Source organism: Orycteropus afer, unplaced genomic scaffold (genome assembly GCF_000298275.1).
Source record: "Orycteropus afer afer isolate SDZICR_OR568_19922 unplaced genomic scaffold, OryAfe1.0 scaffold00085, whole genome shotgun sequence".
In the NCBI taxonomy this organism is placed as follows: domain Eukaryota; kingdom Metazoa; phylum Chordata; class Mammalia; order Tubulidentata; family Orycteropodidae; genus Orycteropus; species Orycteropus afer.
The window spans coordinates 9,016,856-9,088,944 of record NW_006921672.1 but is presented as its reverse complement, the minus strand read 5'-3'; the positions used below and the strand labels follow the sequence as shown (position 1 = coordinate 9,088,944).

The following is a 72,089-nucleotide window of genomic DNA, read 5'->3' as shown; positions in this document are numbered from 1 at the left end:
CAGGGGGCAGGAGCCCATGGAGGGTTGGACACTGGGAAGAGGTAACTGGGGGGAGGAAGTGGGAGGGGAGCTGTTGCATTGTGGTAAACTGTGGTCAATGTCATGAGACAAGGTGTATGTGAACTGCTGTATGGAAAGTGAATTTGCTCTGTAAATCTTCACCCAAATCACAATAAAGAAAAATAAATTTTAAAAAAATCCAATATATCATCAAATTTTTAAAATATATTTTAATAAGAATATTAAAAACTTATAATTTTGGCTTCAAAATGTTATAATTAATTCCCTACATTGCTCCTACTTGGAATCAAATGTTGAGAATTCTGCCAAGAGAAACTTCCATTTAATTTCGACATCTGCATAAGACTATTTAAAGCTAAATATAAAACATTCAACTTGTTATTTAATGAGGACATTTAGAAACCAGATACACATACCTTTTAAAAACAACAATTTGAAAGAGGTAAATCAATACAGGGTGCTTTTAATACAGAAGCTCAGTCAAGCTCTTCTAATGGAGTTTTGGTGGTTTAGTGGTTAAGGCATTTGGCTGCTAATCAAAAGATTGGTGGTTTGAACCCACCAGCCACTCTGCTTCTGTAAAGATTTACAGCCTTGGAAACCCTATGGGACAGTTCTATTCTGTCCTATAGGCTCACTACGAGTCAGAATCAACTCAATGGCTATAGATTTTTTAATTTCTATAGTAATTTGTTGTTGTTGTTATGTGCCTTTGAGTCGGACCCGACTCATAGCGACCCCTCCTTGGGTTTCCAAGGCAGTATCACTACAGAAGTAGATTGCCCACCCTTCCTTCCGAGGAGTGGCTGGTGGGTTTGAACCACCAGCCTTCTGGTTAGCAGTCAAGTGCCTTAGGCACTGTGCTACCAGAGCTCCTTTCAATTATTGATAACATTTCCCAGCGATATTTGCTCCCTGTCCATACATGGGGTCTCAGAATCGGAAGTCACAATTTTAGGACCTGCAAACTGTTTCTTTTCATTAAAATAGATCTATTTCCCATATTTCATGGGCTGTCACAGTTGGAAGGGACTTTTGCACCCCTGAGAAAACAGGCTGAGAGCATAACTGACTTGCGCATATATTTAATTAATTAGTAACTAAATGCTAGAACAGATCTTTGTAATCCAATAATTTAAAGGAAAAAAAAAATGATTTAATTCCTTCGCTAATTTTCTATAAGTGCTTTTGAACGTCTCATTTTTTTAAGTGGGCTCATTATGTTTTTGTTATTATTGTTGGTTTTCCCATAGCTAGAAGAAGATATAAGCCAAAAAATGGACAAAGATGAAGAGGCTTTAAAGGCGGCTCAAGCAGAACTCAAGGAAGCCCGACGTCAGTGGCACCACCTGCAAGTGGAAATTGAATCTCTCCATGCTGTGGTAAGAATGCAGTCAAAAAGAATTGACCCACTGAATCTCAGATGTCATTTGATTAGGAGAGAAAAAGGAAGAAAGTCCATTCTTTTACTGTAAGAGACTGAAAATCAAGGTTACTGAATTCTATTCCTGGTCCTAGTTCCCCTACTCCACTCCCATCATGAAGTGGCTGTCATCAATTCACTCAAGGCTTAATAACACTTGCTTACCACCTGGGGTTCTCTACGTATTGAAGTGGGAGAATAGAGTCTTTGTCAGTATCCAGAGTGTGACAGTGGGCTCTAACACATACCATTGGACACTGCTAACAGAAAAATAGTGAGCACTTTCCTAAAATGCCTCTATAAGCAGTCCATTCTGGCTCTGATATTCAATAATCTATATTTTCAATATTTCAGAAATTAGATAGTGATAATAAGTTAATCACCCCGCAGGGCATATTTTTGCCCTAGAAATTACCACTGCATTCCTTTAAAACAGTAAGCTCTTGAACTATGTATATAAATATATAAATATATATTTTTTTAATTGTTGGTGCACACAAAACTTTAAGAAAACATCTCTTGCATAAGTGAAGTACAGTTATTACAGCCTCTTGAGAAAGATGAGAATTCAATAGAATGAAGAGAATGCAAATCAGCTTTCAGAAGCGCTTTTTTTTTTTTCACTGATTCACTGATGAGTGTCTCTGTAACACAGGAGAGGGGGCTTGAAAACTCCCTACATGCCAGTGAGCAGCATTACCAGATGCAGCTGCAAGACCTGGAAGCTGTGATTGAAGGGCTGGAAAAAGAACTGCAGGAAGTAAGGCGCGGCATTGAAAAGCAGCTTCAAGAGCACGAGATGCTTCTCAACACGAAGATGAGGCTAGAACAAGAAATAGCGACTTACCGGCGCCTCCTAGAAAAGGAAGAAATCAGGTACTTGGTTCCACAGAGTTAATGACAAGTGGCCACGTAAGTCACTGTTGATGCAGTCAGAGAAATGAAACCTTAAAAACCATCATCCCCATGGGGAACTCACTGAGTTCCTATAATAAAACAGGGTTAGTACTCACTGCAGAGAGTAAGAAAGAGCCAAGAGGAAGAGGAAGGACTATTTCTAGGCTTCCAAAGTTAGGAATGAAACAGCCAAAGTCAAGGGCATTAGCTACAACAAGGAGCACACCAAGCTAGAAATAAATGCAAACCGTTCTCAATCGCAACACAAATGACCTTTCTCAACAATCTCACTTTGTCTTTCAGGATTAGTCTGTGCTTTGTATGGACCACCCCAAAGAAAACATGGAAAATTCACACATTAGCACCATATGACTCCATACCTTCCCCCACACATGCACCCACTTAACAAACTTCAAAATAATAATGATGATGATGATAGGAGTATAAAATGGAGATTCTATCACAATAATAGGAGTTCTGGTAGCATAGTGCCTAAGGCATTTGACTGCTTGCCAGAAGGCTGGCAGTTCAAACCCACCAGCCACTCCTCAGAAGGAAGGTTGGGCAATCTACTTCCATAGAGATGTTGTTGTTGTTGTAGTTGTTTGCCGTCCAGTCGGCCCAGAGATACCGCCTGGGGAAACCCAAGGAGGGGTCAGTATGATTCACAATAACAGAAAGCATTTTTTTCTGAGTACTTGATTTAAATGATTTCCATTTGTCCTGAATAAATAACGATGTGAGAAGAGGAATGTTTTCTAATCCACACAATCTCATGATGTGTAGTCACTTAGAGTCATACAGGTTTGAAACAAGCACCACCTCCCCATCTCCATGTTCCCATGCAAAGAACCTTTTCTTGCTTCAGCATTCTAAATCCTCTGCAGAACTAGATGAAACATTAGCCCATAGTGAAACTCTTGATATTTACTAAATCTTTGGAAATATACCACTTACTAGCTGAGTGACCTTAGATAAGTTATTTACCCCATGTCTCAGTTTTCTTATCTATAAAACAAGAATAATAATATTGCCTAGACCTCTGGTAGCGTAGTGCCTAAGGCATTTGACTGCTAACCACAAGGCTGACGGTTCAAACCCCCAGCCATTCCTCCGAAGGAAGACTGGGTGATCTGTTTCCGCAGTGATACTGCCTTGGAAACCCAAGGAGGGGTCACTATGAGCCGGAAAGACTCGATGGCAGTGAGTTTGGTTTTTGGTTTACTTCATAGGGTAGCTGTGAGGATTAAAAGAGTTGTTTTGGTGACATGCTTAAAGCATTAAAGCAGTACTTGGCACATGGTAGGTGCTATGTGTTGTTGTTGTTGTTGTTGTTATGTGCCGTCGAGTCGGCCCCGACTCATAGCGACCCCTCCTTGGGTTTCCGAGGCAGTATCACTACGGAAGTAGGATTGCCCAACCTTCCTTCCGAGGAGTGGCTGGTGGGTTTGAACCGCCAGCCCTCTGGATAGCAGTCAAGTGCTTTTAGCCACTATGCTACCAGAGCTCCTATATAAGTGTTAAATAAAATAAGTGGTTATAAATTTTATTTATTTCCTAATCATTCAAGATGTTGGCAAACTGGCCCTTTAATACTTTCTATAATATACTCTTATTTTTTTATTGTGCTATCTTTAACATGTATATGAAGGTATAAAGAAAAATATGATGAATACTCATGGATCCACTTCCCCCAGTTTAAAAAGTAAAGCATTTCCAGTGTATTTGACGTCTCATGGGTATCTAACCACCCCACCCAATCTCGTTCCCCTCCCTTCCCCTAACCTGGCTCATGAATCTGATATTCACCAGTCTCATACATTCCTTTATACTAATATGTATTTATCCCTAGACAAAATGGAATTGTTTTGCATACTGTTTGACCTTTATAAAATTCACTGTGGCTTACCTTTTTCTCACTCAGTGTTATTTATGCCAGAGGGATTCATCCATAAAGATACGGTGTAGCCTTATTTCATTTATTTTCACTCTAAATGGTATTTCCATTATATGAAAATGGCTAGAACATACTATTACTATTTATCCACTTCTGGTGGTGGGCATTCAGGTTGTTTAGGTGAGTTGTTATTAAGTGTTGCTCCTATAATTCTTTCCATTTTCAGATATTATGGTTCTATCCAAGGTGGAAAAAAAGACCAAAAACCGACCACAAGTAGAGTTGGTTTTGTTTTACCTTCAGGTGAGTTTCTGATATAAATAAACTAACTTGAAAAGTGAAGCTCTGTTATAGGAATTGGAATGAATTAAATACTCTAAAGTAGCAAAAAGGAGCTCTGGTAGTGTAATGGTTAAGGCATTTGGCTGCTAACCAAAAAGTCGGTGGTTTGAACCACCAGCCACTCCATGGAAGAAAGATGAGGCAGCTCTCGTAAAGATATACAGCCTTGGAAAGCCAATGAGGGTTGCTATGAGTCAGAATCAACTCGATGGCAATGAGTTTTGAGTAAAAGTAACAAAGGAGCCCTGGTGGTGCAACAGTTCAGCACTTGGCTGCTAACTGAAAGGTTTGAACTCACACAGTAACTCAGTAGGAGCTCTGGTGGTGTAGTGCCTAAGGAACTTGACTGCTAACCAGAAGGCTGGCGGTTCAAACCCACCAGCCACTCCTTTGGAAGGAAGATTGGGCAATCTGCTTCCCTAGAGATACCACCTCGGAAACCCAAGGAGGGGTTGCTGTGAGTCCAATATGACTTGATGGCAGTGCGTTTGGTTTAGTTTTTAGTGACTCAGTGGGAGAAAGACCTGGTGATCTGCTTCTGTGCAGTTTACAGCCAAGAAAACCCTATAGGACAGTTCTTTTCTGTCATCTTGTCTGTCATATGGAGTGGCTATGGGTTAGAATCAAGTCAAGGGCACCTAACAACAACAAAGAAGCAAAAACAAGCAATATTGGGGGGGGGGCGGAGGACATAAATTGAATGTGAACAGTATTTGCATATTGTAATTTAGTAATTCATAAATAACATTTTTGCAGCCATTATAAATGAAATATCATTTTCAACAAAAGTCCCACAAAAGTATGAGAATGAAACAGTGGAAACAGTAACCAAACACGCAATATTAAATGGAAATATCATGAAGGAGAGCACTGAAGCACACGGCACTATACAGTAAGTAAAAGAATTTTGACTAAGAAATAATAATAAACATATGCAAATAGGTTCATTACAACTGAGTAACCCCAAGAATTATTCTTTGTCTGAATGTTTCCAAAGTTTTAGTATGTGTCACTTAATGTTCATTTGGACAATTTCCGACGCATATACTTCCATGGTCCTATAAAGTTTTTTGTTTGGGTTTGGGGTTTTAAACGGAAAGCAGCTCTTTTTTTGCTTATTATTTCCCCCTAATGGTTTTAGGGGAGCTCTGGTAGCATAGTGGCTAAGACACTTGCCTGCTAACCAGACGGCTGGCGGTTCAAACCCATCAGCCACTCCTTGGAAGGAAGGTTGGGCAATCCTACTTCCGTAGTGATACTGCCTCGGAAACCCAAGGAGGGGTCGCTATGAGTCAGGGCTGACTTGACGGCACATAACAACAACAACAACAATGGTTTTAGAGACCACAAACTCACACTCCTGCAGCACTGGATCATGGGTGGGATACAGGCAAGTGTGGAGAGGACATGCCTCTGGGCATGGGCCCTTCGGCTTTGCCCAGCGGACTGCCAGTGACTGGGGTGGCTGCAGGGACAGGCTGCTCCAGCTGGCAGAACAGTAGACGCGACAGGGAGAGCTCCACTCGGACCGGCTCTTGCTCTGTGAAGCTGCAGCGGCCAGTTCCACCAGCAGCTCCTGAAGCAGCAGCAGCAAGAGGACAGCTGGAGGCAGACTCCCATAAGGTTCTAATATGGCCTTTCCACAAAATCCAAATCACATGACGTCCTATTGCCCAGAACATATAGTGGACATTAAGCAACTTATACATGTATTGTGAATTTTAATCTAACTTGACAACATAGTTTGTAATATAGGATGCAATATATATAATGTATAATAGATAAACAAAAAATCAGATGAAAGAATACTCAATCCTTAATTCATCATTTTTCCTAAAATATGGAAATTCCACATAAATTATATCATGATTTGTAAGTATACTCAAAAAAACTCACCGCTGCCAAGTCTTTTCTGACTCATAGCAACCTCTCCTTGGGTTTCCGAGGCAGTATCTCTACAGAAGTAGATTGCTCAGTCTTCCTTTCAGGGAGTGGCTGGTGAGTTTGAACTGCCAGCCTTCTGTTTTCAAGTAAATAAATTATAAATTCCACAAACTATAAATTATAGTTTTCTTGGTTTATTTTTCATAGATATGGCATATGTATACATATAACATATATATAGTATATGTGTGTGTGCGTGTACATACATACATACATACGTATTGCTTTATATAAAAAGGCTTATTTTCTCCTTCCAGGACAGAGAAAGTTGATGAAGTTATTAAAGAATGGGAAGGTTCCTTCTTTAAAGATAACCCTCCATTAAGGAAAAAATCTGTGTCTCTTCGATTTGATCTCCACTTAGCAGCCACCGAAGAAGGGTGTTTACAGACTAAGCAGGATAATCTTCCAGATATAGAAGTCAGGCTTATCATGAGAAGATCGTGCAGTATCCCCTCTATCAAACCTCCATCAGCAGCGAATTAATCTGAAGAAAGGAATTGACAGGATTTGAAAATGTCATTATGATGGCCTTAGGGGAGCCAGGCTGGCCTATTCCATATCTAAATGTAAGTTACTAATTACTTATAGATGATCAATGTCTGATTCTCTTCAGGAAAACACAAGGCAGCAAGAGACAAAGTTTCTCTGAATCTGTTTATGGATCTATTTTATAAAGAGAGGAAGGCTGAAAAATAAAATTAAGAATTCAGTATGGTTTCCATTTTATTTATTCTCCAAATTTTCTTTTTTCTCTGAAACGTTATCAGAGACTGTAAGCAGTAAATTGGCTTAGTTAAACCTTTGTAATTTCACTCAACAATTGAATACTCAAAATAAAAAGCAAGTTTATTTGAATATGAACTTATTATGAAGTCATATTAACTGAGTTATTCATCAGTATTCCATGACTGTTTTTAGGTTAAACCTAAAAAGTTTTTTCTACTTTAAAAAAAAAGAAAAAGAGTGCTCGCTTTGGCAGCACATATACTAAAATTGGAACGATACAGAGAAGATTAGCATGGCCCCTGCGCAAGGATGACACGCAAATTCGTGAAGCGTTCCATATTTTTTCACCCAAATCATGATTAAAAAAAAAAAAGAACTTTAAAACTAACTCATTTAACCAAGTTTTTTTTTTTTGAGATAATTATTTTACACTTAGAAAAATAACTACTGGTTCTAAGCAAGCTATAGAACATGCCCCAAGACTAATTTGATAGTTGAATAATATTAAGTTAATCTCTGTTTTTTGTAATCAATAATTTCTGATGGCCAGAAAAAAAAGTAAAAGTTACTTTAATCAAAGAGCTTTAAAAGTTGTATTCCCCTACCTCCTGTAGAGGAGCTCTGGTAGTGCAGTGCCTAAGGCACTTGACTGCTACCCAGAAGGCTGGTAGTTCAAACCCACCAGCCACTCCTCAGAAGGAAGATGGGGCAATATACTTCCATAGTGATACCGCTTGGGAAACCCAAGGAGGGGGTCACTATGAGTCAGGTCCCACTCGATGGCACATAACAACAACCTCCTGTTTAAAAAAAAAATCAGCTATAGAAATGAAACATGAAAACTAAATTAAAGAGGTAGTTAGTACATTACTAGAACAGAAGGCTACCCAACCTCTCACCATCCCAATTTTTCTACCTTTATGGTTAAACGTGATTTAATCTGAGTGCTAGCTATGAACCTTAGCTGAGATACTACGTGAATACTGAAATATTCCTTTTCCTCATTCCCGTAAACTAAGATAACAGTATTGTTATCAGAGCTGAGAGGATCTGCAGGATTTATGTTTTCAAATTGTTCAAACTGTAATGAATATGGATAGAAAATCTTTTTGTGAATAAGTGAAGGCTTGTTGCAAGATTTTTAAAACAATCTGATTTCTTTAATACAGGTATATTTGTTTTAAGACCTTAAAAAATAAACACCTGTTTTAAAACATTAAAATTTATAAGCTACTAATTTTTTTTCTAAGCAGAAATAATGGTTGAGTGCAACTCACCATACTTTTTTCCAGCAAAAGTATCATCTAAGGGCTACAGCCATATCAGCATTTCAGTAGAGGCTTTACAATTATGTCTTTCTCTCTTTTTAGTTTTAATTTCACCAGAAAAAAAAAAATATATGTTTTAACCAGAAGAAAATTACATTAAATGATCTTTAGCATAATACAGGGATAAAAAAAAATTAATTTTTTCAATTATTTCAGATTCCATTTGGCTTGGCTTATTCTATTGAGTAAAAGGGGATGATTTTGTTTTATCAAGATACAACAGCATGCTAAGTGTTTATTCTTGCATAAGCATCTGACCTAAAATACATCCTATACATACATGTGTTTTCACTCAATATTAGTTAAATGCTCCTAATTTTATTAAAGCTTTGCAAAATGCAGCCATATAAGCTATTGTACTAAAGTTACTGTACCAAGCAACAGTAATCAGAATAATGCAAAATATCTAGTGTAATCTACATGCAGTGTTAAAAATTTAGTACTGGCATTGTGAATGTAACTGCTTGTTATAGTAATTCTACTATGCAGCTATTATGTGTATAATATGTACATTTTAAAATACTTGGATTTATAATAAAGTTTTATTTGCTTTGGGGTATTTTAAAATGGGATATGAATTTACCAAAGTAAATGATACCACAACAATAAAAAAAAAAAAAAAAGGAAACATGAACTCTAAAGCTGTATTGTATTTGAGTTTAATACACGGTCCTTTGGGTTGAATGATATTTGCTCATGATTAAGTGAAAGAATGAATTGCTTCAACATGATTGGCTTACTTGGGAGATGGCAGAGCCTTGCAACCATGGTAGATAAAGAATGGATTTTGTATTTTTTGGAAAAAGAAAAATTAAGAATGGTACTTTGACATTTTATTCTGATAAAAAATAGAAATTATCACATAATCCTGGGAAAGTCTAATAACAGCAGCACCATTTGCAAAGAGCCTAGCATGCTCTAGCCATTGCTCATCAGACTTGTACATAATCTCAAAATTTATACAATCCTAAAATGCATGTAATTTCATCCTAGTTTTACAAATGACTAGAAGTGAATATTCTTCAATCTCTCTTCAATCTCCATAACAAAGAACAAAAATAGTTAATCCCAATTACAAATATTGTAGGATTCCAGCTCTGACTGTCACTAAATAACCATGTTACCAAAAGGCTATCACTTTAAATTCCCAGGGCCTCAGGGTTCATACCTGGAAACAAAGGTGTTATGGATTGAATTATGTCACCCCAAAATATGTGTTGAAAATCCTAACCCCTATCCCTATAATCAGGAGCTCTGGTAGCTTAGTGCCTAAGGCACTTGACTGCCAACCAGATGGCTGGAGGTTCAAATCCACCCAGCCACTCCTCGGAAGCAAGATGGCACAAGGTTCAAACCCACCAGCCACTCCTTGGAAGGAAGATGGGGCAATCTACTTCGGTAGTGATACTGCCTTGGAAACCCAAGGAGGGGTTGCTATGAGTCGTCAGACTCCAGGGCACATAACAACAACAATCCCTGTAATCTTAGACCCATTTGGGAAAAAGATTTTCTTTGTAATGTTAATGAGGCCATATCAATGTAGGGTGTGTTTTAAACCAATCACTTTTGAGATAGAAAAAGAGCAGATTAGGCACAGAAAGGACAAACAGGGGAAGATAGATGCCACATGAAGATCACCAAGGAATCAAGGAACAAAAGCTAAAGAGACAAGCATCTTCCCCCAGAGCAGAGAGAGCCTTCCCCTAGAGCCAGGCCTTCCAGCCACCTAAACTGTGAGAAAATAAGTTTCTATTCATTAAAGAAATCCACTTGTGGTATTTCTGTCTTAACAGCACTATGAAACTGAGACAAAAGAAGGAAAAACCCATACCCACTGCCGTCAAGTCGATTCCAACTCATAGCGACTCTATAGGACGGAGTGGAAATGCCCCAGAGGGTTTCCAAGGTTGTAAATCTTTAAGGAAACAGACTGCATCAACTTTCTCCTGGGGAACAGCTGGTGGGTTCTAACAGCAGCCTTTTGGTTACCAACTGAATGCCTTAACCACTGTGCCACCAGACCTTCTAAAACAAAAGGAAATGGTGATACTTAATAGTGACCTCTACCCCATATACCTCAGAGTTATTTGAAATAACGTACATATGAAAATATTTTGTAAAGCACTACTCAAATATACAAGTGCTCTGATGGAGTAGTGGGTAAAACATTTGCCTCCTACCCAGAAGGTCAGAGGTTCAAATCCACCAGCTGCTCCGTGGAGGAAGATGAGATAATCTACTTCCATAAATATTCGCAGCCTGGAAAACTCAATGGCGGTTGCTATCAGTTGGAATTGACTTGATGGCAGTGGGTTTACTCAAATATACAATACTATGTGAATGAAAATTATCATTGGGAGTAAAAAATTTATGAGGACAATTATGGCTGACAATATAAGTGATAGTTCAAAACACAGTAAGTAAAGATAACACTTTGAATTCTTCAAGTGCTGCCAGAAAAAAAAAAATTATTTTTTTCCCAGTGAGTTACCCAATTTGAACTGTTCTTTTTAGTTTTTAAAGTACAAAAATGTTCTCAAGTCTAAAATTCTTCAGTTAATTTGAAAGTTTCAAATGGAAATGTACTAATGGTGCATGGGCTAAAATTAGTCTTTAGCTAAATAATGTGCATATATACATTATCAGGAGCTCTGGTAGCACAGCGCCTAAGGCACTTGACTGTTAACCAGAAGGCTGGCAGTTCAAATCCACCAGCCACTCCTCGGAAGGAAGATGTGGCGGTCTACTTCCATAGGAATATCACCTTGGAAACCCATGGAGGGGTCGCTATGAGTCGGGTCCGACTCGACGGCACATAACAACAACATATACATTATCAACACATGAAGTCAAAGGAAAGTTTCTTCACGGGGCAGAATTTCCTTCTACGTTTACAAGTTATGTCCAGCAAATACACATAGATTGCCACTATTCTGGGACATGCTGAAAATATATGTTCTGAAATAAGGTATATGTACAAATTAATACAAGCTATTCCCAGTGTCCCTCACATAGTTGACCTAGACTAGTGGTGGCAAAGTTTTTCTGTAAATTTTTAGGTTTTGCAGGCCATACAGTCCCTATAGTGACTACATGGCTTCCAAAAAAAGGACACATTTTGTTGTTGTTGGGTGCTGTCAAGTCAGCTCGGACTCATAGAGACCCTATGTACAACAGAACAAAACACTGCTCAATCCTGTGCCAGCCCCACAATCCTTGCCATACCTGAGACCATTGTTGCAGCCACTGTGTCAATCCATTTCATTGAGGGCCTTCTCCTTTTTCATTGACCTTTCACTTTACCAAGCATAATATCCTTGTCTAGGGAATGGCCCCTTCTGACCCCATGACCATAGCAGGTGATATGACATCTGGCCATTCTCATTTCCAAGGAACATTCCGGCTGTACTTCCAGGACAGATTTGTGAGTTCTTCTGGCAGTCCATGGTACTTTCAGTACTCTCTGCCAACCCCACAACTGTTCTGGCTACCTAGTGCTGCTCTGACAAGAATATACCACAAATGGGATGGCCTTAACAAACAGGAGTTTATTCTTTCAATTTAGAGGCTTTAAGTCCAAGTTCAAAGTACCTGGCTCTAGGGGCTGGGTGAAAGCCCCTCAACCTTGGGGTCCAGCTCCATCTCCTGCTCCCAGCCCACTGGAGCTAGAGGCGTTCCTTTACTCAGACAGCTGCTGGCTGCTGAGGCTGAGAAGCCCCAAGGTTGACAAGTAAAAAGGCACAATTCCGATGTTGCCAAACCACACGGCAGGCCATTAACTTAAGTCCATTGTAAGTCCCAAGATCAGCAGAGCATAGCAGGCTGCTGAGCAATGACACGGCTATATGCAGGGTCCAAGCGTGCCACAAGCTAGACACCATTCCCAAGGCTTCTCCTTAAATACAGGAAGCAGACCACATCCCAATGGCAGCTACTCAGCTGCTTGTGGTAGATCCCACCATGGAGCTGATTGCCATCTCATCATGGGGAATAACTACCACCAGCTGCCCAGCCACTCAACCAGGCCCAGCCAAGTTGACACACAAACATAACTACCACAACAACTCAAAAGCATCAACTCTTCTTCAGTCTTCCTTATTCATTGTCCAGCTTTCACATGCATATGAAGCAATGGACAAAGACCTGGAGTTAGAGAACTAAAAGGGAAGAACACACCTGGCATTTCTCAAGCTGAAAGAACTGGGGGTGGGGGAAGGCATAGACAATATGTAAACAAATAGCAGTGGCTGTGCCCTAATAAAACTTTATTTACAAAATTAGGAGGCAACCTGGATGGCATCCAGCAGTAGTTGACTGATCCTTGCTCTAGTCCTTCAGTGAGACCTGTGGATAACAGGCCCACACCCAAGATTCTGTAGGACCATTCTATTTCAAATGTTTTCATCCTTTCCATACTATGTGTTAAAACTCATGTCCCAAATCCTCAAGGTACTTTGGGGACAAAGCAGGAGGTTGTGAAAGCAAATCATATTTTGTCCAATTTGACAAAACATTGTGAATCTGTCCCTGAAATCTGGTGGATGTCAATGTTTCACAACTATTTCTAGTGGTAGAAACAAAATACTCATATCCCTTTTACTTTCACAGAAACAGCTGAGAAAATTTGCCTATTTGCCTATATTCATACTTTTGTAGGCTATTTGGCTCAGGAAAAGCTAAGGCTTCTCTTTCCCTACTATAAAACAGGAAAAAGTCATTTTTTAAAAAAAAGCAGCATTAGAACATATTACAGAAAAATTGCTCAAAATCTTTCTTCAGCCACAGACATCTTTGAAAACCTGATAAAGCAACCACCTCTCTATGCAGAAAAATGAACATAAAAATTGTGTATAGTTGTAAAGGGTCCACAGACCTCCTGGAGCCCATCCATTAACTCCAGGTGTCCAAAGACTAAAGGCTTGTTCTTGTTCTCCCTCATATTTTCCTTTTCCTTCTTGCTTCGCAATCACAGCACTCTTCCCACCTCTAATTATCTTTCACCAGCTTCTTTCCATGGTGTGCAGAAAGAAATCAAAGAGACCGGAAGTTGAATCCCATCATAAGTCATAATCGCTAAGTTTGGCTTTCCTGCCTTAGAGGAAGGAGCTCTGATAGTACAGTGCCTAAGGCACTTGACTGCTAACCAGAAGGCTAGTTGTTCAAACCCACCAGCCACTCCTCAGAAGGAAGGTGGGGCAATCTACTTCCGTAGTGATACTGCCTCGGAAACCCAAGGAGGGGTCACTATGAGTTTAGTCCGACTCCACGGCATATTACAATAACAACAACAGCCTTAGAGGAATAAGGACCCCAAGAAAGTATGGGTAAGGCCAGAGAAGAAAGCAGGCCAAGTCCCTGGATCTTACTATCAGAAAGAAAAACCTTGGCATAAAACTATCTCTGGGGTTTACCTGTAGGCCCAACTGAGAACTTCCCAATAACTTTCATAGTTCTGTATAGTTTAAATAGTCATATTAATGTTGCATCTTTGATTTTCCAAGAAAATCATTTAGAATTTACAATTCTAAATGTCTGTCCTATGGTCTCAAAAGTACTCTATACAAGCAAGATATTGTGTCCTGAATTTTGCTTTGGGAAAAAAAATTCAGTGTAAAGAGTCCACCTGCTGGATATTTCACTCTTCAGTTTTAATTTCTTCAGGACCAGGAAGAGATTTTTTTTTTCCCTATTGTATTTTACCTATATTCTTCTTTTCTTAACTTTGAAGATCTCCAGGAGGGAATGAACCAAGTGGGAAGTGGAATGGGCTAGACATTCATTCATTCACTCATTCCACAAATTTTGAGCTCTTAAAAACATACCAGGTGCTGTTCCAGATGTTAGACTGGAGCAATAAACAAAATTAGTCACAAATTTCTACCCTCAAGCGAGCTTTTGGTCTGATGGGAAGAAAAAGACAACAAAATAATACATGGAAAGTATAGTATGTCACGCAGTAAGTGCTATAAAAAAAATAAAGCACAGATGGTGACTTTGGACTAAGGAGGTTAGGGAATAAGTTGCTTTTTTCCCCCCTTTTTTTAATTAGTGTAAAATGTAGATAACATCAAGTTTGCCATTTTAACCATTCTTAAGTGTACAAGTCAGTGACATTAATTACATTCAAGATGCTGTATAGCCATCACTTTCCAAAACTTTTTCATCACCCCAACCAGAAACTCTGTACCCTTTAAGGAACAATAACTGTCCCATCTTCGTTCTCCCCTACCTCTACCCCAGCTACTGTATCTACTTTCTGTCTTTATGAATTTGCCTGTTCTAGATAATTCATTTAAGTGGAATCATAAATTTGTCCTCTGGTATCTGGCTTATTTCACTGAGCACCATGTTCTCAAGGTTCATGCATGTATCAGTGCTTCATTCCTCTACGTATGAATTATGTTCCATTGTATGGATATACCACATAGTGTTTGTCCATTCATATACTGATGGATATTTGGGTTGTTTCTACCTTTTGGCTATTGTGAATAATGCTGCAATGAGCACTGATGTCCATGTACCTGTTTGAGTCCACACTTTCAATTCTTTTGGGTATATGCCTACTCCTCACTCACTATCTCATTATCTGCCATTTTACATTTATGACAACTTTGAAAAAACTCTCACAGTCCCACCAATGATTCAGGCCCAACTTGGGGCTGTTGCTGGGCCTGGGGCGCCCTCCACAGGCCACCCTGACTGATATACCAGAGGGCCCTGATATGACCAGGCCTCAAGAAGAATGGCAGCTGAGTGGCTGTAGTATACCTTCTCCCATTGGTCCTCAACACCTTGGCCTAGCCTAGCCACAGAGGCGTGGGATGAGGGCAGAATGATGCAAGGTCATGAGTGAGCAAGAGGAGGCCACTTGAGGGTCCAAAGGAAGGTTTATTGGGGAAATTCCAGGGGGCATCACAAAGAGCCATTTGAGCTGAATTCAGAACAGATGAGTTTAAGCTGAAGTGAAGGACAGTCACTGTGGAGGAATGAATGACTCAAGGTACAGTTCGGGGAGAGACCAATGGCACACTGGGTGCTGCATGACAATATAACCTGAGGCAAGGGGTTTAACATCTCTGGGTTTTGTCTCAGCAAACCAGCAATTACACCACAAAAGCATTTGAAAAACTCTATGGAAATAAGAAGTATTGCTTTTTGCCAAGGTTAATGAAGATGGGATGTTAAGGCCAGAAACCCTGAGAGGTGCCTATGAAGACATAAGCTCGGCAAACTGAGTCCTCTACCCTCCATCCTTGGCTTGTTTAGTCTATACTCAGGCTCAAAGAGCAACAGAAAAAAAAAAACTCACAGGGAAGCACTACCCGAGCCAGGCCAGGTGGTTGCAGGTAGTGGCATCACTAGGGTTGGTGTCACCCACAGTCATAAGCTCCTGTGTGGCACTCCCCCTTCATGGGCCACCTCCCATACCAGACCATACAGAATACTTGATAACATTTATTATCAATTTTAATCATAGAACAATATGTGATAAGTATAGTTGTAAATTGTTTGAAGTAGTATTTCTTAGATTATATGAATACCAAAAACAAAATAGTTTTGTAAAATCCTTCTACGTTTAATTACAACATTAGCGTAACTGAGAGGAAGCCTTTTTTGATTGTTCTCCTTTTAATTAGTACCTCATTCTCAAAAAAGTTAATGACATTAGTTCACACATACTACTTACTACAATATTGTAAGTAACCAAGAACAACAACAACAACAAAAAAAATTGTCATTGAGTCAAATCCCGACTCCTAGCAACCCTATAGGACAGAATAGAACTGCCCCATAGTGTTTCCAAGGCTGTAGATCTTGTTAGCAGACCACCATATCTCTCCCACAGAAAAGCTGGTGGGTTCAAACTTCCTCACACCTTTCAGTTAGATGCCTAGCAAGCGCTTAACCAATATACTATCAGGGGTCCTCCTTACAGCTAAAACACCAAAAAATGTAATGAAATCTTTGACTATAAAAACAATACAATACCACCAACAGCACCAAAACAAAAGCACGTGCTTGTAAAATGCATGCAGATGAAACCAGCTCTGACTGGAGAACATTCCCACTGGCATCCAGAGGATTCCAACTCTTAGCCAACAAATAGGACAGAGTAGAACTGCTCTGTAGGGTTTCCAAGGCTGTAAATCTTTATGGAAGCAGACTACATCTTTCTCCCACTGAGTGGCTGATAGGTTCAAGCTGCCCACCTTTTGGTTAGCAGCCCAATGTTTTAACCACTAGCCATCTGAGCTCCTTCCAGAGCACACTGTTGTTGTTGTCAGGTGACGCCAAGTTGGCTCTGACTCATAGCAACCCTATATACAACAGAACAAAACACTGCCCAGTCCTGTGTCAGTCTCACAATCCTTGCTATACCTGAGCCCATTGTTGCAGCCGCTGTGTCAGTCCATCTTCTTAAGGGGCTTCAACTTTTTCGCTGACCTTGCACTTTACCAAGCATGACATCCTTCTCCAGGGAATGGTCCCTCCTGACAACATGACCAAAGTAGGTGAAACGAAGTCTGGCCACTCTCACTTCCAAGGAGCATTCTGGTTGCACTTCTTCCAGGACAGATTTGTTAGTTCTGGCAGTCCACTGTAATTTCAGTATTTGTTGCCAACACCACAACTCAAAAGCATCAACTGTTCTTCACTCTTCCCTATTTATTGTCCAGCTTTTATATGCATATGAGGCTCTTGAAAATACCATGGCTTGGGTTAGGTGCACGTTAGTCTTCATGCTATGAGTCGGGGCCGACTCGACGGCACATAACAACAACAACAACAGTCTTCAAAGAGACATCTCCACTCTTCAGCACTTTAAAGAAGTCTTTTGCAGCAGATTTGCCCAGTGCAATAACACAACCTCTGATTTCTTGACTACCATTTCCATTGTTTTTGATTGTGGATCCAAGTAAAATGAAATCTTTGACAACTTCAATCTCGCAGCACATTGTTGTTGTTGTTATGTGCCGTCAAGTAGGACCCAACTCATAGCGACCCCTCCTTGGGTTTCCGAGGCAGTATCAGTACGGAAGTAGATTGCCCAACCTTCCTTTCCAGGAGTGACTGGTGGGTTTGAACAGCCAGTCTTTTGGTTAGCAGCCAAGTGCCTTAGGCACTATGCTTCAAAAAGTAAATTAGCATAGAGGTTCAGCCTTCTAGGTATACTGATACCTGTAATCTGAGCTTACGGAAAACGTTTTTGTTGTAACAATAGAGTTATTTTATTTTAAATAATGGATTTTTGCTGAAACACTGCACAAAAATTTTATAGACCATCGTTTTGGTGTCATCCCTCTGACAGCATCACCCCATGTGGTCTGTATGTCCCCCCCCCCAGTGACGCCACTGGTTCCGGGTCTCACGCCCTATGGCTCGCAATTCCCGCCATCTTCCGGCTCCGCGCGTGGAAGTCCAGGCAACGTTCTCCGCGTCCTTTCAGTACAGCTTCGGACCGCCCGCCCCGTCACCCGGCACCGTAGACGCTTCGATTCCTCCCAGCTGCGATATCCCCAGCTATCCCGCAGTAGGGCCGCCTCCACCCTTTTCGCAGTGACGAATCGGCGCCTGGCCGGAAAAGTACCCCAATTCGAAGAGTTCTTAGGCAACATAGAGCCCTAAAAAAAAAAATCTGAATTATAGCAAGCATCACCAAGCCTTTGATGGAAGCTTTATTCCTCTAAAGAAAGGTGAGTAAGGTCTGTAAATGAATTAAGAAGAAGTGTCGAAAGTGCGAGTGCGGAAGCTCGAGGCGCGAGGGGCGGGGCGTGCTTGGGACAAAGGGAAGCGAAGCTGGAGCTGCGGGCGCTCTATTTGCCCGCGGGTGAGTGCTTTGGACAGGGCCCGACCGGGTTGGGAGGGTGGCAAGTTGTGATGTCCCCACCAGACTAGACCTCGACTTCCCAGGGGTTACTGGGGTTTAGATTTGGCAGCGGAGCCGGAGCTGGGGGCCACTTGCGGCCTCTTTGAGGCCTACGGTGTGAGGATTAAAAAGGAGTCCCGTCTGTGGCCGCTCCTCAGCGGCAAGATTTGCCCTGTCGAATAGACCTCCAGAATTGGTCAGAACACCTATGCATACGCCCCTTAGTGGAGTTGCTGATATAGTGTATTCTTCCCCACAAACAAACAAAACGACTTCGTGGAAAGCCATCGGGGAAAACCATGCCCATGGTCCTCACTCCCAGGATTGTGCTTCCTCTCGGTCCAGTCTGTGTGACGTGGTCATTCACAGTGTGGCTTGATGTTAATAGCGAGTACTCAAGAGACAGTTTGGCCTGGGTTTGAAACCCAACTGTAGTACTTCCTCGCTATGTGGCTTTTGATAAGTTACCTAAACTCCCAGACACTTCCTTTTTTTAAATCTGTAACATAAGGATAGTAGTGCCTGTCAAGGAGCTCTGGTGGCATAGTGCCTAAGGCACTTGACTACTAACCAGAAGGCTGGCGGTTCAAACCCACCAGCCACTCCTCGGAAAGAAGGTTGGGCAATCTACTTCCGTAGTGATACTGCCTCAGCAACCCAAGGAGGGGTCGCTATGAGTCGGGGCCGACTCTACGGCACGTAACAACAACAGTGCCTGTCTTGTAAGGTAGTTGTAGCTATTAAAGGGAATAGTATAGTTACTAAACTCATCCCTGATAAGATGTTAGTTCAACGAATACTGAATATTATGTTCCAGGCACTGGGAATGGATCCAGTGGTGGGCAAACGGACAAGCCCACTCTTAGAATTTATAATCTAGCAGGGGAGATCAGTAACTGCAAAGTGTTAACTGTAAAATGATGTACAGGGAGCTTGATTGGGGCAGTTGTCATTAGGGCTGGCCACAGCGAGGCCTACCGCATGTTGACAGCTCCCTGAATGTGAGCAGGAAGGCAATCAGGACCAGAGTCAATGGTTTCTACCTGTTCTTGAAGGAAAGAGCCAAGATGAGCCATTAACAGAATAAGCAAATTCTAGCCACACCAAGCCTCTTATTTCTTGTACTCTACGGAATTCCCCTAAAATGCGAACTAGGAGCAAAAAATGGTGTTTGTTTTACACGTTTGGATGAAAGTGCACAAATACACATGAAAGTTTATTTGCCTTTTTTTCCAAAAAAGGAATTTTATTCTTACTATTTGTGATGTATGTTGATGCAAGGAACCAGCTCACATGTATATGATTATGTTGTGAGCTGGTAATACTAGGACAGACTTTATTAAGAATTGAGTTAAATATTGGGAATATAACAATGAATTTGATGGTCCCTGTTCCCAAGCAAGGAGCTCTCTAATGGTGCAGTGGTTAAGGTATTAGTCTGCTAACCAAAAGGTTGGCAGTTTGAATCCACCAGCTGCTCTGTAGGAGAACGATGAGACAGGCTTCTGTAAAGATTTATAGCCTTAGAAAACCCTGTGGGGCAGTTATACTGTCCGAAAGAGTCACTGTTAGTCAGAATTGACTCGATGGCAGTAGGTTTGGTTAGGTAGCAGCACACAATCTAGTGATAATGACAGGTAAAAAATAAGATGTAATAAACAGTATCATTATGTAAATAGGCTAGGAATACAGTTGGAGGCACGATTAATTCTGCCCAGGTAACTTATTTAAGAAAGCTCCATTGAGGAGATACATTTTGAAAAGGGCGCTGAAGGATGAGTAAGAGTTTGTCAGGTAGACTCTCGAAATTTATTCCCAGCAGTTACTAAGCTATTTGCTTCATAAAAAAGAATGTTGCAGCTCATTATCATACCAATTACCTTTTGCACAGCCTCCAGGAATAAAATGCTATGCTATTTTAATAGACATTGTTACCATAGAAACAGGTAGAGCTGCACCAGGAGGAACCTGTCAGTATCTGGTAGGCTTTGTTGCGATGAGCCCAGGTAATACCTCGTATTCTATTGTCATGATTTTTTAATCAGACTAAATGTTTACATACAAAAAACCAAACCCAAACCCACTGCTTTTGAGTCAATTATGACTCATGGTGACCCCAGTTGGGTTTCTGAGGTGCTAGATCTTTACAGAAGTAGATTACCCAGTCTTCCTTCCACAGAGTAGCTGGTGGGTATGAACCACCAACCTTCTGGCTAGTAGTCAGATGCCTTAGGCACTGTGCTACTAGAGTTCCTTATATGTTTATGTGGCAGCAGCAAAATGTTTTCCAAACAAAGGGTGACTCGATGTCATTGGAAAAAAAAAAAAAGCCTGAAAGTACATCACTTAATATCTCCAGTGTTTTTCTCAACCAAATAATCTGCAATAACTAGTAAAAATAATATGTGAAAGGCTTGATTACTAGAAGATAATGTGAATTAATTTTACTCAGAAAAACCAATTAAACTACCCTATTCTTTAGGAAAACATTCTCTTAATCCTTGCTGAGTTTTGATTCTCTTTTTTTTTCTTTTTCTTTTTTTTATTTTTATTTTAGTGTCTCAGATTCATTCTTAAGGAACTGAGAACTTAAATCTTCCAAAATGTCAAGTAAGTTTCATTTTTTATATTTATCAATCTATGTTAATAAGAGACTAATGCCCTAGCAAATGGGAATTCCAAAATACTCTTCATTTTTTTTCTTCAAAACAGGACCATTGGTAGTTTTGTTGCATAGTATTATATCTCAGTTGTTTACAAGAAGTTATTTATTTTCTTTCAAACAGAAAGACCATCTTATGCCCCACCTCCCACCCCAGCTCCTGCAACAGTAAGTTTTAATTTTCTTGTTAATGTAATAGCCAAGTCTGGCCTTGATACAAAAACCCAGATGTCTTCCAGTGACAGTCACTCAATCAACACAACAGTATGAAAAAGTCAGCTAAAAAACATCACTTCCTACTAAATAAAATAACTCTGCATCTTACCTTGAACCAACCCCAACATTTAAAGAAACATACTGCTGAAATTCTGATCTCCTGTGCTCATTTTTTTTCTTTCTTTTAAATGGGAAATAAATGAAAAGCTTAACACTTCTCTCTTATTAATCTTAGTTATTAAGAGTCTTTAAAGTTGATATTGAGTGAATGCTCATTCTGGCTTTTTTCTTTTTTTTTTTTCTTTAAAGACCTAACCTTCAACTGGTTATATTTTTCTCTCTTTTTTATCTCTACATAATTTTCATATTAAATCAAACAATAATGCTTCTAGTTCTACAATAACACACATTGTAAATCTTTATTTTCAAGCTGTTCAAGTAAGGATTTTTTTATCTGTGGGTCAGATCCTGCTATTGAGTTTTATTCCACTTTAATAATATATATATATATATTTTTTAATTTGGGAATATTCCAGTTTCAAAGTGTCTCCATAATAATTGTGAACTGGCTTTTTTTTTTTACAGCAAGCTCTGACCCAGCTTGGTCAGCATGTAAAATAATTGTTCAACCCACAAAACTGATACAACAGTAACTGTTTAGGCCTTGCTGAAATGAATTCCTTGGGGTTTTTTATTTTTAAAAAACAACAAAACACTGTTAATATTGGCCATATCCTACAAAACCAGTTCTTTAACAGCTGTTAGCTTCCTTCTACATCCCCTACCACCTAAATTTCAGGCTAGTCTACTTTTCACTACTACTTAGGTCCTTGTGTAATTTTATTTTCTTCACTAGATGACTTCTCTTATTTACTAACCCTCAGATGTATGTTTTAGTTATGTTTATCAGCTATTTGTTTTTCCTCAGTAAGATGCATTTAAAAAGAGATACTGTGTCACATGCTCTAAGTTCATTTTCTATTATATACAGTCTCTAGAGTTTCTTCCAGTAGATCTTAAAGTCTGTTGTTTGATGTGTTTACTTTCTTAAATCAGAACATTTCTTATGATCATCTCCACGGTACTCTGCTAGTAGCTATACAGGTAGAGTTGAACAGTTGAGATTCCTGACCTCAGAGAGCTAACCAAGTACTTCAGTTTTGGAAATGGCAATTGTAATGTTTTAGTTTCCTTTTTTTTAGTTCTCTCATTTTTCTTATGTTATTGCCTCATAATGTCGTACAGCGATTCTTACTATTTATACAACTTTTGAAGGTGTCATTTTGTTGTAAATACTGCCTCTTTGACAATGTATAATATCTTGAGAACAAACTTCACTTTTTGAGCTCAAAAACCAAGTATCCCCCTTAGGACTTCCTAGATACAGAAAGGGATGTTTTGCCTCTCTTGAGTCATATTTCTGTACCATTATAATTTCACATTGACACACGAAATATGGAAAAGTAGGGATTAGGACATCCAACAGAATGGATATGAAATGAATTATTCTTCTTCCTTTTTTTCCCATTCTTATCACCACCACCCTCACTACCACCTCCACCATCACCACTACCCCAAAAATGGACCACTTTAGATGATACGTATTTATTTTGTGCCTTTGATACTTCATCTGTGTTTTGCCTACTTAAATATGTTTAATTTGCGTCTTCCCTAACTGTATAGACTAGAAATTGAACAGTCATTGTCTTTTCTCCTAAAAAGTATCGAATGTAATGCCTGCCTTTTGGACCCTAAGGATATGTGCAACAGCATGTTTTAGAAAATTGTATTTATTTTGTAACAGCTGCAGCATAGCTGGGATGTGTCATTAAGTGTATACCACATTATACAATCAGAACTGATACTGTTAATTGCATGTTAAAATGAAATTGTCACTTGTTTTGATCGAGTTTCATTAGGTAAAATACCCTACTTTTGGTCTCTCTTTGCTACATTCTTTTTATGCATTGTGCCTTGATTCCCATGAACATTGGCTGTCATTAGTAGTAACCATGACGGCACTATTTAAGAGCCCGTCTGTGATCACATCAACACTTAATTCACAAAAACCAAGAATACTGTTGCTGTAGCAGGCAGTTGTGTTTTACAAGGACCATCAGGAAACTAGATGGAAAAGGAAAGTTCAAGTCTGTCACCTGCAAAGTAGTTCACATTAAGACTAAAGTACAGAAAATGTTTAGGATTGACCTGTGGAAGATGGATCAAAGAAGAGATGAAAGAGAAAAGCCTATAAAATAGTAACTGAATTATACAGATTAGGCAGCACCCCAGAATGAAGTCCATGCATATTTTACAAGTCCTTGTTTTGAAATCATGTATGTGACACTCATTGAATCTGATATACGTTCTTCTCTATTGGCAACTTCTGGCTTCCTGATTTAAGTCTCTTCTCATTTCAAACATTATATAAAATGATATAAAACTCTCTTGAAAGCAAATCCACTCTTGTTTTTATTCATTTTTAGTAGGTGAATACATTGGTGACATCTACATAACTGTCAAATAAATCGTGTTTTGTTTTGCATGTAAAGTGTTTCAGACTTGCAGTTTATCACATTTCAAGCCTTCCTATCTCAGATATCATATATCACTAAATTGTTACATCATTGTTATTTCATAAAGTAATCCTGAATGTTTGAGACACTTCAGTGTATTGCTTACCCAAACACCAACCACATACATTCACATTCACACAAACACCCCTCCCCCCTGCAAAAGAAAAAAACAAACACTGGTAGACAGGTCTCTCAAAGAAAATTTTAATTTTCTCAATGAAAGAAAAAGGACAATTACAACACATCATTGCTTGTTTAAGTTCAGGTTGCTTTTGCATGCCATATGCAGATCATTTTTCATTTCTGTGTTTTCCTCGTTTGAGCTCATTTCTCATTCGTGTTTTTGTCTCATTTGTTTCCATCAGCAAATGCCCAGCACACCAGGGTTTGTGGGATACAATCCATACAGTCATCTCGCCTACAACAACTACAGGCTGGGAGGGAACCCGGGCACCAACAGCCGGGTCACGGTAGGAGAATCAACTATTACAGCATCCGGCAAACAACTGGAATTGGCTAGAAATGGCTTCAGAGTTAGGTCCTTTTGAATCATAAGTACAGCCATTAAAATTTTTTTAATCTGGCTTTTTGACTATTTTAAACATTTGTTTTACAATCTTACACGGAAAAGAAAAAATGTGCGATCTTGATACATCTGTGGAACAAAAGACAAATCCATTCTGTTTGGTGGTCAGTAGGATGAAAGTCTTGGGCACTTAATGCTTATTCGGTATGTAGACAAAGCTAGAGTTTCTTTTTAAATACTCCTTTTGACATGAAGAATATCTCATTTATCTAAGGTATTTGGCAGTAGGTTACAGAACTCAGGTCCTTGATATGTGCGGAACTTACAGACCTGGCTGGAAAGCTTTCGACTGGCCTAGCAGAAGCTTCTATTTAAACTGCCACACGTAATTATTTGTCATTTGGATTTAGTTGTTGACCTTTTGAGATTAATTTCTCTCCAGTGAAAAAGAAAAAGATTTTTATGTCACAATTTTAGAATGAAATTAGTTTGAAGTACCGGACTAGATCATACAAGTGGAAGTGCGTGTCTAGTCCGTAGGACAAGGTATATAGTTTCTGAAACTTCAGCTGTGTCGTATAAATGATCAACCTAAGATACCAAAACTGAATGATCACTTTCAAACTTTATTTTAGAAATACCTTAAACTTCATTCAAGAAAGTTTTAAGTTTCAAAGAAGCAAAAGAACCTTGCTCTTAACTGTAAAAAAAAAAAAAAAAAAAAAAAAAAAAAAAAAAAAAAAAGGGGGGGGGGTGGATTTACCAAAAGCAAATAAATCCAAAAGCCAAATACCTACATGTGCATTGGAATGTGGTATTGGTGAGAATTTATACAACCCAGAAGGGTTGTCAGCTTTTTAATACCTGGTTTCCATTTGCTATATTCATGGATAAGAAGTGCCTTCAGTTAATGTAACCTCAAAAAAGCCCTCTCACCCTGTCGTCATGCTAGAGCAAAAAGTGTGTAACTATCAAACTGTATGTCTATCTTGGTAAGCACATTGACAGGTTTTGTTTGTCTAAATTTTTCATTGTTTCTGCGTAATTTGTATTTCATAAGCATATCAAGTTTTATGTGCCATGCATATTTCATGGTATTGCAAAAGAATTCTGACAAAGTGTGTATATGTATGCATTTCACAATGCATATGGTTTTTATGTGCATCGGTACCTGTTTTTCCCTGGCCTAACTGTGTTTCACAAGTGTAATGGGCAGCAAGGTTGTCAAATGATAAAGAACGTTTTAATTTAAACAAGGAGCAGAATCTGGGATCATCGTGTTAATGCAGAGACTTATTCGTGGACGGTAAACAAAAGTATAATTAAATTTAATAGCTCTATACAGTCAGCTTTTGATTATCTATATTAATAGACTAGAAATAGCAGTACCTATAATATTAGAAAGGAGCTCTGGTAGTATAGTGCCTAACACATTTGACTGCTAACCAGAAGGCTGGCAGTTCAAACCCACCAGCCACTCCTCGGAAGGAAGACTGGACAATCTACTATAGTGATACTGCCTCGGAAACCCAAGCAGGGGTCACTACGAGTCCAATCCGACTTGACAGCAGTGAGTTTGGTTTTTGTGTAATATTAGAAAAAATTTTGGCTTTGTGTAAGCATTTTCTTATGTTAGATGCTTCTGGGGCATTTCTGTTGGTGAAGTGACCATGAAAAGGGAAGTGTACTACTACTATCTTGGGGCCTTGTCCTGGTTCAGTCCTTTTTCTCCCCTTTTTTGGGGATGGTAGCCTCCCAGTAGACTAGGCAGATTGTTGGTAATGGGAACTTTGGTGTCTCGTTCTTTGTGATTTTCTTTATATTGTGGTCTTCTCAACACATTTAAATGTACTCAGACCGCTGTTTAGACATGCAACAAAGAAGGCCTTGAAAAGGTGGAGCTTTGGTGGGGGGGGGAAGCATATGTTAATCCCAGTGCTTTTAACTGTAGAGTGTATTTTGGTGACCTCTCTCCTAGGTCATTGAATCATTCTCTGAGAAAATGACTTAACGCCTGCCTTTAGGTGCTGTCAAGTGGATTCTGACTTGTAGTGACTCTATGTTTAGCAGGACTCAGTTTTTAGATTATATTTTGACCATTATTAAAGTATTTTAAGATGGACCCCTATTGTGCACTACTATTGGTTTGGTTTGGTTGTTTTTTTAATTTCCTCCAGAAGGCTGGCGGTTCAAACCCACCTGCCACTCCTCGGAAGGAAGGTTGGGCATTCTACTTCCATAGTGATACTGCCTTGGAAACCAAAAGAGGAGTATACAACAACAACCTGTTTGGTATTGTCTACAAATCTTACCATACCCAGTGATTTAAAAGGATGATTCTGTGAAGTAACTTTGTGCAGGTGCCACAGAACATTGGGTTTCTCTGATTCAGGCTCCAGTGCACTTGGACAGTTTTCAGACACTAAACGCTTTGTGAAGCTTGTTGAAAGCTTTTGGTGAGGTATGATAGCTGTGAGGTAGAATTCAGCTCTGATCAGGGCTTCATCCAGGTGATGATTTGCATTCTTAAGTACAAGATGTGAAAACAGCTTGAGACAAAAATGTTAAAAACAACATATTTATCTATACTTGAGTGGAAATTCACCTTGGGGGAAAAACCCCTTAAAAAGCTGAGAGTTGGAAAGGAAACAACAAAATGAGTAGATAAGGTAAATTTCACAAAATCATGGACTTTATTCATAGGTGACTCCTAGGAACTTACTCTTAGGTAGGCACAGTTTGGACGACCTAATTATTTGTTTTTCTCCATTCATGCAAATTGAAAGCAGAAAAGTGGGAAGAGAGAGTTGCTTTTTATAGCCAGGTTTCCTGATAGCAATAAGAATCAGTAACACCAACAAGAGGAAAGACAGTTAAAGAAGGAAACACACACTACAAAATTGTAACCCTGCACCATTAGTAAAAGGGCCAACAGTTTTTCACCTCTCAAACCTGAGGATTGTAGCACTTTAAAAAGAGAGTAGAGAAATATATTTGGCATTATAGAAAGATACCTATCTGAGATGATATATAAATTGGATGTTTAGTGACCTAAATCTTTAGTATCCCACAAACTAGCTGGAATTTAATTAGTTGTTGATTCATTTTGTGTTTTAATACATGGACTTGTCTTTGTTACGAAAACAAGACCTCGATATATAGATGATTTGTGTACCTACCTTCAGGATAAAGGAATGGGAAATAAGCAAACCCCATTAATGTTATAAAATGCACTTCTGTATATTAACAGTAATCTACCATCTTCAATTATTGGCACAACTCCAAATTTACTTGTAACCCACTTTATGAAATTCTGAAGATTTATGCTGAATACGAGTCCTGACTTTTGAGTGTCTCTCTTGAGAGTCAGCTATAAGGTTGGCCTTGTAGGAGTTTTCCTTCCTCTTTGAAAGAACTGCAGACTTTGATATAGAACTCTCCTTACTGGCTGCTCATACCACCACCGTTGATAGTTTCCATCCCCCATGGCCCACTGTTAGTTAAACATAGGGTCTGTCAGCAATGACACCAACATGAGAGTTGGTAAGAGTGCCTGGGAGAATTGGAAAGAGAGGAAGTGCTGCTTCAAAGGTGAAATGCTTTCTAGTAACTTCATGTATGAAGAAGCAGCACTGTTGAGAAGTAGGGAGGGAAGAAGGGAGCCCCTAGTAGGAAGAGGAAGCATTGCTTGATCATGGTAGAAAAGGGCACAAACAGGCTAATTCCTAAATCCTTAGATTAAACATAAGGTTATGATAGGGGTCCCATCCCAGAATGGAGGAATGTCGCTAGGGTTTTCCCACAACATAACAGAAGGGCAAGAGAACAAAGTGCCACTTTAGTTTTCTTGTAAGGGTTTGTCTGTCTCTCTCTTTTGATGATTAGAGTAAAGCCAATAGTACTTCTCCCCAGCCTGGCAGGAAGAATCATTATCAGGGATCTTCTGCAAATTTTGGGGAAATAAGTGTGGTTCACCCAAGATTTTTCTAATTCTGGGTCCTTGATCAAAGACAGTTTGTCTGTGTTATGACTAAGACAGTCAGAAATACTCTTGAATTGGAGTTGCATGAGCACCTACCAGAAACTCTCTAGAATCTCTTGTCTAGATAATAGCCCATAACAATCAACCAGTCTCTCCTCTTTCTGTTCCCTTCCTCTTTTTTTTTTCCCTCTCCCATTTTTTTCTTTACCCTTTTAAAAAATATTTTGTAGTGTGACCGCCCCTATTCTTCTGTCTCATTTTTCCTGCACATATCCCGTCTTTCCTTTTTCTTTTCTTTTTTCTCATACATTCCCCATAATACCAAAGGTTTTTCATGGAACAGAGCTTTATAAGACCTAAAAAGTCTTAATCAGGCCCCATATCAGCCAATTTTCTATCCCTGATAAATTTGTTCTCACTTCTAGACTGTGGTTGGGACTTAGGAAAAAGAAAGGCATGAAGGCATGAACTTCAGTTCACTTTTCTTGACCCCTTTCTAAGAAAACCATTAGATACGGGCAGAATTTAAAAGAAATAAAATCTCTAGTCTGATCCAGAGATAGGGGTTTGTTTTGGTTTGGTTTTCATTTTTGAACCTGGGAGGTAGTTTTGTGTTGTTGCTTATGTGAGGATACACTGTGGAATTGTCCAGAAAGATCCAAAGTCCCCTGTAGACAGCATGAGTGTAGTAAGGCCAAAGGAGCTCAGATACTGCTGCTGCTGCTGGTGTTAGTGTTAGTGTTAGGTTCTGTCTAGTCGGTTTCCATTCGTAGCGACCCTATGTACAACAGAACGAAATGCTCCCTGGTCCTGCGCCATCCTCACAATCACTGCTGTGTCTGAGTCCGTTGTTGTGCAGATAATCAAGTGTTGACTGTATGTATAGTAGTAAATTAAGTAAAATAAAATGGTACCAGGAAGTGTTCTAAATGTGAGACATTTAATATATAACCATATATTTTCAATGTATGGATTATTATGTAATGTTTTGTTTGTTTTTACAGCCAGGTTGTCAAAGCAGTGGCAATACACTGCTAAGTAAAACATTTTAAAATTATGTGCTTACAGTCATTTTCTTTTGATGTGAACATTTCTGAATTTTCAGTGATAGCTATTTTCAGTGGAGGAAGTATAAGAATCTTGTATCCATGGACGAGTAGAAGAAAGGCGCGTTAGAGTTTTTTAAGGGACTCTCTTTTCAGTTTGCTGGTGAACTCCTTGCAAGTGAATAATGAATGTATTTAACTCTTTTGTAGGCGTCCTCTGGTATTACGATTCCAAAACCCCCAAAGCCACCAGATAAGCCGCTGATGCCCTACATGAGGTACAGCAGAAAGGTAGGCACCTGGCACCCAGAAGCGAGCGAGGACTGCCGTCTTCGCTTCTTTGCTTTATGTGAAATTGCAGATTATTTTAGCTGGCTTTTCTGTGCATCTTCAGAGGGTGAAGGATAAGGAATTGTAATTTTTAGAGAGATTCGTTCTGATTTTAAAATTCCGAAGCTAAAATCTAACAAGGAAGATGATTCACATAAACTGTTATGAAATCCTTAAGATAGAATGTTATGTAACCATTAAAGTAATGCCTTTTGGAGAATATTTCATGGTCTGATAAAAATGTTCAATAAGAAAAGGGATTCAAGACTACATATATTAGTGTCTTATTTTTATGAAAAGAATAGCGATAACATGTTAGTTTGAATAAAAAAAAAAGAAGCCTGCCAGACAGTGGTTATCTCCAAATAGTAAAATTATGATAGTTTTTATTTTCTTTATATTTCCTTTGATTTTTCCATTTTTCTGACTGTTAAAATAAAAACTATATAGCCCATATTTTTAACGAGAGCATTTACATATTTTAACCATTATTTAAACTATTTGAAATTTTTTGGTCATAATTATTGTATATATATTTGACAACATGGTTTATTGTGTTATGTATTCTAAATGCTTGTGAACCTTTAGAGACATAGGGAGAATGTTACTGAATTAATTCATCTTAAGTGTCTACAGTGATTAGAGGTGTTCTAGACCTATTAAATTGAAGTATTTATGAATGAAGTGACATGATGTCTGAGGTCTGCTTCAAAATAATCCAGTGTAAGGTATAGATGAAATAACATTGGCCAGGTGTTAACAGTTGTTGAAGTAGGGTGCCAGGTACATAGAGATTCATTTTACTGCCCTCTCTACTTTTGTCTAGGTTTATAAGTTTCCATAATAAAATGTTTTTTTAAAGATCTGCATTTTTAGGCATCAGTATTGAAATTTCAACTTTTCCCTTTTTAAGGTCTGGGACCAAGTTAAGGCTTCCAACCCTGACCTAAAGTTGTGGGAGATCGGCAAGATTATTGGTGGAATGTGGCGAGATCTCACTGATGAAGAAAAACAAGAATATTTAAACGAATACGAAGCAGAGAAGGTAAGATGGGTGCAGCAGTGGAATGGATACAGTATGAAGTACATAAACATTGGCTTGTTGCTTATAGAAGAAACAAAAGATTTCATCTAAAAGCTGAGACTAGACTGAGGCTCTTGGCTACCTTGGTCAGGTTACTTAATTTCTCTAAGTTCCTTTTCTTTAAAAAGACAATAATTACAACACCATGCTTTCATCACTTTTAATACTCAAATGAAATAACACAGATATACATTATGACCTGCAAAATGTTAATTATAAAACAAAAACATTTGCATTTCAGATAGAGTACAATGAATCTATGAAGGCCTATCATAATTCCCCCGCATACCTTGCTTACATAAATGCAAAGAGTCGAGCAGAAGCTGCTTTAGAGGAAGAAAGTCGACAGAGACAGTCTCGCATGGAGAAAGGAGAACCTTACATGAGCATTCAGCCTGCTGAAGATCCAGATGGTAAAAAACCAAGAAAAGTGGGATTTCCTTTATGCTTTCTCTGAAAATTAAAATATGATGTGCCTTTTATGTAAATGTTTTCATTTCCTATCTTAAGTTGAAAACAAAAAAAGCATAATTTAAGTGACATTTCAGTATCTTGAATAATTATTTTGAATAAAGTTTGTATGTGGATTTCCCCAAGAAAAAGAAATACTTCTAGTGCAGAAAATAGCAAAAAGCATTTATTAAAATCTTTATACTCAGAACTCACGAGACATTTTTAAGTCACGATTTGATTTTGCCTCAGCTGCTTTTAAAAAGTGTGTTCTAACTATATCCTCTTTTCTTATTGGATCCCTAAATTTGCTGAATTAAAGACTCTTAAGAGAGGAAATTTATGAGTGGGCAGAAGCATTATGAAAGTTAATTCAGAAATCCAACTAAAATTTATAAATGTAGCTCCTAACCACTCATGAGGGCACACACATATACACACAGAGACAGATTGTATGTATGTGTGCGTGCCTCTGTGTGTGTGTGTGTGTGTGTGAGAGAGAGAGAGAGAGAATCTGTACCTACGCACAGCCAACAGCAGAGTCCCTAATAAGCACTCCATGAATAGTTTGTAGATGTGCAGATTGTTCCCCTGGTCCTCTGCCGTCAGGCAGGGTCTGGAGCTGCGAGGAGCCCCAGAGCCACTCTCCTCCACTCTGAGCATCTGAGCATGCTCATCCCATACCTGGGGTGCCATACAAATATTAATATTTTGTTTCTGTACTTCTGTGGTTAGAAAAAGCTTGTTGCTCTAGCTATAAGCAACAAAAATATCAAGGAATTTAAGAATGCATTTTAAAGAAACAGTAACAAAGAGGAAGCTTATAAGAATTTTGAAGAGGAAGCAACAATACCACCTAAAGACATGAATAAACTGATGTACTTAAAAAGAAGGCAAAAGTTTTTAAAAAAAAAAATGGACTAAGATCATAAGTAGAGAAAGCAGAATGTAATAAATACAGAGAATAGCATATGGAATGCAAACAATACTGAGTGCTGAACAGAATCTGCAGCATTAAAGACACTCTAGCATAAGCAAGCTTAAATTACAGTTCATTGTGCAAATGGGATGATGAATGCAAGCTAAACATGCAGAACTGAAAAATACAAGATCTGATTGACAAATAATTGGCACAATAGGGGTCAGTATGAGAAGAAACAAAGGCTAGCAACATAGAACCTCTCAGTAAAAAGTAGTTTTCATAAAGTGAAAGGTAACAGTATGAATGCTGACAAGAACTGAAGAGATTTCACTCAAGTGATCCTCAAAAGAGTATTCCTCTTCTCAGCCTCAGATTTCTACCTGTTAAGTCTTTACATTTCAAATAGGATCTTAAAGCTGCTAGTAAGAAACCAACCACCAAACTCACTGCCGTCAAGTCGGATCCAACTCATAGTGACCCTTTCCTGGGTGTCCGAGGCAATATCTGTATGGAAGTAGATTGCCCAGTCTTCCTTGCGACAAGTGGCTGATGGGTTTGAACCACCAGCCTTCTAGTTAGCAGTCAAATGCCTTAGGCTCTACGCCACCAGAGCTCCTGCTAGTAAGAAAGGGCAGGTGATAATAAGATGCCAGGATAAGAATGACTTTACACCTGTGCTTTATCCCTCAGAACTGAATAGAGGGAGGAAGACTTGGGAGGTGGAAATGTACATAAAACCAAGAGGAAGGAGGCATCCCCACAAATAAAAAAGCTGCTAATTCTGTTCAGAGAGCTGCAAGACACATGCAGTCAGCCCCAGAGACAGAGAAGGCTTTTTTTTTTAAATGACATTTTGAAGAGTATATTCATGAGATAAACAACTGGTGAGTTAGTAACTAGAAAATATAAGAAAAAATTCAAACACTTGAAATCCAAGGAAGAACAATCCCAAATTGCTGAGGTTTTTTATTTTCCCTACCAGTAGTCAACATTGAGGAGCTCTGGTAGCATAGTGCCTAAGGCATTTGACTGTTAACCAGAAGGCTGGGGGTTCAAACCCACCAGCCACTCCTCGGAGGGAAGGTTGGGCAATCCTACTTCCGTAGTGATACTGCCTCGGAAACCCAAGGAGGGGTCGCTATGAGTCGGGGCCGACTCGACGGCAAATAACTAACAACAACAGTCAACATTGGGGCATTTAAATGAAGGAAGAAAGCAAAGAATAACAATAAAAGGATCTTCAAGAGATGGAGGTAGCATAAATGTACGATTTACAACCTCAAATAAGAGTGTGGGGAAAAAAAGTTAAAGTTTCTCTGTCTTATCCCAGTAATTTTAATTTAGAAGTGCATATCCTAAAGAAATTTTTTAAAAGGAAACAAAGTAATTTGCACATCACTGTACAGCTGCCCTGTTTATAATAATGAGAGATTTTAAAACTTCTTAAATAGGGAATAATAAGGACGGTGCGGAATTAGGGACTTGCAGCACAACATGGGTCTCCTAAAGTGTGGTTTCTTCACGTGTGTATGTATGCGTGTGCACACGCCTGTGTGGCAGGGGACCAACATGATTAGGTCACTTGTAGAGGAACTTTTGTTTTAATGGTTGTTGCTTAAGAAAACTTGTATTTTTTAAAGTCAATTTAAAGAAAACTATTAAGTAGATAGTAGTATAAATTGTTACCAGGTAGGTCAGAATTGTGAAGGCAGTGAAGCAAAGGCTGAGATTAAGGAACCACTGTTGTACAGCTATTAAAAATAACAAGCTAAACCTGATCCACATGATATGTGTGCAGACTTAGTGTAAGAGAACAACATAATACCTGTACGTTCTGACAGCTATACATTCTGACAAGTGTGTACATTGACACACAGAAAATTTGGAATCAGATTTTTCCTATAAAATAACTTTTGAGCCTTAATGATTTTTCAATCTGATAGAATGTGAATACTTGTTTGGGAAACTGAATATTGCTAGAGATAATGTTTTCTCTGCAGTAATAAGTTAATTTTGCAAATGGACATTTTTATTACCTTAATATTAAATTGCTACAGTAACTGATGTACTACCAAGTTCATATTGATTCATCCATTCCTAAATGCCTTAAATTATTGCCAAGAGAGTGAAACATGGGGCACGGTTTTTCTTACTGTTCTCATGTACAGCCTTAGTATTCTCAAACCAAAACATACATGTTTGTAGTTCATTTATGTTTCAGTCAAGTCCTGAGACACAAATCATCACTTAAAGATTTTTGAGAAAAACCATTATCTTGACCAGTGAATACATTGGTTGAGATGAATTAGTTTTTCAAGTGACTTGTGATGATTTAGATCAAGTGACAACCCCAGGGCACCTGTGATGCAGTCAGGCCCATTTGTTAAGCCAGTGAGGGCTCCTGCTTCTGGGTAATTAAGTGTTAACATTGTCACACCCTCATATTTATGGTAATTGGTGACCTAATTTCCAGAATATCTTGTTTATTCCAGATTATGATGATGGCTTTTCAATGAAGCATACTGCCACCGCCCGTTTCCAGAGAAACCACCGCCTCATCAGTGAAATCCTTAGTGAGAGTGTGGTGCCAGACGTCCGGTCTGTTGTCACAACAGCTAGAATGCAGGTCCTCAAACGACAGGTCCAGTCCTTAATGGTGCATCAGGTAAAGTCACGAAACTTTCATTATAAAATGGGGCTGTGCCACAGATCCCAGGTGACCTGATTCTGCCCTGTGCGTGAATGTGCATGTCAAGTATTTCTGTGTTCAACCTGACCTGTTCCTGATTTGCAGAAGAGATTTAAGGGAGTGAACCTTTCCCAGGGATTTAATAAATCTGTCATTAAAAATTGTAATATACATGCTGCAAACCTGAAACTGAACCCACCCCTGAGGACCATCTTTTAGTGAAACAGCAGGCAGACCTATAAAGAGAACAATGATACCCGTAAGGAGCGTGTCTCTCAGGTCAACCATATGAGACCAAAAGAGCAAGATTTTCCCAAAACAGTTCAGAAGACAGGCAGGGGCAGGAAAGCAGGACAAATGGAACAGAACCCAGGAAGAAGTGGGAAGAGTGCTGTTGCAGTTGAAGGGATTCCAGCTAATGTTGTAAAACAAAAAATGTATAAAATTGTTGAGTGGGTAACTAATTTGCTCTGTAAAGTTTCACCTAAATCACAATAAACTCAAACTCACTGCCATCGAGTCAGATTCAACTCACAGTGACCCCTCCTTAGGTTTCTGAGACAGTATCACTACGGAAGTAGATTGACCAACCTTCCTTCCAAAGAGTGGCTGGTGGGTTTGAACCACGAGCCTTCTGTTTAGCAGTCAAAATGCCTTAAGTACTGTGCCACCAGAGCTCCCTAAACCACAATAAATTTAAAAATAAAAAAAGTAATGTAGATCCTTGTATATTAAGAACTGTCACCTTAAGAGTTTCGAGGCATTTCAACCTGTCCTGCTTTATGAAAAATTCTTTCCCAAAGAAATTGCTCAAGCCCAGAATAGTATTCTTTAACATACACCTATTACTCATCCTCAGTCCTCTGTCCTACACCTTTATATTTTTCTTAGCTAGACATATTATAAATGATTTAAATTAAAAACATTACTTAGAATGGTTATGTATATATTTACCAAATTTAAAATGTTGAGGTTGGGGAAAAATTGGGTCAAAATAAGAAGTTTGGTTCTGGACAAATAAATTTGGCACCCTCACTGCAAAAAAAAAAAAAAAATTATTTGCCACACTGGGAGAGTGTGAACTGTTAAACAATGAGACAGATTTTTTCTATGTTTGGCATTTGCTTTAGCAAAACTAATACAGTTATTATAAAGCTTGAACATAAATTTTATATTTTACAGCGGAAACTGGAAGCTGAACTTCTTCAAATAGAGGAGCGACACCAGGAAAAGAAGAGGAAATTCCTGGAAAGCACAGATTCATTTAACAATGAACTTAAAAGGGTATCAATTTAATGTCGTAACTCTACTTTTGTTACTGTGTATATTACTGTCTTCTCATTCTTCTCATTCTTTTGTCCAATATAGTGTTTTTATTTAATGTGCTTCACTTTGAAATAGGGTTAACTTTGCTGTAACCAGTAAGATCTTGGATTTATAAAATTACTCCCATTTTTTTCTGGCAAAAAATATCACACATATCCACACACGTACTAGGCCTGTAGACTCTAGCCTCCAGTGATTTAATTTAAACTCCCATGCAGTCATGAATTGTCATTTTAGTGAGTTTTACTCATCAGTTGTCTTCATTAGGTGTAATTCACAATTTACACTTGGTATCCAAACAAGTAAATGTAGTGATTGGTAATCTGAAATATAAAACAGAAGCCCTAGTACATAGTCTACTATAATTTTCGGGATTAGATCCCTAGCTACTGTAATAGTTGATGTTAGTACATGGCTGCTGAAGCCATTAACAACTTTCTTTTTTCTGTCAGGCTGATAGTTATATAGACAAGAGCTTCTGGGAAGACCCAGAACCACATTTTCCCCCCCATATAAATGTATGTCGTTTATAAGCATGAAAACTCACTTTTGAAACAGTTTCTCTGGTTCAGAGATTGTAAGAACATCACTAAGGATTTTTTTTTCTGACTACAGCTGTGCGGTTTGAAGGTAGAAGTGGACATGGAGAAAATCGCAGCTGAAATCGCACAGGCTGAGGAGCAGGCCCGCAAAAGGCAGGAGGAAAGGGAGAAGGAGGCGGCCGAGCAGGCTGACCGCAGTCAGAGCAGTATGGCCCCTGAGGAAGAGCAGGGAGCTAATAAAGCCGAAGACAAGAAGGAAGACGAGGGCATTCCAGTGGAGACAGGTAACCTACCAGCTGACCCCACGGGAGGCCAAGGGTTTTTACTGTCTCTCTCTCTGTCTGTCTGTCTGTCTTTTTCATTGTGCTTTGGGTGCAAATTTACAAAGCAAATTTGTTTACATTCAACAGTTCGTGCACACTTAATTGCATCACACCCTGATTACCATCCCCAACCATAAAAAACTCTCCTCCCCTCCCCTCCCTGTGAATACCCCTCTCTGTGCCCTTCTTCACTACACATTTCTGTCTGTCCAGCTTTCCTTTCACTGCTTATCAAGTTACTGTATTAGCCTTGCCTCTTGAGTTACTTACTACGTGGCCTACATAGGTTGTTTTTTGTTTTTTTTTTTTCCCAAAATCTTACTCTTTCTGTAATAGATTCACTTAAAATGTTGATGTCGGTACAAAATAGCAGGGATGTATTGTCTTTGATCTTGCCATTTAAAGTCTTGGTTTTTTTGCCCACATTGGTTCATGTCATTTTCTGCCTTCAGAATTTAAAAGTATAGTAGATAAGGATTACCAGCTCTGGAGTCAGGCATGAGTCTGATACTGCTTCACTACTTGCTAGCACAAAGACATTGGATAAATTATTCAGTCTCTGTCTCCTCATTTATAAAGTATTCTAGTACCTACCTCCAAGAGTAACATATTACAAAGAGTACAAGAAAATGTATATAAAACATCCACCACTGGGTTTGACCTAGTGCAATACTTGATATTTTAACCTAATTGCTAATGTTACTTAAACAAGATCTGGTCATTGCTCTTAACACTGATCATCTTTGATGTCCAAGGTTTGGCAAAGTGAAATTTGTTAGGCCAAATCCTGCCCACCTGTTCTTTTTAAGTAAAGTTTTATTGGAACACAGCCACACCTATTTTTGTACTATTTTCTATGGCTGCTTTAGGCCTATCACAGTGTAGTTGAGTAGTTGGAACAGAGACTGTGACATACAAAAAGCCTAAAATATTTATTATCTAGCCCTTTCTGGAAAAACTTCCCTACCTGTCCTAGAAAATTCTTAATTCCAGGTATAATGATTTTTCTGATTGAAAGCATCTCTCAAAGCAAAAAAATAACAGGTAAAACCTATACAGAGAATTAATTAAATCAATTTTGCTTGAGATTTTGAGGTCACCTTAACTTCTGACAGTATTTTGACTCTGCCCAGTGAACTAAGTAAACAGGACAAAGTAGTCATCAAAAACATAGCCAAGGGCTTCCTGGACCATGATTATAACACATGGAAGAAACAGCAGTCATGCTGTATACTCAGAGGACCACCCCAGGTTTGATATCTGGAAAACATTGGATGGAATGTAGATATCTTTACCAGGTGTTTCTACAAAATTTAATTCAGCAGATTAACATTTCAGATAGTCAAATTTTTTAAGTTTCATTATCAGAGTCTCTTTCTGTTTTGTATGAACATGTTTTTTGTCTTAACAAATTTGGATCCTGGGCACATTTTTGTGGTTAAAGCAAGTTTGAGAATTAGGGTTATGGGTCTTTGCTCATTTTGCAACTAGACAAAACACTCAGTCCTTCACCTCTGTTTTGTTGTCTTTGTATGCAACATGGCTTATTTTTAAGTCCTATATGTCTGTAGTGAAAGGTGCTCAAATTTTGATCCTTCTAGAAAGGAAAATTGTGACTGTTAGAGCAAGAACCTCATGCTGTTAATTTCTTAAGGGAAACAGCCCAGCATGATATTTAACTGAATATGTAAAATACCCACCTTATATTATTTCTATACCTGCTTTCTTACTCATTTAAGAGTTATAGTATAGCACTGTCCAATAGAAATAAAATGCAAGTTACATGAGTAATTCTTACTTTTCTAGTAGTAACATTTATTAAAAAGAGCTCTGGTAGCATAGTGCCTAAGGCACTTGACTGCTAACCAGAAGGCTGGCAGTTCAAACCCACCAGCCACTCCTCGGAAGGAAAGTTGGGCAATCTACTTCTGTCGTGATACAGCCTCAGAAACCCAAGGAGGGGTCACTCTGAGTCGGGGCTGAGTCGATGGCACATGATAACAACAACAACATTTATTAAAAAGTAAAGTGAAACAAGCACAGTTAATTTTAATAGTATATTTTCTCTAACACAATATATATAAAATTATATCATTTCAACATGTAATAAATATTTAGTAAATTAGTTAAATAATTTACATTCTTTTTTTAATATTGCATCTTCAAAATTCAGTGTGTATTTTAAACTTATAGCACATCTCAATTCAGAATCTAAATTTTCTACAGAAATATTTGATGTGTATCTAGATTTCATAAAATTGACAGTTTAAAAAGTAGATTTACATACCCCAAATTATTCCAAGCACACCTGGAAGTTCCTCCTCACACTAGCCGAGGTCCAGGTGCTCAGTACTCACACGTGGCTAGTGCCTATGGGACAGCACAGCTCTAGACTGCCAGCATAATTGGAAGAGTACATTTTTGTCTTTGGAACTGACAGTGACAAATGTATGATTCCAGAGGAGACTCACCTTGAAGAAACAACGGAGAGCCAGCAGAATGGTGACGAAGGCACGTCGACTCCTGAGGATAAGGAGAGTGGGCAGGAGGGGGTTGACAGTATGGCAGAGGAAGGAACCAGTGACAGTAACACTGGCTCAGAGAGCAACAGTGCGACAGTGGAGGAGGCACCGACAGACCCCACACCTGAGGACGAGAAAAAGGAATAAGTGTTGCCTTGTTTTATGTGTTCTAAATACTTTTTTTAAATGAAATAATGGTTTTTTGAGTTTTAATGGTGTTATGTGGTTTTTGTATTAATTTTTTTCTTGTCCATATCACACCACCAAAGGCTTTTAGACCATTTGGCATCAGGGGCCTAGTGGTACAGTCACCCTTCAGAGGTTGTGAAGATGGCTCTTTTCTTTGGATCTTGTTTCTAGCCCTCAACTGCTGAAAACTTAAGAATTTAGATTGAGAAAGCGTCCACCTCTTTTAGAGAATTATCCTTTGATGCTGCAGAATCTACTCTTACAAATGCCTTCTTACAGCTCACTTGGGTGCTTACCAAAGCCATAGCTTTAAACCTTCCAAGTCCCCATCAACATTTTCCTTCAGAGTCCCCTCTGCAGAGTTTACTTCTGCAAAGAGTAGCTTCTTGAAAACATAATCTTGTGTGAGTGTATATATTTACTCACCTTTTTAAAACTTTTAATCACAGTCTCAGATACCAAGAGTCATGTTAGGGAGTTGATTGTAGCTTTCACCTATACTTGGATCGTATTGATCGAGAAATTTTAACTGTCTCCATGGTTAGTTACTAGTTCTGCAATAGTCATTACAGTGAACACAGCACATACACATTATGTATACTCTTTTGTTATAATTAATATTGGGTGTGTTCTGATAAATTTATCCTTACTGTACAGACAAATTACTTTTTTACCAAGTTTTCCAAAGACAGAGTAGATCACAAAGCTTAAGGAACTGAATATTCTTGTAATGGAGTAAATCACTTCACAATGATTAGCCCACTCCAGAAGGAAAACAGCTGGGAATTAAGTTCATCCGCTTAAAACTGTTTTACAGTAATCAAAACGTTCAAAACCTCAATGCTCAGGATCCCAGAGATCAGAGCTACCTTTTTGATAAACTCTTCGTAAAGTCTTGGAGACTAGAAGCAAGATAGTTTGTGACACATGCTTCACAAAAACTAGAATAGATTTTTACTGAATAGTGGTATATCTACTGGTATATGTTTCTTAAAGGTCCAAATGTAATAAAAAAAGAAAAGAAAAAAAGTCTCAGTGTTTTTAATGCACTAAATATTTGTACGCAAAACAAGCGTACGATCTTGTTCCTGGACTGTGAAGACATTAGTATGGAGTGGCCACTCAGAGCTGTTCCAAATTGCATACTTGGGGCCCCTATCTCATCTAACTACGTCTGTAACTGCTGCGGTAGAGTTCCAGTTGTATAAGCTAAGCCACTTGTGAAAATGTGTTTCCTGATAGTCATGTTGCATATGCAGGTTGGTCTTTGGCTCTAAAAATGGAAAATGTTTTTACATTTACAGTTGAGGAATATGAAGACCTCTATGACATTTAAATTGTCTTCGAAAAAACATGGCTAAATGATAATAAATGTAGACCTTGTGCTTAAGTGGAGGTAACCTGTCCATACCAGCACGACTTAATTCATAGTCAGTTGACTGCCACCTGACTGGTGGGCCTTGAGCTCACAGCACTCCGTGATTCTACTCTGCCTTCAGCTTCCTGAGAGCGGAAGCAGGGAGGAAACTTGAAGGGAGTGGACGGTCCATGACTGCCTTTTTCTAGATAAGGTGTGGAACCTCCCCTATTTTCTAGTGAGTCAGACAACTAATTTGTCAAATAGCTACATTTCTGGGGTGTGAGGAATTGAAGGACTGAGAATTTGGCCGTCTCATCCCCAACAAACTGGACAGCCTCTTTGATACATTCTCTAAGTGAAAATGGGGCAGAGATGTCAAATGATACAGATGGAAAACTGCCAGAGCAAGATGTCAGGATTCATATGGGAGTCTTAAGAGGATGATAGGGGTTCCTTTGCTAAGCTGGAGATGCACTTAGTACGTTTAGAGCAAGCCTGCCCATGTAATGCTAGGCAGATAGCGTAACAGTGGAAGAAAGTCAGATAGGGTTTGGCAGCTTTTAATTACCCTTTATCAGAGTGAAGTGTGTAGACACCACCGATGTTTGGGATATTACTTAGCTTCTTTGAGAATGTGGAATGTAGTCTTTTTTATTATATTTTTCATATCCCCATAGGCATCAGCAGGTCACGTACCTGTTTCAGCTGTAGATTGAACTACTTTATAACTCAGTGTCTATCCTGCTCCAAATAACTATGATTTTTAGTGCATTTATTTTGAGTATAAATGCATAAGGCTTGAAGGAGCTCTGGTGATATAGTGGTTAAGGTATTTGCTGCTAATCAAAAGGTCAGTGGTTCAAACCCATCAGCTGCTCTGTGGAAGACAGATGAGGCAGTCTGCTTCCATAAAGAAACCCAAGGGGGGTTGCTGCGAGTCAGAACTGACTCCAAGGCAGTGAGTTTTTCTTTTTGCATAAGGCTCGAGGACTTGCATTTTACTAAATTTTTAGCAACCACTGGGAGAGAAGGGAGTTCCCTGTAGTCCCCTCATTTCCTCACAGGAATTTCACATTTCATATATTCCATCCCAGCCTGTCAACCAAACCAAAAAAAAAAAAAACTCACTGCGGTCGAGTCGGATCCAACTCACTCAGAGTTTCTGAGGCAGTATCACTATGGAAGTAGATTGCCCAATCTTCCTTCCATAGGAGTAGCTGGTGGGTTTGAACCGCCAGCCATCTGGTTAGCAGTCAGATGCCTTAGGCACTACATCACCAGAGTTCCTAGCCTGTTAACAGCATGTATTTTTTTAAGTGGCTCTCCTAGGGTACAAGAGAAGTTAATAGGAGCTATCTGTCTTCCCCCCACCCTACCGCCTGCCCCCCATCATCTCATTTTAATAGGATATTGTGAGTGTCCCATGGAAAAGATACAATACTTTGATTCACTCTATTTGAAAAGAGAATCTGAGGTAATGTACATCAACCCTCTTAGTGTTTTTAACTAAATCTCTCCAGATTTTTTGTTTTGATCCTTCACATTTAGATACTAGTCTTGGGTATGAGACAGTTGGTGCTGACAGTGTGAAACTCCCATTTGCCCGCAGTTAAAGGTTTGGTTTCCCATGTGAACAGGCAATGAAGCCCGGATTATACTTTGTTTAATCCTTGTTTCAAAAAGGGTTCCCCTCTACCCCCAAGCACTACTACACATAATCTCCCCACCTGGTTTTAGCAAGCGCAGGAGTTTTATCTAGCTGTTTTTTCACTGCTGGGCAAACCTGACTGGAACAGCAACAATTGACTTAATTATTTGCACATTACAGGGTTTAATGGCTTTGCAAATGAAAACTCCACTGTGCTATATAACAAGCTAAAAGGAACTTGGAACCTTTTTAGAAGAAATCCTGCTGACGGATCTTTGGCTTCACTATGATAATGATGCTTTGATCAGTATGGTAAAGAAAATACTGAGTTTAGTAGAAAACAGTGTCTCAACGTATTAGTAATTACAAAACGGTCTTAATATTAAGCTGAAAGATAAGAAATCACCCATGTAGGTTTTTCTCTACAAAATGTCACTTTTACTTTATTCACCTAATAATCCTGCTGCAGTTACACTCCAAGTAGAAACTCAGTGGCACCTTTCTGAGTGTGAAGTGATGCAGCTCTCCGATTTACCAGATGTACCCATACATCTCTAGTGATGACAGCATATTGTTAAACCATGATTAAAATGCAAAGCCAAGGCTATCAAATACTTAACAGCCTAATTTTTAAAATATACTATGGTTAGGAGCTCTGGTGGCATAGTGCCTAAGGCACTTGAGTACTAACCAGAAGGCTGGCAGTTCAACCCACCAGCCACTGCTTGGAAGGAAGGTTGGGCAATCTACTTCCATAGTGATACTGCCTCGGAAACCTAAGGAAGGGTCGCTGTGAGTCAGATCCAACTCGATGGCAGTGAGGTTTTTTGTTTTTTTTTTTAAAAAAGCAAATACTTAATTGGCTTATGTTCACATGTTTTCTTAATCATCACCAAAAATTAAGGTTTCTTTTAAGTTTTTTGCACGTATTCAGGAGTCAAAAGTTATATATAACAGTATATATGAGGAGGAGAAATGACCAATGAATGGCTTTATATAAAACTGAGAATAACTGCAGGTAGTGACATCTCTTCCAGACTAGTTGGACTGAGTTAGCTCAACACCCTTCAGCATGTGGTATATTTTGCTGTTAAGCCATTACACCAGTTTATTAGACCAGGATCACTTTTCTTTGCAATGAATTGCCATTAAATCTATTTATTTCCCTAAATAGCAGGTGATAGCACCATCAGTTGTCTTATACCACTAGAAATCCAAAAATCCAGCGTCACCAGAAATCCAAAACCTTTTTAACCAATTCTCAGGTGCCTAAAGTTTGATACGCTCTGAAAATGAATCATTGGAAGGGCAGGCACGGCCACCTCAGACTCCTTGACTTTCTGAAGCAGAAGGACCTTAAAGGTCGGCCGCCTCAAGCACACACCCAGCCCTTGGGGAGAGTAAGTTCCTTCTCTGTGCGCCTCAGAGTCATCGTGACTCTACTTAAATAAAGACCTCTGGTCTTGGGGAGCCTGTCGTCTCTTAACTCATTCCTTCTTTGACTATTTGAAATATTTCCTCTCATTAAGCTAAGATACCCATCTCAACCCCCGGTCCTACTTGTACACCTTGAAACCAATAGAATAAATGTCATCCTCTTCCACATGAAAGACCTTCATGTATTTCAAGACTAGTGCCCCTTGAGAACTTTCTCACAAGACACACTTTCCATTCATATCTTCTTATTGTCTCTCTTCTAAAAATACAGACATCCATCCACCTGTGGTACAATGAGCTGAGGGTAGAAAAGGACTATTCCTTTTCAACTTGTGCAATGTAATCCACTAGAAAGCATTGTGTTCTCCACCACCATAAAATTGTAGTTCCTCCCTGATATGCTTGCATGCAAACAAGGAACACCATTGCTAGACTGGGAAATGACTTGTCTGAAAGAAGGTGACTCTTCTGTGATGAGCTCAGGATTCTGCCCAGCACTAAACTGCTGTAACTATGCCATAGAGTCTAACACCATGAAATGCGTGTTGATCAACATTTTCATATGCAGTAAAGCGGGGAGTGAGCAGTTCAATTTCGCTAGCGTAGCACTTCCCGAAGCTCAGTCATTTGCATACCACCATCACAATCTCTTTGCCATTTCTGGGTACCACCTGAACTATTATTTCTTAACTTTCTTTGAATCAACTTACTTCTTTCACTTGAATAATTTATTTTAAAAGGAAGCTTTACATCAGCATAAATGCAAAACCAATGTCTTTTGTCCAAAAAGTATAGTCTTAAATGTCAATATTTATTTTAGTAGTTATGTTTATACCTAAATGCATGCTACTTTTAAGAGCATTACTTACAAGGTCTGCATACCACCCAACATCATCTCATGGACCCCATGTAGTCATAGTGGGAAAGAATCACTAACAAACATTAGTATGTTCCTCACTACCTCGAGTCTCAGAAACTTGTCTTCTGTCTTAGGAACTATCACTGGTCAACAGCAGCTTATTTAACTCAAGGGCAAATTAGTGAAGGTTCATTGCATGATCATCTAATAGTAATAAAAGCCAACATGTGGTTGAGCACTTACTATATGCCCATGTGCTTTATATATTTTTGAGTCTTATTTTCTAGTTCTTGAAGTTAATATGAGTGCAGATCACTTTACCGATGAAATCTACCTGATCTTGAGCCTGAATTGATTAGTCAACTCCTACAAACCGTCTTTCCTGGAGAAAGATAAAATAGCCTCAGGTACTAAAATATAGTACAAAGTACTAAGTGACACACAGATTGAACATTTGTTCTATGGAGTTCATCACTGTAGATCAACAATCCAAAAGATTCAGGACAAAAGAATCCACTTGAAGACCAGTGTTCTTATACTGGGAGATACAAGTGTGGAAAAGATTCTTTTCTGAATCCTCACTTCTCTCCCTCCAGCTCTCCATACTACCAAACCAGAAGAAAAAAATAGAGGAAATACTGAAATAACTTATAAAGTTTGCAGTGATACAATACTATTGATAAAGAACTTCGTGCCCTATGGGCTGTGTTGTTTTTGAGTTTTACCCCTGTTGTGATTTCCAGTCAATCTGAGAAGTGGGGATCCCTTCAAAAGGCCTTCCTTGTTGAGCCTCAGAAAATTTCAGTAAGTACCAACATCAAATGGATGTTATGCATAGTTTCACTCTCTGAATCTTACCCAACCTTCCTGGGTACACTTGGATGGGTGGTCTTCTCAAAAATATCCTCCCCATATCCTGAGGCATTAGCTTTCAAATACCTCCTCACAAGCATGGAATGCCAGTCACAATCTAAGTGAATAGTTGTCAAATTTTGATGGGCATCAGAGTTCCCCAGGTAGCCTGCCTGGGCCCTACCCATGCCAACTGAATCTACCAGAGTGGAGACTAAGAATCTGCGTTTTCTGAAGCACATCGAGGTTTTGAAAACTAATGGTTTGGTTTAATCCCCTCATTTACAAAAGAGGAAAGTGAGGCCCAATGAAGAGAAATGAGTGACTAATCCATCTAAGGTCCAACTGTCTTCTGCTAGGGAAAGGCAGATACCTGGTATATTGAAAAACCTCTTCCAGGCTAGTGGGACTGAATTAGCTTGACACCCTTAAGCTTGTGGTATATTTTGCTGTTAACCCATTCCACCAGTTTATTAGACTAGGATCACTTTTCTTTGAAATGAATCACCATTAAATCTATTTCTTTCCCTAAATAGCAGGTGATAGCACCATTAGTTGTCTTGTTGTTGTTGTTGTTGTTATGTGCCATCGAGTCGGCTCCGACTCATAGCGACCCCTCCTTGGGTTCCCGAGGCAGTATCACTACGGAAGTAGATTGCCCAACCTTCCTTCCAAGCAGTGGCTGGTGGGTTTGAACTGCCAGCCTTCTGGTTAGCAGTCAAGTGCCTTAGGCACTATGCTACCAGAGCATAAGTTGTCTTATACTGCTAGAAATCCAAAAATCCAGCATCACCAGAAATCCAAAACCACTTTAACCAATACTAAGGAGCCTAATGTTTGATATGCTCTCCAAAAAAAAAGACAGTAAAATCCAACTCGTAAAAGACTACGTCAGTCATGTGAAGAGAGGAAGTGAAGAGAGGAAGTGAAGAGTACTGCTTAAGAACACAGGCTTTATTGCAGTTAGATCTGGATTGAAGTCTAGTTTTGGCATCTGCACCAAACCCACCAAACCCACTGCCATCGAGAGGATTCCAACTCATAGTGGCCCTATAGAACAGAGTAGAATTGCCCCCATAGGATGTCTATGGCTGTAACTCTATGGAAGCAGACTGTCTCATCTTTCTCCCACGGCGTGACTGGTGGGTTCGAACTACTGACATTTTTGGTTCACAGTCAAATGCTTTAACCACTGTGCCACCAGGGCGCCTTCTCATCTGCACAGTGGGGATAAGATTATTGAAGTAGCAACCTCCCAGGGAGGTTGGAAAAAGAAAATGAGATTGTGTGAAAAACACTTTGCCCAGTGCCTGGTACATGGTAATGCACCCAGGAAACATCAGCTGCTGTTCTCGTTGCTGGTGATGATCGTGATCCTGGGTCCCAGGAGATTATCTCAGGAAACTTGGGAAGCATCCAGTCTCACTCAATGTGAAATGAAGATACCGAAACACAACCAAAGAAAGCCATAACTATCAACCGCTGTATAATTTGAGCTGTAGCAATACTAGATTAGGCGGTCAGTTTGGAGTTTAAAAAAACAAAAAGGAGCCACTCAATCCTTCAGCAAGTTGTTGTTGAATCCCTACTAGGTGCCCACATTAGCTCGGTTAATCTTTACAACAACCTCATGAAGTAATACTGTGAATATCATCCCCTGTTTTAAAGATGGGGACACTCAGGTGCAGAAAGGTTAAGTAATTTGTTCAAGATCACACAGTTCATCTATGGTGGAGATAGGAGTCCAGCCCAGGTCTGCCTGACTCCAGTGTTCTGGGTGACATCTCCACCTGTAAGACTTAAAACTCAAACTACTTGGCAACCAGCCATTCCCTTTGCTGCAAGTGCCAAAACCTTTTTTCTATTTCTCTCAGTTCTTAATTATTTTTAAAAGGGTGGAGAACTTAGATGCAAATGACTACTCTTCACAGAACAGTGGTCAAGTCTGGTATCCTTAAAAATCATTTTCCAGAAATTTCTTCAGATGCAAACATCCACGCTCATGGCATTCCAAGTACCAAATAGCAGCTTTGTGTTTTTACATCATTTTGTTGGTGTTTCCAGCCAGGTCCTCCTTAAAAAATAGCCCTCACAGCATATCTATCAATTGCAATTATTGCCCAAAGTATGCCGCTTAACAGCAAAGGATGAGCAGATGAATGAATTGGTCAAGTACAGTCATGATAGCATCTGTTCTAAACTCTTTACAACCCAGTTGAACATATCAATAGCAACACACCAAAGCATGGGGCTAATGGGTGAGAAGTACCAGGACACCTGTGTTTATCAGAATATTCTGCTGACTTGCTGTTGGCTACAACCAGGCTAATATTCAAAGTCAGTTTTTGGTGGGTCTCCTCTCTTAGTAGAATTGTTGTAGCAAGATTATTTGTTCATTATTGACACCCACTTTGAAGGTAAATTTTGTTTTCTCACTCAATTCTCTAAGTAGGTAGGTCTATAAACCAGGAGAGTGTGGATAATTGATGGACACACAGGAAAACAGCAAGCCACTTTCTTCTACTGGTGTCTAAGTTGCTCCAGGTCACTGAAACTCAAGTGTCCTGGTATCTGGGGAGTAGAAATAGAACGTAGTAGCCTAGTAGCCTGAAATGAACCACAAACTGAGAGGGCTTCTAGCAGCAAGCTTGTCACCCTCTTCTCCAACAGGTGTCAGTTCCCTGACATGGGCTTTCCCTGTGGGAAGGCTGCGAGGAGATTTGTCTTCTAAAGCACTCTGGCTAAGACAGGATCCCAGGTCTGATGTTCTCTGTGTTAATGCTTCCACCTGGGAGAATGGTGCACAAGACACCGCTGTCTCCTAAGTTTGCCTCCAGCGCCCTCTAGAGGAACTCATGAAGAACTAAAACCAAAAACCAAACTCACTGACATCCAGTGGATTCTGACTTACAGTGACTCCCTTTGGGTTTCCCAGGCAGTAAATCTTTACTGAAGTACATTGCCCAGTCTTCCTTCCACAGAGTGGCTGGTGGGTTTGAACTGCCAACCTTCTGGTTAGTAGTTATATGCCTTAGGCACCACACCACCAGAGCTCCATGAAGAACTAGGCACAGAACACTAAAAAAAATTCCTGATCCCATTTGCCTGGGACTAAAGAGGGACTTTCAGTGCTAAAACTCGAAAAGTCCCAGGCAAATTGAGACAACTTGGTCACCTCATCAAATAACCAGTCACCAATTGCCGTTGAGTCAATCTTGAGTCCTGTGCGTCAGAGCAGAACGGTGCTCATGGGGTTTTCAATGGTTGATTTTCCACAAGCAGACCACTAGCTAGGTCTTTTGAGGCACCTCTGGGTAAATCCAAACTCCCAACCATTCAGTTAGCAGGTGAGCATACTAACCTGTGCATCACCTACAGACTTCTTATCATTAAAAAAAAAAAAAAAAAAACCCACTGCCATTGAATGGATTCTGACTCCATTGGGTTTCCAAGGCTGTAAATCTTGCTCCCTTCAAGCAGCTGGTGGGTTTGAACTGCCAACCTTCCAGTTAACAGCCAAATGCCTTACCTACTATACCACCAGAGCTCCTTATTATATAAAAGGGGGTCTAAAGTTGATGTTAAGGGTGAGATGGGCATCCTGCACTAGTAAACTTCTGTCACTTTATGGTTGAAGTCAATGGCACAGACCAGGCTCTTAAGGGGTTGTCTAGAAGGGAGAAGTAAGCTGTTGAAGGAAAAGGCCCTGGAAGCAGAGTAATATGTCTGATTCTGCACCCCAGGCTGGGGAAAGAGTAGGGCTTGTGACTTTCATGTTTCTTTGTGCACCGTGAATCATTCTTTCGGTTTTCAGTCACTTTACAAACTACCTGTTATATGCCAAGAGCCACTCCAGCTCAGTAATACAAAAACCAGTACGACATGGTCCCTGCCTTTACTCCGACAGAAGAGATGTCTATTCAAACAGTTATAGCCCAGTGATAAGTGTCCTGCAATTAAAAACTTTGCAAAAATGTGCCCTGAAAATGCCCTTACCTCACTGAAGAGTGGTTGTTGTTTTTGGGTGTCATCAAGTTGATTGTGACTCATAGCGATGCTACGTTTGTTGGTGTTATTGTCAGGTGCTGTCGATCAGCTCCGACTCATAGTGACTCTGTATGTAACAGAATAAAACACTGCCTGGTCATGCACCATCCTCACATGAGCAAAGCAGGAACAGTTTGGCAGGGACCAGCCCCAGGGCCTGCCTGAGAAGTCGGATATGAGGGACTGGCATTATTTTAACCCTTCTCTGAACTTGGGCCACCTTCTCTGCCTACACTCAGGGATTGATGAAAACCCAAAAACATTGCTGTTGAGAAGATTCCAACTCATAGTGACCCTATAGGACAGAGTAGAGTTTCCCCATAGGGTTTCCAAGGCTGGTGGCATAGAGGTTAGGAGCTTTGCTGCTAAGTAAAGGTCAGTGGTTCAAACCCACCAGTGGCTCTATAGGAGAAAGATGTGGCAGTCTATTTCCCTAAGGACTTACAGCCTTGGCAACTCTGCGGGGGAGATCTACTCTCTGTCCTGTAGGGTTGCTATAGGACATTAAGTAGAAATCTACTTAATGGCAGTAGGCTTGGCTTTATTAGTTTTGTTTTTGTTTTTTAATCTTTATAGAAGCAGACAGCCACATTTTTCTCCCATAGAGCGGCTGATGGGTTCAAACTGCCTACCTTTCCGTTAGCAGCTTTTTACCACTTTAATCACTGTACCACCAGAAAAGACAAGTGCCTTGGTTAGAAGCAGGGGAGAAGAAGCAATGAAATGCCCAGCCACAGGAACTTGGTTAAATCAATTATGATACTGAAAGTATTTTGAGCATCAGCCGTGGTGAGAAAGACTACGTAGGAACATGGGGCAATGTGTATGCCATTGGATTAGGTTTTTCAAATGTAGGTTGGGATTGTGCCCAAGCACAACTCTATATACATCTGGACAAAACTAAGGGAAAACACAACAACTGGATGCTAAGATCATGTGAGATCTTTTAATTCTAAAGAAAAAAACAGGACTGCTGTCAATTAGACCAGTGAGCAAGAAGATGGTTCGGGACCTTGCAATGTTTTGTGGTTTTATGCACATAAGGTCATAAGGTCACCATGTGTTGGAGTTTACTTGACAACAAACAACAATAAATTAGACCTTCTGTTACAAAAGGGACTGGCGGTTCAAACCCACCAGCCACTCCTCGGAAGGAAGGTTGGGCAATCCTACTTCGGTAGTGATACTGCCTCGGAAACCCGTCGCTATGAGTCGGGGCCGACTCCACGGCACACAACAACAACAACAACAAAGTTACTCAGGAAGAGAAGGGGGAAATGTAGTGCCTAAGGTATTGATTGGGAGCTCTGGTAGCATAGTGCCTAAGGCACTTGACTGCTAACCAGAAGGCTGGCAGTTCAAACCCACTAGTAGCATAGTGGCTAAAGCACTTGACTGCTAACCAGAAGGCTGGTGGTTCAAACCCACCAGCCACTCCTCGGAAGGAAGATGGGGCAATCCACTTCCCTAGTGATACTGCCTCGGAAACCCAAGGAGGGGTCGCTATGAGTCGGGTCTGACTCGACCGCACATAACAACAACAGCCACTCCTTAGAAGGAAGGTTGGGCAATCTACTTCCATAGTGATACCGCCTCAGAAACCCATGGAGTGGTCGCTATGAGCCCGACAGCACATAACAACAACAACAACAAAGCATTGACTGCTAACCAGAAGGTCAGCAGTTCAAACCCATAAGCCACTCCACTGAAGGAAGATGAGGCAATCTACTTCTATAAAGATTTACCACCTTGGAAACACAATGGGGTAACTGTCAGTCGCAATTGACTCAATGATAGTGGGTTGTTGTTGTTTTTTCTCCAACTCACAGAACTTAATTCTTTTCTCCATCTTCCCACATTACTGGTGCCAGAGGTGGAGTCGGAACACCCAGATCAGAAGCTAATCCACCACCCAAAGAGGACCGGATTAGCTGCTCTGCCTTCGGGCAGGTGAGGAAACGTAATAAGAGGTTGATATCTTTCCAAGAGATGATCTTTGTAGGATAACAAATCAAGGCTGCCACCAAAGTGAAGAGATGGACACTGATTGAACAGGGGCGGCTTCTCACAGCACCTGCCCGGGGTGTGTGGATGACTAAGGAGGGGCAGGTTGCCAGCTGCCAAGGGCTCTGGGGTTCAGAGGTGAGTCCAGTGCCAAAGGGAGGAGGCCACACCAGCGCTGCTCCCTTCAGAGGGCACTTCCCTCATAGCCCTTCATACCACAGGTTGAACTGCCCCCTTCCTGGTACTGCAGAGAAAGCTTGAGATTGTTTAGGGAAGTTTAAAAAACAACAGGGTGCTTCCTGCTCATCCAGTTTCTAAATTCCAGGGACGCCAATGAAGCCCCAGCTCATTAAGTTCTCCACCCATCTCAGGGCCCATCCCAGGACCCAAGGCTTCTTCCTGGGGAAGGTTGGGCCTTGATGGAGTAAAAGGAAGTAGGTATTAGCTTGCTGGTAATTTGAATTGTTGAATCAGCTCTGAACCTGAGCTTTATCCATTTGGAAACATAGTTCTGGGGTCATAGGTGGCCACTCTGATGTTGTCCAGTCCCATTGTTCCTTGTCAGCCACCTCACTCTCTGTACCCTAGAAAGACAGAAGGATCTGGAATATATTGGTGGAAGCTCTCTGGGTTCACTCTAAAAACCAATGTTCTCCCAAACCTGTAGGTGAAGCAAATTCTTACCATGACAGGGCCCTGTTTGCAAAGATGTTTGCTCCTCCTGTCCCCAGACCAGCAAATAGGATGGATGCCCCTTGAGCCCATGATCTTGACCCTGACTGGAGATTTCAGCTCTTCTGGGTCCCTGGGGAGATTTTGCTATAGATTCTCCTTCCCAACCTCTTCCTCAGAAGCACACAAACAAACAGCCTCTTGCCAAGGAATGATTGTAGACAGAGGCCTAGGAGACAGTGATGGATCTTGCCCTCATAGTCATAACACTTACTGATAGCTGAATAGAGAGCCAGGGGGTGAGGCAAACTCAGAGATGAGGGAGACATAGGTCCAGCCCCAAGGAGTTAGAATGTTGGAGAAAGAAAAGAGGTACACATTAAAAACTGTCAGACAGTTGTGTGCCCGCATGGTCCCATGAGCTCAGAAGCAGAGGAGGGAGAAATAATTACATGAGGAGACCAGGGAAGGTGGCTTCCGAGTGAGACACCTGAACTAGCCCTTGAAAGTGCAGTGGAAGATGGAGTGGAGGGCCTCACCTGAGGGAAGGATGGCTGTGGGGGAAAGCACAGAGAAGGAGAGAAGCAGAGATGAGCTGGGAAGGTGGGTGGAGCTGGTTTGGAGGACCCCACCCCCAAGGATCTAGTTCCCAACCCAGATTGAAACCTAGATCCAACTCAGTCCTCTTGCCTTGGAGGCAAAGGGAGAGTTCCTGGCATGTGTGTGGCAGAAACAGGTTCTGTGTACAGTCCTATTGCACCCTCGTTCTGTTTCGGCTCATTTTTCAGTCCCACTGGGATACCAAATGGCCCTGCATTTGATATCTGTCAAACCCAGTGGGAAATGGCCAGTATTTGCCCAGGGATAAAGCTCAGAAAGCTGGAATGGATAGGAAAGAAGGACACAAGGAAATGATAACCACAGAGAGGAGGTGGGAAGAGTGGTATTACATTGTGAGGATTGTAATCAATGTCAGGAAACAAAATGTGTATGAATTGTTGAATGGAAAATCAATTTGCTCTGTAAACTTTCACCCAGATCACAATCAAAAGTGAAAAAGAAAAGAAAAGAAAAAAAAAAAAAAAACAGTGGGAAATCACAGTAGCATCTTTCCCTCCTAGCAACCCTGATCCCCAGCTTCTCCTGTGGTCCCAGTTCCCAACCCTCAACCAAGACCAAACTCACAGAAGGCAAGAGAGGGCCACCATGCTATGCCCTCCTCAACCGGTCTCCTGTCTGTCTTCTATGTTCCAGCCCCTTCTTCCCAGTTCAATCAAGGCCCACTGTGGAGAATTTTCCAAAGGGCAATGGGATAGTGATCTGGATTTCCTGGGTCCATCCTGATTTTAGACTTGGATCCCTGGGTGGCACGAATAGTGAAGCACTTGACTATCAGCCGAAGAGTTGGTTCAAACCTACCCAGAGGCTCTTCAAAAGACAGCCCTGGAGATTGGCTTCTGAAAGGTCACAGCCTTGAAAATCCCAAGGAGGCAATTCTGCTCTGTACACACGGGGTCACCGTGTGCTGGAATTGACTTGACAGCAACTAACAACAACACACCATTGTCCTGGTCCCTCGAGCCCTCACAATTGGATTTATGGTTTTCGGTGCAGAGCCTGAGCAGGGGACATTGAGCTAGGAGACTCTGCCTGAGACTTGGCCTCAGGACTCCAACACGGAACTGTGAGGCTGCCTCAGTCCCCTTTAGCATCCTCTTCCCTCCCCATCACCACTCCATTCCTCCCTTGGATTGTGTTTGTGTCCATGACTATCTGCACCAGAAGACTGCATTCTCTTAGACAATAAAGGCCTCATCCCACTTGACTCCATATGCTCCCCACCTTCCTACAGCCTGTGCATCTATTGAGTTGTCCATGATGTCCGGTAACAATAAGAAGAAAGGTTGGAGACACATCTTCTGGACGCTGGGGAAGATACTCTGTCTTGGCAGCTAATATTGTAATCGGGAGCTCCCAAAGGCATTGATTGGGCTTTGGGGCGGGGACTATCTAGCAGCCAGGAGAGTCCTGGTGTCTGGAAAAGATCAGCAAGTGCCTTCCATGGCCCAAGGGCTCCACCCAGAGGACAGTCAGTTCAGATCCCTGTCCACACAGACTTTCTCCACCAGGCGTGGAAGAGCTTCCACCTGACTTTCCTGAGGAAGCTCAAAGAAGCCTCTATCACCTTTACAGAATGTCTCAATGAATAGCCAGCCCCTAGCCCTGGGAGTGCACCTGTCTTGGAATGAGGCCAAAATTGGAACAGCTCAGAATTCTGCCTCCCAGCTGGGGGAGCTCTGAGAACAAACCAAGGCCACCCATGGATGGGAACAAACTAGACAAAAGTACAAGATGTCATTCAAACTCGAGGGGGTTTTTGGTTGTCGTCTGTAGAGTAAGAAGTGTTGTAAGAAAATTCTCCCCTCCTGTTTTCACTTCCTCTTCTCTCTTTTCACCCTGGGAAGGGAAAATCCTTCAAAGATTAAACACTGACATGTAAAAGTGCCAAAACACCATTTTTTCCAGTTGTATTTTAACAGTGCCTCCTGGTAGCAGCTGTATGACAGGGTTCTGATGTTCCCAGCTCAAGCTTGAAAGAAATAACTGAATAAGAATGAATGGAATGGATTCACTTGAAAAGGGATCAAAATTGGAGATCTTAGAGTGGGAAACAAAAGGGTGGAACAAAATTCAAAACCATAAAAAAGACCGGGATTACTGGTTGGATAGAGACTGGTGAAACCCCTGAGACTATGGCCCCAGGTCACCCTGAAGTAGACTCACTCCTGTGGGTTAGCTCTCAGCCAAACAATAGACAGGCATATGAGCTGAACTACACCGGGGAGATGCACTCTTTAGAACAGTCAACCATGGGAAGTTAGAAGGGCAGCATCTGCACAGGGAGAAAGTGAGGTAAAAAGAATGTAGGGAAGGAGTAACACCAAGGAGGAAGAGAACTGATAAACTGTGGGGATTGTAATCGGTGTGGTGAAACAAAATGTGTATGAATGGTGGAGTGTAAAATGAATCTGCTTTGTAAAATTGCACCCAAATCACAATAAAATAAAATAAAATAAATGAATTGTGCACTCAGACCCAAACCCACTACTTTGGAGTCAATTCCAATTCATGATTATCCCATGTGTTAAACCGTAGGGTTTTCTTGCTACAATCTTTACAGAAGCAGATGACCAGCCTTTCTTCCACAGTGCCACTGGATGGGCTTGAACCACTGACCTTTAGTACAGTTGGAAGGCCCTCTAGCACAATGTGCCACCATATTGTCCTGTCTAATGGTCTTCAGCCTATGCTCAGATGCCTACAAGTAAAGAACATTGGTTTAGTTATCTAAAAAAAATGAAAAGAAAAGAAAAGAAATATTACAGGTGGGTGGCTTTAACAAACAGAAACTTATTTTTTCACAGTTTAGGAGGCTAGAAGTCTAAGTTCAGAGTATGAGCTCTAGGGGAAGTCTTTCCTTCTCTGTTGACTTTGGGGGAAGGTCCTTGTCTCCTTTCAAGATCTGTGAGCCCAGCATCCTGTGGAAATCTCCATGTGTCTTGGCATCAATCTTCCCCTAGGTCTGAGAGGTTCTGAGGGCCCCTGCACTGAAGTCCAAGGGACAAGCTCTACTTCTGGCTCTTCCTTCTTGGTTACACTGATGTGTCTCTATCTCTGCTCACTTTTTTAATCTCTTTTATATCTCAAAAGAGATTGTCTCAAGATACAATCTAATCCTGTAGATTGTATCCTGCTTCATTAAAATCATAGAGGTTAGGATTTATAACAAGTAACATAATTATTTCTGATCACAAAATGGAGGATAATTACATAATACTGAGTGAGTATCATTGACACACATTTTTGGGAGACACGATTCAATCCATAAGAGGCATGTACTACCATATTCAGGCAGCCCTGCTGAAGATACGTATCTGTGTCATGCTAAATCTCATGAGCCACCACCCATTGGTCCTTGATGGGGGCCATGGCAGGATTTCAGTGGTACAGAGAGCCCAGAAATGCCCTGATCCTGCCCAGTTTGCTCTTCTTCCTACAACAAATTCTCACAAAAGCAGACACAAGGAACAGCAGCTAAATGAGGGTCAAAGACCTATTTAGTCCCTAGCTGAACAAGCCCCAATAGTGTTGCCAAACTCTTGCAACAGCTAGCTCTTGGGTCTACTGATATTCATAACAATAAATATTTGTACTACACATTTACAATGGCGGTGGGCTCATGGGATGAGTGCATCTGGGGTAAACAATGAATGGTTAGCTAGAGAAGAGTATGTTCAGTGGATTTGGGAAGTGGGGAAGCAATGAGTGAGGTGGTGGCTAGGAGGTGGCACCAGCACACCTTTGAGAGACACTGGGCCTTGGCACTTGCCTGACTCCTTTCCACTTCCACCCACTTGATGAATGTCTCCCCTGCCATCAAGATGCAACCCAATGTTCCTCCTCTAGGAAGCCTTTTCCAGCACTGTACCTCCACTTCCACAATGAGTGATATACTTCCAGTCTGTCATTTTAACAGTCTGTGGCTCCTACCAGGGAGTCCTTGGGTGGCAAACAGTTGACATACTTGGCTCCTAACCAAAAGACTGGCAGCTTGAGTCCACCCAGAGGGACCTCGAAAGAAAGGGATCACAAACTTCTGAAAAATCAACCACTGAACACCCTATGGAAATGAAACCAGAACAGAAATACTGAGAATATTCACACATTGTGAAGAATATAATAAATGTCACTGAACAACTTGTATAGATATTATAAAATGGGAACCTGAACTTCTGTGTAAACCTCTACTGAAAACAAAATAAAATATTATTTAAAAAAAGAAGTCCCTATATAGCACAATTCTACTGATACACATGGGGCTGCCATGAGTTGAAGTCGAACTGATGGCAATTGGTTTTGGTTTGATCACCTACCAAAGGGATTGCTCCCAGCCTGAGTTGTCATGGTATCCTCAGATTCTGGCTTATAGTGAATATTGAAGAAGTATTTATTAACTTTCATCTTTGCGCCCCTGATGACTAATATACACAATATACTGCAGAATCCAGGCTAGATGAATGTTTCTTGAATGATGAATACCAAGTGCTTATAGGGCTGGCATATGGCCAGACTTAAGGACTGTCTCCCTATCTTACACACTTTTATTCCCCATAGGGCTTCACAGTGAAACAACTGCTTCATCGTAGGACCAGCTCAACTCAGTTTTGGAGAATCACTCATTCCACAATACTTACTGAGCTCCTATGATGTGCTAGCCTCTGCTGTAGGTGCTGGGGACCAGTGGCATCATTCGTGGGGTGCAGGATGTTCCACTGAGTGACTCTGTCAGAGGGGGTGAAACAAAAATTCCTGTCTATTAAATTTTTGTGCAGTGTTTCAGCAGAAATTTGTTATTTTTTGTAAAAATATTCCTGTAGTTAGTTATAACCATAGAAAAAATTTCCAAAAGCCCAGCTTACGTGTATCAATATACCTACAAGGCTAAAGCTCTATGCAAATTTGCTTTTTGAACCTTCTAACGCACTCTGGTCAGAGCTGTCATTGTTACCCAAATACAACAATTATTCGAATCATGTGGTTTTGTCTGCACGCACTTCAAGTATGCTGGTTTTGTCGTTGCTGGTGTATTTATAGTCACTGATTTAATCGAATTTTCTGGTGTTTTAGCTACAATACTGAGGTAAGTAGTATTTGTGAAGCCGTATCAGTAACTTTTTTGAGAGGGAAATGGTAACTAAAGGAAAAGAAAAGAAAATAAAGAAGGCTTCTGCTCAGTTACTAATAATGTAACTAATAACGTTGTCATTCAATGGAGAAAGATTTTACAAAACAATTTTGTTGATAGCACTCGTATAATCTAAGAAATATCCCATCTAAGACAATTTACAACCATATCACATATTATTCTGTGATTAAAGTTGATAATTAGAAAACAAAACTTACTTGTATAATTATGATTGATGATATATCTCTTTGATAACTCCTTAGAGAACTTGACATTTCAAAACAAAGTGGGTGGAATGTTGTTTCTTGATACATGTTTAGAAATATAACTTGTCTTAGTTCTCTAGTGCTGCTCTAACAGAAATACTATAATGGCTTTGACAAACAGAAAGTTATTTTTTTACAGTTTAGGAGGCTACATGTCCAAGTTCAGAGTGCCAGCTCGAGTGGAACACTTTCTGTCTGTATGTCTCTTGTTCCTAGGAGAAGCCCAGCACAGGGACCCTGGGTCCAAAGGATGCACCCCACTCCTGGCTCTTTCTTCGTGGTGGTGGTACATTCCGCCTCTGTTCCCTTCTCTCTCCTTTCGTCTCTTGTAAGACAAAAGATGTTGCAGGCCACACTCCAGGGAAGCTCCCCTTACATGGGATCAGAGCTGTGATGGAACTAAGGGTGTTGCAACCCACCCTTAATCCTCTTACACCTGATAGGCTTATCACATCAGATCACACCATGGGGTATCATCGTGACATAACTGCTAAACCACTGAGAATCACTGTCCAGCCCAGCTGACAGAAATTTTAGGAGGACAGAATACTATCCATAACATAAATTTTAAATTCAGTTTTGTTTTGTTATAGTTTTGTTATTGTTGTTGTTGTTGTTATGTGCCGTTGAGTCACACCCGACTCATAGCAACCCCTCCTTGAGTTTCCGAGGCAGTATCACTATGGAAGTAGATTGCCCCATCTTCCTTCCAAGGAGTGGCTGGTGGGTTTGAACCATCAGCCTTCTGGTTAGCGGTCAAGTGCCTTAGCCACTATGCTACCAGAGCTCCCCCTCCATCAATAGGATGTGTTAATTGACCATACTGGAGTGTCACCAAAAGGCTATTAACAACATGCTGGAGTGCTCATCAATTGCTGCAGTAAAGCCAGTTAAAGAAAATTTCAATAATTTTGTGGCAGTGATTGAATATCTCTGTGATCCACATGAAATTTTGGACACAAGAGGAGCAGCACTTTGCTTGCTGTGTGTGATTTCACGTCTCTGTGCTACCTGAACTTCTGGTGTGATGTTCTTCAGGAAGTTAATCTTACACAGCAAGCGGTACCTGCAGACCAAGGGCTTAACTCTCAACAGGATGGTAACAAAGCTAGAAGCCTGAGACTTTTTATGCACAAGGGGCGCAGTTACCTAGTGGAGCATACAATTGAACAAGTGCTTTTAAAATTAGATGAATATGGGATTTCATTAGAGGGAAGAGCCAGGTTCAAGAAGAGGATGGAAGGGGACGGGGAGCAAGCATGCGATGCTAGACTCGCTCTGCAAGAATAATAAGATGAGCTTGAGTGACGATCACTTTCATTCTGAACTCCAGATCAGATCAGGAGCCATCAAGGAAGTAGTAGCCATGTTTGAGGCCCTTCAAGCAAAGTCTCATGTCTGCCACTGAAGAAGAGTTAAAGGTATCCATTCCAAAACTGACCACTTCCCATGATAAGATATCTGAGAGTGAACTTTAAAAAGAAATACCAAGGCTGAAAAGACACCTGAAAACAGCAGAGACTGAACTAGAAGTCTAACACTGGGCAACGTTATACGTTTTGACATTCATAGCTGAATGGAACACTGCAGAACCTCTCCCAACCCTTTCACTAAACCTAAAATTATTTCTGACGATCTATGTGTCTGTGGCTTTATGTGAGAGGGGCTTTTAAAAGCTGAAATTTATGAAGAACTGCAAAGAATGATCTACCGTAGGACAAAGCTTTCTAATCTTATGATATTAGCCACTGAAAGTGACTTAGCCAACAGCATTGATTTCAATGAAGGATTCACAAGTTCACAGCTTTGAAGGCCAGAAAAAGAAAGTTCTGATTTAGTCGAGATGTTACTAAGTGCTGAAATGTTTGTGTATTTGTTCCTATTTATTTTTATGGTATTATTTCATTTATGACTATATTTCCATATGCATTTGTCTACAACTTCTACATTATTTGGGGCGTTATTGATTATGCAAACCTAATCCATTACTACATCTCATGCAATAGTAAAATTTAATATTAAAATGAAGATAATTTTGATATAGTTCTTAAATGTTTCTACTTCAAATTCTATTGCTTTCTTACAAAATCATCATTTTAACCACTAAGTAAATATAAATACACTTAGGCTACAAACATGATATAGTGATTTAAAGGTGTAATTTTAATTATGCTAGTTGTTTATGTCACTACAAGGAGAGCTGGTGGTGCTGTAGTTAAAACATTGGGCTGCTAACTAAAAAGTCAGTGGTCTGAATCCACCAGCCACTCTGCAGGAGAAAGATGAGGCAGTCTGCTTCCATCAAGGAAACCCTGTGGGGCCATTCTACTCTGTCCTATTGGGTCGCTGTGGGTTGGAATTGACTCAATGGCAGTGGGTTTGGGATTGGTATGTAACTACCATTGACATTGCATTCAATGATATACAGGATTTACGGTTACAAATAACTCATGGAGGGGGGTGACCATGTCTTGCACTGGGTGACACCAACCCTAGGGATGCTATGCTGGGGCTGTATCAATGAGCAAACCACAAAACCCTCTGCCTTCAGGGAGTCCACAGTCAAGGGAGAATTAGACCAACAGTGTTTTTTGTGTCAAATGCACTGATTCTTCTCCTTCCCACTTTCCCCTCGCCCACACAGATCCCCAGGCTTTAGCACTCTAAGGTGCTAGTGACGTCTGGCTTCCTTCCAAGAGAACTGCATTCTTGAGGAAGGAATAAAAAAGTGACTTGTGAAGAATAACTGCAAGAGTGAAATGGCAGCATTTCAAGCACCAGTGACATGTTCAGAGGAGGTGGGACTTTTGTTTCCTGATCCTGCAATCTCACCCCTACCCCGGCCAGCATCTTCCACCTTTCAGTGGAACTGACCCTCCTCTCTTAATTAACGTGAATTAATTAATGCCCTTGGACATGTCCTTTCGTGAGCATTTGGAGAGGGGGTTGCGCTCCTCCCGGACTGTCTCCGGGAATGTGGGCTCCGTTCTTAGGCAGCTACTCCTGTTTCCCTGGATGGCCTGACTGTCTCACTTGGCACAGGAGGTGGTGCTGAAAGGCCTTGCAAAACTCACTCACAGAATGGAGGGAGGGTGTGTTGGCCCTAGAGGCTGGGCCTGTGTTTTGTGTTACAGAGTTAGGCACCTGTTGTTGTTGTTGTTATGTGCCTTCCAGTCAAACCCGACTCTGGTACATAGTATAATCCCAAACATTCAAAAATTTTGGGGGAAAAATGTATATATATAACACATGAGAAAAACCATGCATTTAAAGAATCAAGTGGTATATGTTTGCAAAGTGATAAATCACCCTGTTTTGAACATTGGCTCTTCATTACTTCTCTTTGGAAATGAATGAGCAGCATCGGACTTGAGTCCACATCAGAAGCAATATAGTAAACATTTATTCATGAACCAACAATGACACTTCTGCTATGTCTGTTCATCACGTGGAAAATAGTTTAGTAAACGTGAGATTCCTTCCTACTCCCCTGCAAAAAAACAAAAACAACCAAACAAAACTAAACAACAACAACAAAAAAAAAAAAATCAAAAAGCAAGCAAGGGAAAACTACAAGGGATAAATTTTTTTTTTTCTTTTTTTAATAGCCAATGATCTCCTAATTGGGGTTTCGTGACATAGATTTGTTAAAGGTTTGAAGGGAATGGCATCTTTCCTGGATGAAGTTTTTCTGTGACCTCGCTAAAGCTGAGAGGCTGACAAAAGCAACCGTTTACATAACCCTCACTCATGCCCACAGCACTAGATGGGGGGGGGGGGGTTGTCAGTGTAATCCTTCACCAGAAGAAAGCTTCCCAATTCTGCAATCACAGAGAATTCAAAGGGTAATGTTGTCAAAGAAAAACCCTTTGTGCCTGCAGTTCAGTTAATAAGTAAAATCCTCTTCATTTCTTTTGCATTTCTGCTTTTTTTCCTGATAATGCCGACTGATGAGGCCTCCAAGATGAAAGCAGCATAATTAACACAACCTCGCTCCCCTGCAGCTGAGGAGGGAGAGGGGCCACTTTGCATCAAAAAGCCAGTTCAAAGTAACAGATTTAATAAGGTGTTGAGCTGAAAACTTTTACAAGAAGATAAATCCTGTCCTTCTGGGCAATGTGCAGACCCGTGTGCCTGTTCATCACTGTCCCCACTGGTCTCAGTTAGAGTAAATATGTCCCCAGATACATTTCTTCAACCAAAGGGCCTCCTAAGATTCCTAACATGTTAGAAATTGTTGTCATGTCCTATGAGAAGAACCCTCCAAAGATGCCTGTCGTTCTGACTGGTTTTCTCACTTACACTGGATTATCTTGGAAATAACAGTGTTTCTGACATCTCTGCAATGCTAACCTATTTTGTAGGCTTTCTTTATCAAATCACATTGGCACTTTTCTCTTCTCTCATTTGTGTGATGGAGGAAATGAAGGCCTACGACTCCACTGGCTTTATAAAGAGTCTGAAAGGCTCATTATTATTTTTTTTAATTTTATTTTTTATTTGTTTTATAATCAAACTGTTTAGTTGCCTGGTTGTAAGTTCTCAAATAGTTCATCTTGGAGACAGAACAAGGAAAGAACATTGCCCAAGTTCAATGGATATAAAATTTAACTCTGGTCATACTGAACCCAGATTTGGTTCGTGCTTGCTTGCTTTCTATTTATTTATTTAAATTGTGGTTTGAGTGAAAGTTTACAGAGCAAATTCACTTTCCATACAGCAGTTCACATACACTTCGTCTCATGACATTGACTACAATTTACCACAATGCAACAGCTCCACTCCCACTTCCTCCCGATAGTTACCTCTTCCCTGTGTCCATCCCTCCATGTACTCCTGCCCCCTGAGCTGTCTCCCTGTGCATAAGCAGCCCTTCTTTCTCCCATGCTTGTTCTCTCCAAGGAGTGTATCTACCTCAGGTAAATGTTCATCTCATATACCGGTCTATTGTTTGGGTGGAAGCCACAGGCATGAGTTCAATTCCAGACCTGAAGGGCAGCTAGGGGCCATAGTCTCAGTGGTTCCACCAGGCTTTATCAGGCCAGCAAATCTGCTCCCCCTTTTTTAATTTTTTCTCCAAATGCTTTTGAGTTTTGTTCCACATTGTTCTCCCTCTCTATCCAGTAGCTCCTATATAGATAGATCCCCTTCTGAGTGGTTGACAGTGGTAGCTGGGCACCATCTAGTTCTTCTGGTTTCATAGTCATATAGGCTGAGGATCACATGGTGTACTAGTTGCTACAACTAATTCTTTCCATGAATCTTTGGTTTTCTTCATCCTTCTTTGCTCTGGACAAGGATAGACCCATTGCTGCATCTAGATGGCTGCTTGAAAGCTTTTAAGATTCCAGTCACTACTTGTCAAAGTAGGAAGTGGAGCAATGTTTTGTGTAGTGTGTTATGCCAATAGAGCTTGAGGTCTCCTGTGACTGTGGTCCCGAGCCCACAGGTTCAACTACTCAGTCCCTCTGAGAGCCTCATTATTTTAATTAACGGGGTTAAGCAATTCTCCTTATTGAATCCCCTGTTGGGTCCATTTGAAATCCACCTTGGAGGGGAATCCTGAAGTTCCGTTCTCTTCCTGCCCTCCCCCTCTTCTTCCCTAAAAGTCTTCCTCAAACTCAAAAAAAACCTAAGTCACTGCCATCAAATTGATTCTGATTCATAGAGACCCTTATTGGTTTTCCAAGACTGTACATCTTTACAGAAGCAGACTGCCTCATCTTTCTTCCACGGAGCAGCTGGTGGTTTGAACCACTAACCTTTTGGTTCGCAACCAAGTGCCTTAACCACTACATTACCAGAGCTCCTAAAAGACTTTCCGGTGGTGATGTTAGGTGTCATCGATTTGGCTCTGACTCATAGAGACAGAATGAAACACTGCCTGGTCATGCACCATCCTCACAATCCTTGCTACACTTAAGCCCATCATTGCACCCACTGTGTCACTCTATCTCATTGAGGGTCTTCCCCTTTTTTGCTGACTTCCACTTTACCAAGCATTATATCCTTCTCCAGGGACTGGTCCCTTCTGACAATATGACCAAAGCAGGTAAGATGAAGTCTGGCCATTCTCTCTTCTAGGGAACATCCCAGCTGCACTTCCAGGGTGGATTTGTTTGTTCTGGCAGTCAATTGTAATTTCAGCATTCTTTGCCAACACCACAACCCAAAAGCATCAATTTTTCTTTGGTCTTCCTCATTCATTGTCAAGCTTTCATATGCATATGAGGTGATTGAAAGTACCTCGCTTGGGTTAGGCACACCTCAGTCTTCAAAGAGACATTTTTGCTCTTCAACACTTTAAAGAGGTCTTTTGCAGCAGATTTATCCAACGCAGTATAATGTCTGATATCCTGACTGCTGCTTCCATGGATTTGGATTGTGAATCCAAGTAATATGAAATCTTTGACAACTTCAATCTTTTCTCCATTTATCATGATGCTTATTGGTCCAGTTGTGAGGATTTTCATTTTCTTTATAAAAGCCTTTCTAGTTCCCCTTAAACTTCTCCACTGGATCCTTCAGAGTCTTCAATGGGAAACAAGACAAACAAATATTTATTACCAAGTTCCTGGCTCTTTGCTTTGTTTTACTGAAGAGTTCTCCTTATCTGAAATGAATGGAGGGAGTGCAAAAAGAGGAGTAAACCAAACCCAAACCAAACCCATGGCCATCGAGTAGGTTCTGACTAATAGCGACCCCACAGGACAGAGTAAAACTGCTCCATAGGGTTTACAGGGTTGTAAACCTTTACGAAAGCAGACTGCTTCATCTTTCTCCCATAGAGACACTGGTGGGTTCAAACCACCAACTTCTTAGTTAGCAGCCCAATGCTTTAACCAGCACCACCAGAGCTCCTAAGGGGATGAGAAAAGCCATAATCATTAGTCACTAAAAAAATCACTCATAAAAAAGTAACATCTCAAGTAAAACTATTACATGTTCAGCAAGTTCAGTCTCACACTGTAGAGTCAAATTTTGAATTTCACTGACCTATTCGGTCTAGTTGGGATTCTAATTAGTCAGACATAAATTGTAGAGCTGGCTCATTCTTGGGACTCAGGATTCAGGACTTCTAAGAAGCAGCAGTACCACCACATGTCCACAATCTACACCCACCAGAACAAATGCACATTGTTATACGTGAAATCTAATTGATTCTGGGAACTGTTTCGCTTGGTTCCAGTTTGCTGACGTGTAGTCAAGTACTGTACCCTCAGCTCTCACATCATCCTCCCATGAGGCCACTTCTTCACCCCAATCTTGACTAATCAAAATCACACCATCCACTGGCTGAATATATTCAACACATCCTTATTAATGACCACCATGCCACCATTAAACAAGGTATTATGGAAGAACATTGAATGACAAAGAGGAAAGATCATGATACATGATCTTAAGTGAAAATAGCACAGTGCAAAATAACAGGTGCTATCCAGTATAAGGAGCTCTGGTGGCATGGTGCCTGAGGCATTTGACTGCTAAGCAGAAGGCTGGTGGTTCAAACCCACCCATGTCTCTACAGGAAGAAGATGAGTCAGTCTGCTTCCTCATAAAGATTTACAGCCTTGGAAACCCAATGGAGGTCACTACGAGTCTGAATCAATTCAGTGGCAGTGGTTTTGGTGGTTTTTTGTTTTGTTTTATCTAGTATAAACCTCATTTTGAAAAGGTATATATTCATACACAAAAAGACTGAACAGACATGGTTATCTCTACGTGGTTTTTATTTTCCTTTTTTTGCTTTTCAATATTTCACAACATTTCTACAGTGAGTACTTTTGTAATTGAACAAATGTGAAAAACAAAACATCCCACCCATCTTTCTAAGACCAGTTCACATGTATGTCCTGCTGTAAAACCTCCCCTCATACCAAAATTTCCCTCCTCCCATCCTTCTATTTCTACCTCTTCGGTGTTATTTTGCCTCATTGAGAGTAGTAGCTTTTGATCATTCTTTCCCCCTGCTACGTTGTTAAGCTTTCTGAAGACAAGGGCCAGGTCTCATTCCTCTTTTTCTACTCCACGATTGCTTGCCCAGAGGCTGGGAGGGCTCAGTGACTGGCTACCGAGCAACTGAAAGGGCAAATTTCCTAGGATGCCAGTAGGGGTCAGACCACCTAGATGTTTGCTGCTGGTGGTGATGATTGTGTGTGTATGTGTGAGTAGGGTGTGATTGTTCCAAGAAGACACCATGTCTTAGCTGTGTGCTCTTGGGTGCAGTCACGCTTCACACCCCAACCTTAGGAATTTACAAAGCATTTTCATATCTAGTCTCTCATTTGGTTGTCATAACAAATCCACCAAGACTGAATATTATTTCCCCTGATTCACTGATGAGGTAACCATCCTCAGAGAAATTGAGGAAACCAAACATTTAGTCATAAACACTTATAATGATAATAGCTAGACTGTACCAAGTGGCTAGCACTACAAAAATGCTTCACATGCCTTGTCCTGATTAATCCTCACAACCTGCCTATGAGGGAGGAATTATTATTAGATCCATTTTACAGATAAGGTAATTGAGGGTCAGAGAGGTTTCCTGAGATCACACAGCTAGAAAATGGTAGAACAGGGACTTAATCTAGTTTTATATGTCCACAACCCACATTTAAAATCAAAATGCCACGTTGAACTTTCCCCACATAAATAATAACCAAAAGTAAATAAAAAACCTAGTAAATAAATAAACCTAGTAAATAACCAAACTTAGTCACGTTTGACACAAGCCATGATATTTTTAATCACCTCATATGCATGTGAGAGCTGGACAATGAATAAGGAAGACCAAACAAGAGTTGATGCTTTTGAGATGCGGTGCTGGCAAAGAATGCTGAGAGTACCATGGATGCTAAAAGAACTAACAGGTCTGTCCTGGAGGAAGTGCAGCAGGAATGCTCCTTGGAAGTGAGAATGGCCAGACTTCGTCTCACCTACTTTGGTCATGTTGTCAGAAAGAACCATTCCCTGGAGAAGGATATCACTCTTGGCAAAGTGGACAGTCAACAAAAAAGGGGAAGGCCCTCAACGAGATGGATTGACACAGTGGCTGCGGCGATGGGGTCAAGTATAGCAGGGATTGCAGAGCTGGTGCAGGACCGGGCGGTGTTTCATTCTGCTGTGCATGGGGTCACTATGAGTTGGAGATGACTCAACAGCATGTGAGAACAACAACAGTCACATTTGATTTCAACTCATGGCAACCTCATGTGTGTCCCATTAGAGCTGTACTCTATAGGGTGTTCGATGGCTGATTTTTCTGATGTAGATCTGGGTGGACTTGACCCACCAGGCTTTTGATTAGCTGCCAAGCATATTAACTGTTTGCACCACCCAGGGGCTCCTAAATAAGTACATGTTGTTGTTATGTGCCATTGAGTCGGCCCTGACTCATAGCAACCCCTCCTTGGGTTTCTGAGACAGTGCCACTGGGGAAGTAGATTGCCCAACCTTCCTTCCGAGGAGTGGCTGGTGGGTTTGAACCGCCAGCCTTCCGGTTAGCAGTCAAGTGCCTTAGGCACTATGCTACCAGAGAAGGTGTCAAATGAGGGGGCAGCCAGGAATTGCTATAAAATTCAGAAGATGAGTTGGTCTGGAAAAGCTTCTCCCATCAGGTAAGATTTGAGCTAAGCCTTTTTGGACATAGTTGAGTGAGAGCATGGGGTGGAGCCAGGCTGCCTCGCTTAATGCTTTTTACAGGCTCAGAGTCTCACAAGTCAAATTTAACCACCCAATTAGACTCCCTGTATCCTACTTGAGCCCCCAGTTTATGCCAGCCCCTGGGTTGGGAAGTGCAGGAGTAGAGGTTGAAAGGAGATCCCTGTCCATCAGGAGCTCAGTCTCCTAGGGGCAGACAGATGCATAACAACCGTGACCCAGGAAAAGATGAATCAACTCTATTACTGTGGCTTTAAGGTTCTTTCCAGGGCACTGAGGAGAAAGCTTTGGTCCCAATCCCACCTCTAATTTTCTATAGAACTTTAGGGAAGTCACAGTGCCTCTGTAGGGTCTCCATTTCTGTAGCTGGAAATGGAGTCACTGAATAAGTATTGCAGAATAACACCTGTGGACTAACTTCAAATATTTATACCCAATTTTCACTCTCCCAGGCCCATCTCATTGTCCCACATAGTCAAAAACTCTAACCCTGGCAACTGAAATAAAGAAAAGCAAGCTACTTATTGGAGCAAGGGGTAGAAATAGCACCAATTGCCAAATTACTGCCATGCCCCAGGGTAAAAGAAGGTCACAGCACTTCCCTATGGGATGGGTAATGTTCAGAGGTGATGATACAAATGGATCAGCTATGCAGGGCCCTAAAGAAAACTGGGAAAAGAGGCTTGGCTCCATAGCAATAGTATAGATGTAACATCAATGGGAGCACCCATCTGAAGTCAGGGTAACAACGTGTGTGGGCCTTTCCTAACGTCTGCCCTTCTTTCTGGATCCTCTCCCACTAGACCAGGCCCCTCAGAAGAGATAGTTTACCTATCATTGGCTTATTTCCTTCTAAGACTCAAGAGACAAGAATCTTTTAAGGCGTTGGCTTGGCAACATTTTCTCACTAAAGTACATGGTTGAATCCATGGTTCAGTCATTTCTCTGACTAGGTCTCTTAACCAACTCAAAGTCACCAGATTCTTGAGCATATTTAGCACCTTAAGAGTGCATTTGGTTTCTTTTTCTTTGTATTTCTTTCTTTCCTTTTTTAAGCAAAGACAGAAAAGCTGTCTACAGAAAAAGAAATTCTTCCGTGTGGGTTGAATTCTTCACCTTGTTCATCTTAGCCGCCAAGATTAGATAATGTACGTCTACTACAATAAGATGATCCCTTCTCTGGAAGGGAAGGAAGAGAAGGCTTGTCTCCCTTGGTGGATCTTTCATCCTACAATCCTGGGGCTGCTGAAGCAGTGCTGGGCCTTTCATGGCTGCTCTCAAAGTTGGTATTCTACGACTCCCCCGGCATATCAAGGTACTGGGGTTCTGTAAGAAAATCTCACCTTCCTGAGCTGCTGCAGAAGCTGAGAAGATGTGGTGAAAGAAAAAGATTTCCTAGTAACTGGGCCACAAGGTTCCGGGGCCTCACAAGCTGAAATCTGTGCCCGGTAACCCTCCTGCCTGAGGACAAGCAGGACAAGCTCTGAATGCTGCCATTCATTCAGTGCAACAAGAAAATGTCCCCAAGTCACCTTCATTTGCTTATCTCACAAACATTTACTATGTATCTATCTGCCTAGCACTATACTGAGTGCTGAGAATACTAGAATGGAAAGACAAAGTCCCTTTCTCTAGGAACTCAAGATCTAGTGAGGGAACAATGAGGTTTCCATTCTTCTATCCCACCTCACCCCAACCCCTCCCCCTCTATCCTAGCTCTATAACCCTGATATCAAGAGGTAAGACAAGCTGGATTGACTCAACCTGGAAAACCCATTGGTTGAGCAGTTGGCTGCCATTTTAACTAACAACCCAATGAAATCTGAAAAGTTTGGAATGTGAAGTAATATTGGTAGGCTAGTGTAGGGATGAGGGAATGGAATTATGCTCTGGACTCCTGTGAGTGGACAGGCTCACAAAGAGAAGATAAAATGGTCACAAAACTGGAAACACTGCCTGTACCCCTGGAGAAAGGAAAACAACACCAGTAAAGGAAGCTGCAGATGGTCAAGTCTTATGCCAAGACAGAAAGTCTAATTCCAAGTGTGGACCCAGGTACCAGGCTCCTTACAAGGGCTCTGAGGCCTGGTCCAGAAGTTGGGGAAATATTACCATCTATTGTGTTCTTGTTGGGGAGTTATAAAAGGTTATGACATTGCTTAATGGACAGAATTCATGTAAACTCCACCTCAGTCCCATCAACAATTTGGCACAAGAGGCTGAGTCTGGTTGAATCTGATCGGGCATGCAACTCAAAGGCCACCCATTCCCCGTGAAGACGAGTTGTCAACAGAGCGCCGAGTTCAAGTCCTGACACTTCTCCTAGCTTGCTGTGGTCCCCTGGAAAACTCACTGATAACGCTTTAAGCTTTAAGATTCCTTGTGTGTAAATTGAGGGACATTATCTGTACTGGGCCATAGGCTTGTTGTGAGACAAAGGGGTAAAGCACTTGGCTAGTACCCCACAGAGACTGAGGCTTAATAACTGATAACTGTTATTGTCAGTTACATGGAGACTTTCCCAATCCTCCCAGCTAAAATCGGCTTCTGTCCCACCTTGACCTTGTGTCACAGCCTGAGTTTACCTTGTATTTTCCACCCTTGAAGAGAAGATCTCTGTCTGATTTGTATCCACAGTGTCTAGTCAGAATTCAAATGATGAGCGAGAATTTAAAAGAGAAAGAGCGAGCTCAGAAGCAATGAAGTTTACTGGCAGAAATATGTAACTGCCAGCTACAGAAATAGATTGAGTGGATGGAGCTTGGAATCCAACTTGTTAGTTATTAAAAAGAGGAAATTAAAGACTGACTCTTACTACTACTCCAAATGTGGTCCATGGGCATCACCTGGAAGCTTGCTAGAAAAGGAGAATCTCGACCCTATCCCAAACAACTGAATAAAAACCAAAAGCCAAACTCACTGCCATCGAGTCAGATCAGACAACTGAGTATGAGTCTGAAGTTTAACAAGTTGCCCAGGTAATTCCTATGGATGACAACGTTTGAGCTCTGGCTACATCAGTGATTCCCAAGCTCGGATACCTATTGGAATCATCTGGAAAGCTTTTAAAAATCCTGATGCTCGGGCTGCATCCCAGAACATTTTATAGCTTACCAGGTGATTCCAGTATACAACCAGAATTGAAAACCACCGGTCTAGAACTAACCTATAATTTATAGGTCAAAAAAACTAAGGCCTGAATGGGTAAACTGACCCATCCAAGGCCAATATCAAGTAAGTACTAGTGCTTGAAACTTGAAAGCAAGTCCTCCAACTCCAGGGCACTCTTCACAGCAGAACAACAGAGCTTGAGAAATGGGGGCACCAGACTTCCCTTTCTGCCTTAGCTGCGTCACGGTTTGGTCCTCAGCATAAGGCCCTAAAGGAGTTGCTCTCTAGACCTGGGTGACCTTATGCCTTTGAATTCACTGATGGACTTTGTCCATGGAGGGCTCACTCTCCAAGGCTGTAGCACCCCAGAAGCCTGGGACCAGGTAGAATGCTACCTTCTAAGCCCTGTCTAATTTCTGGGCTAAGAACAGCCCCCACACTCTACCCAGCCAACCTGGCCCTGTCATTCCCACACACCCTCTGTCTTCCCAGGGACACAGAGTGCTCAGGGACTGTCCCACCACCCAGGCCCCATAATTCTCAGAACTCAGGTGAGGTTTCTGAGCCCCCACAGCTTCAGCTCCTGG

At 40.7% G+C, this 72,089-nt stretch overlaps 2 protein-coding genes and 1 non-coding gene across 3 annotated transcripts in view; all 3 read left to right on the top strand.

Annotated features, from left to right (window-relative positions):
- The window catches only part of KRT222 (keratin 222), a 9,687-nt gene extending 2,677 nt beyond the window's left edge, over positions 1–7,010 (top strand). The window contains exons 2-6 of the mRNA XM_007942082.2: positions 1,275–1,403; positions 2,100–2,320; positions 4,465–4,541; positions 5,337–5,472; positions 6,782–7,010. Coding sequence (XP_007940273.1) covers positions 1,275–1,403; positions 2,100–2,320; positions 4,465–4,541; positions 5,337–5,472; positions 6,782–7,010 — 792 coding nt within the window. The remainder of the gene's footprint in view (positions 1–1,274; positions 1,404–2,099; positions 2,321–4,464; positions 4,542–5,336; positions 5,473–6,781) is intronic.
- Positions 7,011–7,490: 480 nt separating this feature from the next.
- On the top strand, positions 7,491–7,597 carry LOC122150081. The gene has a single exon (XR_006163477.1). It is a non-coding gene; the product is annotated as a U6 spliceosomal RNA (small nuclear RNA).
- Positions 7,598–21,237: 13,640 nt separating this feature from the next.
- On the top strand, positions 21,238–39,792 carry SMARCE1 (SWI/SNF related, matrix associated, actin dependent regulator of chromatin, subfamily e, member 1). The gene is made up of 9 exons (XM_007942078.2): positions 21,238–21,279; positions 24,269–24,373; positions 29,668–29,748; positions 30,701–30,832; positions 31,113–31,284; positions 34,736–34,908; positions 36,115–36,216; positions 36,874–37,084; positions 39,584–39,792. Exons 2-9 carry the CDS (start codon positions 24,272–24,274, stop codon positions 39,790–39,792), a joined length of 1,182 nt encoding a protein of 393 aa, XP_007940269.2. The 5' UTR covers positions 21,238–21,279; positions 24,269–24,271.
- Positions 39,793–72,089: the final 32,297 nt, after the last annotated feature.

Coding starts and splice junctions, on each gene's coding strand:
- SMARCE1 (XM_007942078.2), top strand. CDS start 24,272: ATGCCCAGCACACCAGGGTTTGTGGGATACAATCCATACAGTCATCTC. Junction 29,749..30,700: donor ACATGAGGTACAGCAGAAAG/GTAGGCACCTGG, acceptor TCCCTTTTTAAG/GTCTGGGACCAAGTTAAGGC. Junction 30,833..31,112: donor ACGAATACGAAGCAGAGAAG/GTAAGATGGGTG, acceptor TTTGCATTTCAG/ATAGAGTACAATGAATCTAT.